This window comes from Cololabis saira, chromosome 15, assembly GCF_033807715.1.
Source record: "Cololabis saira isolate AMF1-May2022 chromosome 15, fColSai1.1, whole genome shotgun sequence".
Lineage (NCBI taxonomy): Eukaryota > Metazoa > Chordata > Actinopteri > Beloniformes > Belonidae > Cololabis > Cololabis saira.
In genome coordinates this window covers 15672605-15744693 of record NC_084601.1, presented here as the reverse complement: position 1 = coordinate 15744693, position 72089 = coordinate 15672605, and the positions used below count along the sequence as shown (strand labels likewise).

General features: G+C 40.7%; 3 protein-coding genes across 4 annotated transcripts in view; 1 reads left to right on the top strand and 2 right to left on the bottom strand.

Moving 5' to 3' along the window:
- The window catches only part of trappc3 (trafficking protein particle complex subunit 3), a 13533-nt gene extending 632 nt beyond the window's left edge, over positions 1-12901 (bottom strand). The window contains exons 1-5 of the mRNA XM_061742779.1: positions 12747-12901; positions 10325-10422; positions 6294-6393; positions 2905-3087; positions 1-2725 (exon numbers count right to left, since the gene is read on the bottom strand). The exon at positions 1-2725 is cut by the window's left edge and continues 632 nt beyond it. Of these exons, the coding sequence (XP_061598763.1) occupies positions 2606-2725; positions 2905-3087; positions 6294-6393; positions 10325-10422; positions 12747-12788 (543 nt within the window). The 5' untranslated portion in view covers positions 12789-12901 and the 3' untranslated portion in view covers positions 1-2605. The remainder of the gene's footprint in view (positions 2726-2904; positions 3088-6293; positions 6394-10324; positions 10423-12746) is intronic.
- Positions 12902-15733: 2832 nt separating this feature from the next.
- Positions 15734-35287, top strand: smap2 (small ArfGAP2). 2 transcript variants are annotated; one of them, XM_061741926.1, is made up of 9 exons: positions 15734-15874; positions 27139-27272; positions 29693-29857; positions 29967-30026; positions 30256-30313; positions 30685-30842; positions 31881-32061; positions 32149-32531; positions 33603-35287. In XM_061741926.1, exons 1-9 carry the CDS (start codon positions 15772-15774, stop codon positions 33726-33728), a joined length of 1368 nt encoding a protein of 455 aa, XP_061597910.1. In that variant the 5' UTR covers positions 15734-15771; the 3' UTR covers positions 33729-35287. The 2 variants fall into 2 exon arrangements, with proteins under 2 accessions (XP_061597910.1, XP_061597909.1); XM_061741925.1 differs by having other exon boundaries at positions 31878-32061.
- Positions 35288-42161: 6874 nt separating this feature from the next.
- On the bottom strand, positions 42162-71817 carry rims3 (regulating synaptic membrane exocytosis 3). The gene is made up of 6 exons (XM_061742778.1): positions 71497-71817; positions 46610-46751; positions 46413-46525; positions 45107-45208; positions 44892-45031; positions 42162-44289 (listed from the first exon to the last, which is right to left on the bottom strand). The coding sequence occupies exons 1-6, from the start codon at positions 71768-71770 to the stop codon at positions 44077-44079; spliced, it is 984 nt and encodes a 327-aa protein (XP_061598762.1). The 5' UTR covers positions 71771-71817; the 3' UTR covers positions 42162-44076.
- Positions 71818-72089: the final 272 nt, after the last annotated feature.

Genomic DNA, 72089 nt, shown 5'->3' with positions numbered 1-72089 from the left:
AACAGTTGGTGAAAATGGATGAAGTGGAAGGAGAAGAAAGGGATGCGGTATTCAATAAGTGCAGGTCAGCACCAGTGTGTGTGTGTGTGTGTGTGTGTGTGTGTGTGCGCCAGGCCTCGCTGTCACAGCGTGCCTTTCACCATTTGGTTCCCATAAAGGCCAGATGGAAACATTTATCTGGCTTAAAGCAGATCAGCGCATGCTGTCTCGGGCCTGTAACATTTGCTACTTGTTTTCCAGGTCTGCACTAATAAAGTTTTCTAAAAAATATAGGCAGCTGCAAAGAACAGCATTAGTGAAATGAAATATTTTTGCGGAAAGCAGTGAAGGGAAACACGGAACATACGGTGCCTGGTATGAGCGATGGGGAATGTCCCAGATAGAGCAGTTTAAACAAATACGAAAGGAGACAGACGGGGGGAGAGGAAAAACAATGGATAATAAAAAGCAGCATCTTCAAGTAGTTCTGCGTGGCTCAGTAAGACTGAAGCATCTCTATAACAAACTATTTTTCCCCCTCAAAGTGTTTCATTCAACTTAGGCTTGGGTAAAAACTGCAAAAACCATTAACACAAAACTCTCTCCAGAAATATTGGTGTTAGTTTTAAGAGCCGAGAAGAAAAATTAGCTGATTTGAATGTTTGGACAAAGTCCTCGGCGTGTCTTACAACCTATTTGTGAAGTAGGGCGGTGGTAATAAATTCATTCTCGCTCTGGCCTCCGTGCGCAGCATGTTGCAGCTATGCGCCTATGTATTTGTCAGGACTAGACTCCTGTGAGCATATTGAGGGTTGGCGCAGGCTTTCGCCAGTGCAGCTGTCTGTCCACCCCCGAGGTGGACGACTCCATGCCTGCCAAGTCATTGCACCTCTGTGCACAAAGAGGACTGTCATGTCCTGCTCGTCATAGGCCAACAGGGTGTACAGGTATGCGCGTGTGATGTGTTGAGAGTCTGCTCGGTGGCATGCAGAGGTTAATGTGCCCCGCTGGCCCTCTCAGGGCTTCCACTTTACCCTCCTGACCCCCTAAGACAATCACAGGCCGAGAAAGAAGCGGGCAGAGGCAATAAATAATAATCAGAAGTCCACATATAATACATTTTACGGAGTACAAAGGCAGCATGATGTCACCGTCTCTTTAATCTTGAGCCAAATCAAAGCTAGAGCCTCATACTGGCATGGGCCGGTCTCCTCAAATGCCTCGGATCATCTTTCCATATTCCTAATCTGAAAAAGCCTATTATTTATGTTTTCTGGCAGCTCCGGCCTCTCCTCCCACAAATAAGGGAATGTATTTCTACCGCAATATTCTCGGCCAAAAAGAGCTATACGTACATTGCTTCATCCTGGAGGGAAACGATCTGGAGGGAACCGTAATGCAGACAGCGACCTCTGGCGGGCGTCTGGAGGATTCCAGACGACGCTCCCGCTGAAGCCGTAAAAGCAGACATGGGTTGATGTAATAGCGGCTATAAAATAGGATGTGCAGGGCCTCTAGGTTTCCAGCAGCTAATAGCTGACAGTTTACTCCAAAAGGAAATCCCTCTCTGACAATCTCATCCTCCGGCTCCCTTCAGTAGCCTCGTGGGTTTGGTACCAGTGTTGTTCTGTTGCACACGAACACGCACGCACAAAAAAAAAGAGAAAAAAAAGAGAAAAAAGCATGGCTAATGTTCGCATGGTATCCAGACCAGATTCTTTTCCTTTTTTCTTCTAAAGTGGGCGCGGGAATGATTTGTGCATGTGCACATATGAATAGCTGTCTCTGTGTTCAGATATTGACGAGGTGTGCTCTGCGTCCAACTGGGACGTTCTGCTCGTTATTTCTGGGGTGATGTAAAGCCATTCACAGGTGTGACAAACACAAGCAAGCCCTTGGGAGCTTTTCTGCACGCACACACACAAATAACTTCCACATGCACCGAAAAAACACGGCAAAACTGGCATTAGGGTCTCTTATTGTTTGTCTCTGCGGAGCAGCTGCCGTGCGCTTTAGGAATACCTGAAATCAGAAACAGCAAGGTGGTAAAGAGGAGGCTGTATTTGTGCATTCTTGCATGAGTTTAACCCGTTCCTGGTCAGGCGTCACGTCAAAAACATGAGGAAAGCATCAGATGAAATAGATAGATCTTACTTTAGATACCCATCAATATAAATTAACATGCCAGGCAGTTGGCGGTAATACAGAATTACATTTCATTTTTTAAGGGTATGAAATAAAACAGATCCAAAAAAAGGGCAAACATCAAGGGAAATAAGTGTTTTTAAACTGGGGTTGGTGCCAGAAATGCAAAGAAAAAAAAATACAATACGTGGTCGCCCCAGGAGTGACGTCATTTAGGTACGTTCTTAAAAAAAAAAAAAGAAAGAAAAAAAAGAGTCTCTAAGTGGATCAGATGTCAGTGCCAATCTTATTGATTATTTCTTCACATACATACCTCCTTACTAACACCTCAAGTTGGACTAAAGTAAAGGTCCATCAAGCTGTTAGGATTTACTTTTCCGGTTCTTTCATGTGATGGGTGGAATCACGTCCTTCATCCTTTCTTTATAGTGTGAAAATGTTCATGTATGAATAAGTCCTCATTCAGTAAGTTTTGTTTCTCTCACTCATCTCCTGCAGGGAGGTTTTCTTCAATCCTCTTAATGAATTTCATGCGAATTTCTGTGACGTTGTCGCCTCTCAGAGTGTCGAGAACAAATTTCACATCCACAGCCATCTGGACCTAAATTTGAAAAATAAAATCAGGTACATTTCTAAGCAGAAACAACACATACTTGCAGAAAAGAAAACTATTTGTTTTACTTTTGAAGCTGCTACACACAGTAATTTGCTCCCTCTTTGGGATGATTGTGAACAACAACCTTCTCCATTAAATGAGGCCGTGTCTAGTGCTGCGTTTACCATCTCCAGGGCTCCTCTGAGGACTCCGCACAGCATGTTGGAGTAGATGAGCACGCTGTGGTTATCTGGCAGCTCCACAAAGTCAACCAGCGGGTTATTCTCTAGGATGAGGGAAAATTCATCTCCGGCTGGGCTCCAGTTCGTGACACTCGGGGTGACCCCCAGGTACATCTTGAATGCGACCTGCCAGACCGAAACATGGTGAAGAGACATATGGAAGAGAACACGGAGCAGACATTACTCACTGGAAAAGAATGATGTTTCAGTTGCACATTAATTCAGAAATGTTCCCCAAACTCTCCAGTTACCAGAATACTGTGTGTGTGTGTGTGTGTGTGTGTATATATATGTATACACACACACACACACATACATACATATACATGCATGCATATATACATGCATACACACACAGACACATATATAAAGTTACTATTATTCAGGCTGAGATCCAACAGGTGGAACAGTAATAATGAAAATATCTACAGTCATGGGTGAAAAATACGTACATCCAGGGAATCTGTTAACTTTCCATCTTATCTCCATGCACGCACGCACGCACGCACGCACGCACGCACGCACGCACGCACGCACGCACGCACGCACGCACGCACGCACGCACGCACGCACGCACGCACGCACGCACGCACGCACGCACGCACGCACGCACGCACGCACGCACGCACGCACCTCTTTGAGACAGTTCCCACTGCATTAAAGAATTTCATTAGGAAAGTATCATTTTATAGTATTTTTATGGTAGTTAATAAAACAGAATGGTCACAAGGAAAAGAAATAGGACTTTGTGTTATCCGTGTGACTGAAGCGTATACAGATCGTGCCAAGATCAAAAGAGACCTCTGCAGATAACTATTACGGCTGCTGAAAAGGTGTAGACACGCAGAATCAGCAAGATAATGTAAACGTCTGCATATTAGATCAAAGGATGGCCGATCAACATGGAAAAGGCCGTAGCTTTGGCCTGGATGTGCTCTGAACACAGCGATCAAAGACGGCGGCTTTTTCTTCAGTCTTCCTAGAAATGTTTGGATCCACACAAAGACGGCTTTTCAACAAAAATAAAAGATCAACGTCAAGCACAGAGGTGGTAACGTTACGCAATGTGTCAACACGTCTGGGATTTAAAGATTAAACAGGATGTGAGGCCAGAAGTCCAACAACTGAAGTTGAAGCCCAACGTGGACCGTGGGTTTTAACTACAGCAGGAAGAAAATAAACTCCATATTTCGATCAATGGCTGCCAGAATTTAAGCTACATGGGGATTTTATCAAGGAGCTACAAGATTACATAAAACCTGCGTCTTTTCAATATACATTGAGGTCTGCACCTCAGCGTACATTAAACACACTAACTCAGGTGAAGCAGGTTTTTCCTCAATTCGCCTGAAGAAGCAGTCAAAATAGACACTGTGCTTCAGCTATATAAGTACTTCAATGATATTAAGCATTTCTATGAATCGTGGGGATGTTTATTTGTTCCTTATATCTTTTTTGCTGTGAAACAACCATATATTAACATGTTACTGCTTTCATCTCACAGTGGGAGCGCTCTCACCTCATCCATTCTGGAGCGTACTCCAACTCTGCAGCTTCCATGCTGCGTCTTTTCAGCTGAATGATTTCATTTGAGTTTCCTCTTTATACACATTAAAGACTATTGTGTGGTGCAACCTAAAGTTGACAGATTTTGCAAACTACTGTGGACATGCAAACCGACATTGCTGAGACAGAATGGTGTAAATAAAACGCAGAAACACTCGACAAACCACAAATGTTTAGAAATTCAAGCTTAATGTACAAGGTTGCGAGTACTCTCAGAAGTACTACCTAGCTATCAGGTTCACGTTCAGGGGGGAAATATCTCATCTGAAACTCTGTGTAACCCCTGGTTCCTGCGGTGAAATGGCCGAGGAAAGGAGCTTCACAAGGTCTCTGTGGTGGAAATCCACTCACACAGGGAAATTAAATCAGTTGAGTCCAATTCTGCTGCAACAATAAAACCCAGCAAGGTGATGTGAGGGGAGATTGTCGGTTAGAATTAGACCAACGTTAACCACTTCAACAGATACTAGATTTCTACATGACCGTAACTGAATAAACAACTTAAGACATTTTTTAGAGTTTAAAAAAAGGTCAAAAGACTTCATAACGTAACACAATAATTTATTGCACCATCCAAAACACTGCCCCATGGTGCCTCTCGATTTACTGTTTTCACCCTTCATCTCCGTGAGCCAATTCCCTTAACCAGAGTGTTGTTACATCTGTGGAATAACTCACAGCAAGCAACAGAAATGCCTAGAAAGCAGCAACACCGAGCACAAAGTCCCAGAGCTGCCTTCCTGGTCCGTCTATAACCCTATATCAGTTGCAACGTTTGGATTTTATTTTTTATTTTCACATCTACAACTGATTTCCCCATCAGACTTGACTGAATATCAAAATGCAGATTAGTGCGAAGACTTAAGGACTAAAAAAGCAGAGGGAGAGATATGCGAATCCCAATTTCTCTTTGACGAAAAGTGCTTTAAAACATTTCAATGACCTCGTCGCACATGTGTTGAAAAGTGGAGTGAATTGCTTCGGTCTGTTATTTGCTTTGGAAAGTGTTTTTAGACTTAAATTGCAGGACTGGGTGTAAATAAACAAATGAAATAAAGGGAATAAAAAACATTAAAAAAAACATAAAAAACATAAAACATAAAAACATTAAAAAAAAAAACATTAAAAAAAACTAAGTACAAATTTCCTTAATGACATAAAAGTTAAATTAGTTGTCACAAAAAAACATATTTAAAAGGTCAACCTCAATAAACATGCGTCCTACAAAAACAGAATTAGTATAGTTTCTATTTGACAAAAAGTGATTAACATAAGAAGCAAAGAAGAATGTAATCTTATCTTAAAGGGAATAAAAAACATAAAAAAACATAAAAAACATAAAACATAAAAAAAAACATAAAAAAACAATAAGTACAAATTTCCTTAATGACATAAAAGTTAAATTAATGGTCACAAAAAAAACATATTTAAAAGGTCAACCTCAATAAACATGCGTCCTACAAAAACAGAATTAGTATAGTTTCTATTTGACAAAAGGTGATTAACATAAGAATCAAAGAAGAATGTAATCTTATCTTAATGTTTAAACAAATGCAGGGCCCTTCAGTCTACGTACTTTCAGCTTTTCTGATGTGCTCAACCACAAACATCAGTTCTCCCATCCCTCCTCCAGCTCTTTCACCCATCATGCACTGGGATGTTTTGATCATTTTAATCTGCACGGTCTGTTATTCCTCCTTTTCCATCTCCCTGCCTCCTTGTTGGGAAGCATCCACAGTCTGACTGGTCTGGAAACTTCCACTTACCTTAGCAATGACATCAGCTGTTTCTCGGAAATCCTGACACCTGCCGATGGTGGAGCGTGACAAGAAGTCCTCAATCAGACGAACTCCTATGTTGTAGCCCCTAGGTGACAAATATTCATGACAAATTAAGAAATTCCTTCTCCTCGGGGGAGAGCCAGAGGACAGAGAAGGAAAAGTGGGCTAACCTTTCAAAGTATAGCCAAGACAAAAACAAAACCCTTATCCTTAAATGTAAAATGTTGGTTCACACAGATGATGCTTACAAATCGTAAAAACTTTGATTAAAGAGTCAAGGAAGGTTCGGCTGTTGAGTCTGAAGTTAAATGATGCATCACCATCCTAACATGGGCCGTGTCTGACCTCGGATGGCAAATGGCAGAGTAGATGTGTTGCCTTCTAAGGACAGTGAAGACATGCCTGATCCTTACTTAAGATTGCAGTTGCTGCACAACCAGAGAAGCAAAGTTCATCCAGTCCAAAGTCCCGTCAGCTTAACAGAATGTTTTGAATTTTTCCAGCTATAAATCCATGGTTTTGTCTAAACGTTATTAGATGGGATTACTTATCCAGCTTGGCCTTTGACAGATTTTTTTCTGCACTAAAAATATGTATAAATATTTGCTTTCCCTTATTCCATTTCTTTTAGATCCAATGGTGTGAAAAATGAAATTTTATTAGGCTGCATTTCTGCTCAACAGAGAAAAGCAGAATTTACCGGGTTACTAGCAACAGCTCTGGAACCAAAAGTGTGGAAAAAAAACATTTTGTTTCTTACTTAAACAGACAATAACATTTTTAACATGCTGAAGAACAAAAATATGACTTTTGTGCTAAATCACAGTAATATAAATGCAATAAACTCATAATACACCTTCAGGGACATTAGGTCAGGGATGAACACCTGCTTGGCTGTGTTGTCACAAGGTTAAAAAACGGTTAATAGAAATGCTATGAAAATAGATGGTTTTATGCATTTGTGCAAAATAAAGACATATCAAACTAAGCAAACAATAGCAATAGTGCTGAAATGACATGCGGGCGTAATCGATTACACAAATGTGTTGATGAACTTCTCTACTAGAGGTGGGAATTTATGAGATTTTTACGGTTCCAATTCCATTTTCGATTCCCTTATCAATTCTCATTTGGAAAAAAAGGACAACAATGAGGAAAATGGCACTAATATGAATAGAATAGAATAGAATACTTTATTGTCACTATACATGGGTGCAAGGAGATTAAAAGCAGCATCACCTTTCCAGTGCAAGACAGTGTTGAATCAATATACAATATATACAAGAAATATAAAATAATATAAAAGTATTGCACGGTAAAAACAGTAATTCCACATGAAGACATTCACATTCTGTTCAGGGCGGTTTTGGCTTTAGGGAAAAAGCTGTTTTTCAGTCTGTTGGTTTTGGACCTGATGACTCTGTAGCGTCTTCCTGAAGGCAGCAGGTCAAGCAGGTCAGAGCCGGGTGGGAGCTGTCTTTTATGATCTTATGGCCCTTTTGCACTAGTACCACCTCAGCTCGCTTCTACCCGCCACGCCCCCGTCTTGCGCTTTTCCACTACGGGCCAAGGCGGGCCGAGCCGCGCCAAGCAGATACTTTTTCTGTAACCATTCTGTCGAGGTTCTAACCGGGCTGAGCAGGGACTATTTCTGACGTCACCACCCTCCACGCCACCGATTGGTCGGGGGAGGGGCCGTCAGACGTTTGAATCAGGAAGCGGGAGTCAGCACGAGCGCGACTCGGGGCTCGCAGTGATTTTATTATAAAGCGCAAGCGTCTGTTTGTTGATCCAACTCTGAGGTGCAGATGTTCATAAACCTGGTGGCTGAGGAGAGAATTAAAAAAGGGATGTCGAAGGGCTGTTTTACTCTCAGCCGCTCGCGGCTCCAGCTGATTTCTCATCTGCGCCGACATGAACAAAGTGGTTGCGCAATCGAGTACGTCACAGCAGCTTCACCCCAACCTGCCCACTTCTCACCTGGCTGTGGAAAAACAAACGGGGACAAAACGGGTGGAGGCGTGACGAGCCGAGTCGGGCTGAGTAAGTACTAGTGGAAAAGCGCCATTAGTGGCTCTGCTGAGGCAGCGAGAGGTGTAAATGTCCGTCAGGGTAGGGGGGGCAGCCGATGATCTTCTGCTTTCACCTCTGGAGCCTTTCTCTGTCCGCAGCAGTGCAGCTGCCGTACCAGACTGTAATGCAGTACGTCAGCAGGCTCTGGATGGATGAGCGGTAGAGGGTCAGCAGAGTCCAGCTTGTATCTCCTGAGGACTCTCAGGAAGTGCAGTCGCTGCTGAGCCTTTTTGGTGATGGTTGTGACGTTCTCAGACCAGGAGATGCTGTTGGAGATGAGGAGGCCAGGACACCGGAAGGTGTGGACCCTTTCCACTCTCTGGCCGTTGATGTAGAGGGGGGCTGGGTCGGTGTTCTGTTTACTGAAGTTGACGATGATCTCCTTGGTTTTCCCGGTGTTCAGAGTGAGGTTGTTCTCTGAGCTCCAGGCTATCAACTTCAGGACGTCCTCTCTGTAGGCTCCTCGTCCCCCGAGTGCTGCTGCGGTGTCTCAAAGCGAGCAAAGAAACCACTCAGCTCCTCTGCCCGTGGCGCACTCATGTCTGCGGTTGTCACTGCCTCTGAAGTTAGTGATGTGTTGTATTCCCCGCCACACCTCCCGAGAGTTATTACTGGACAGGTGGGACTTTATTCTCATCCTGTGGTCCGCTTTGGCTTTCTTTATATGATAGGCAGTGTTCATTAATTAATTAGTTGCCTGCAGTATTATTAGCCAAGGACATGCTAACGTGGCTAATGCTGCTGGGTTGAGAATTACTGAAGTTAGTCCGGAGCAGATCAAAAACGACACTCATTGATTGTTATTCCATACTGTGTGGCAAATGCTTTTGCAAGTTGGTAGTATTCCCTCCCTTTGACGAAATATTCACTTGGCAAGTATTGGAAGTTGCCCTGTTGTCATATTTTTTACTGCAATGTAACCAGATTTTTGAGCGTTTATATCGCTTGGGCACCAAAAGATTCCAAGGAATTGAAACACTGGGCACCGGTTCCGAACAAGAACCGGTTGTCGACTCCCATCCCTATTCTCTACAGTCTATAAAAACATTGTTGCATCTGATCACAACAAAAGGTGAAAACATGGATTCTAGGGAACAGCAGGAAATATTGTTTATTCATGAAACAGTGCTTTGCAAATTATGGAAGATGCAGTTAACATTCACACTAGTATTAGAGCGATGTACGGAATTTGAAGTTAAAACATTCTGGACCGTTGTGTCAAGCTGGCAACAAACTACTGTAAGTTCTGTTAACTTGCTTGTTCCTTTCTCACACAGGAATGTTAAACTATAAAACTCTGACGTGGAGTTTTGATTTGTTTAGTCTGTTATCAGTCCTGCCTCGTTTTTCATTAATATTATTGGATTTTATTTAAGTTTGAGAAGATTTTTGTTGAAGAGTAATGATCCACAGAGCAATGTTTAACTGTTTAATAGATATAGAAATATTAAGGAATTGAAGGAGAGTGAGACATAAATTATTTGTTTAAATTTTGGATCTTTTATGCCCTGTTTCAAATTTGATGCTAGTTTTATTATTTTTAAGAGAAATTGAAACAAAAACATGTTGGTTGCTCTTTCTCAGTTGACATTTTCTTGCACTTGATTTTTATTTTTTATGTATTGCCCCTGGGTGACTTGAACTTTTATTTTGGTGGATGATACATCTGGTTCCTGAATGCATTACTTTGCAGAACTTTATTAATCTCACTTGATTTCATTTTAAACCACGATTAAACGAAACGAAAACCTAGATAAAACAAAAAATGTATTGACTAATTGAAAAAAATAATAGCTACATTAATCTATATTTTTTTAATAATCATATTGTGACAGCCCTAGATAATAACAGGATCTAGAAGTGCAAACACAAGCACGTTTAAAGGCATTCACACCATTGTTAAACTACAGATGAGCAAAAATGGCAAATAAAAGTGTACTTACATCTTGTCCAACTGTTTATTGACTTCCTCGTCATTTTCATAGTCTTTACAAAGCTGAGTGACCAGCGCTCCGTAAGTCAACGTGAACAGCTCAGAGTTCTGAAAGCAGAAACACAACAAAAATATCATACTAAGTTTTTCATTTACAAGCAAATGAGCAACATTTTTTGATAAGTGTGGCAAATGCACATGATATTCTAAATACAGACCACTTAAATAATTAAATAAATAAAATCCTTAATGTCCCAATAACTAAAATAAACTATCAACGTGGTTGAGGCGTTGAAACTGATGTGAGATTATGGACAGCTCCTGGTGCTGAAAGGAAACAAGGTGACAGTAGAAGTGACAAAGTTTATACAAACAATAGTTCTTCATTTCCCTTCGGCTGTCTCCTTCAAGGGTTGCCACAGCAAATTATCCACCTCCATCTAACCGTATCCTCTACATGCTCTTCTCTCACACCAATTAACTTCATGTCCTCTTTTACTACACCCATAAATCTCCTCTTTGGTCTTCCTCTAGCCCTGCCAGGCCGTTCCAACCTCATCATTCTTCTACTCCTCCTCGGCACGTCCAAACCATCTCAGTCCGACTTCTGTGACTTTCTCTCCAAAAATCTAACATGTGCTTTCCCTGTGATGTACCCATCCCCAATCCCACCCATCATTGCCACTCCCAAAGAGAACATTGACATTTTAACCTCTGCTGCTTTCAACTCTGCTTCCTCAGTGTTCAAAAAAATGAATACTCATTGTTCAAGTAGTCACAAACGCTGTTGACATTACAAACAAACAATTTATTTTTTGTGCGAGAGTCACCATTTTCAGTTAAGACATTTCAGAGTAGATGTCTTGATGACTCCGTAAATGTACCAGCTACAACATCAAAAGAAATCTTAACAACTACACTGCCAGGCCAAAAGAATCACCAGCCTAATTCAAAGTTCAGGTAGGAAATGTTGGAAAACCCAATAGTTTGAAGTAAAATGAAAATGTATTTTATTAATTGTTTGCAATAAGGACAATTCCATGAAATACAGCAAGTGAAAAAAATTAATAAAATCTAAAAATATCTACCGAAAACTTTTACTAAGACAAAATAGGTATGATTTTCTCATTGAGGGTACCAGAGTGATCTAAGGTTCAGTAATTTAACCCTATCCGATGCAGCGAGGAGGTTTCCATTCCTTAAGAATGAAACTGGAGCTTCGAAATACTGTAAGATCATCACTGGATAAAGTGTTCAAACCAAGTGTGATTATCTGGGGTTGCTTCAAGCGGTCAGGTTTAAGTTCTGCAACAATATATGCCCACAGGTAGTAAGCTACCGGAATATGCTGAATCACCAGGTTTTTTTCCATCAACTTGATTGAATAGGAATCATTTGAGATAACGATACCAGGATTGTTCATGCTCAAATAAGGAAGCTGAGAATGACATAAAATATCCTTTTCTCACATAAACTCACCACCTCAGAGTTCAGACATTACACAACCCATTCAGACTATTTTACAGGACTGTCTCAGAAAATTAGAATATTGTGATAAAGTCCTTTATTTTCTGTAATGCAATTATAAAAACAAAAATGTCATACATTCTGGATTCATTACAAATAAACTGAAATATTGCAAGCTTTTTATTATTTTCATATTGCTGATTATGGTTTACAGTTTAAGATTAAGATTCCCAGAATATTCTAATTTTTTGAGATAGGATATTTGAGTTTTCTTAAGCTGTAAACCATGATCAGCAATATTAAAATAATAAAAGGCTTGCAATATTTCAGTTGATTTGTAATGAATCCAGAATGTATGAAATTTTTGCATTACAGAAAATAAAGGACTTTATCACAATATTCTAATTTTCTGAGACAGAACTGTAGATTTCCGTGGTCAGACTCCTATAATCGATTACAAGAGCTTTGTGACAATTAGTGCCTTCTGCATGGAGGGTACAATATATCCATTTACTCTTCCCTTGGTTTAAAGTAATACAAATGTAATTTCCTGACATTTGTGCCATAATGTAATCAGACAAATTTCACAATAATAACATTAAAATGAGTGACAGCGATGAAAGAACTGGAAACCACTTTTCATTCACCTTCATCCTTAACCAGATAACAATTACGTTTGGTATATTACTCTATTTGTCCCTATTGACTAATTACACATACAACTCTATCTTGATAACCTTGCACTTTTCAGAAACATCAGTAACTGTTTTGTGTGTTTTCATCTCGTTTTCCACATTAAAGTAAAACCTCGAAGGCCCCAGTGAATGAGACGCAATCGTAACTGGTTAGAATCTGAATAGAGACGTGAATAGTAAAGTAATGTAGCAGTTTTCCCCAGCAGGATGTTTGTATTCGTTAGCACATCGCTAGTGTGGCCGGCTAGTCCGTCCTGCGGAAGTTCCTACCATCTTCTTGCTGTCTGTAGTTCGGTTGGACTGCCTGGACATTGTGGACAGAGTTACAGGATTACACCCGCAGTGACTCGAGATTAATCCTTTATTTATTTTATTCCGGCTAAGCGTGTATTTCCGTAATCGCCTCTGCAGTCACACGCTCTGACGTCACACGAGTGAGACTGAAAACGCTTTTCCGGTATTCCTTCAAACTAAAACACTCATGTAGTACTTTTTTTTTTTCAATTATATTTTTATTTGTTTTTAGCATTTTAAAGACATACAGGACAAAAACAACAAAGCAAAATCAAAACAAAAAGAATAAAAGAAGAAATGGTTACCTAAAGTAAAAGGAAAACTTGTAAACCAAATACATAAATAATCAAATCAAATAAACCATGGTCACAGTGCATAGTATATGTCTCTTTTGTAGACTTTTGAGTCCAAGCATGGCCAGCCATGCTGGATGAATGTCAGAGGTCCATAGCGGTTGCCATATTCTCAGAAAAACATCACCCTTATTTTGAGTGTACGTGCGTTGTTCCAAATGCAAATTATCATTCAAAGTTTGTTTAAACAGGTTAAATGTAGGGGGTTTGTGCTGGTTCCAGTTGAGTAGGATGCATTCCTTCCCTATGTAGGATATCATAGCAATCCTCTTCGTGTGTGTGGGATCAGTGTCTTGTCCAGTTCTGTACCAAAAAGGTAACGAATTGGTATACAGTCTAATAATAATAATAATAATAATAATGACTTGGATTTATATAGCGCCCTTCAAGGCACCCAGAGTGCTTTACAGAAATCATTATTCATTCATACACATTCTCTCTGGTGGTGGTAAGCTACGTTTGTAGCCACAGCTGCCCTGGGGCAGACTGACAGAAGCATGGCTGCCATATCGCGCCTAACGGCCCCTCCGACCACCACCAACATTCATACACATTCACACGCATTCACACGGGGCAAGGTGGGTAAGGTGTCTTGCCCAAGGACACTACGACAGCAAACTGGGACAGAGCGGGATTCGAACCGCCGACCTTCTGATCATTGGACGACCCGCTCTACCACCTGAGCTACTGCCGTCCCGAAGTCTAGTCTAGTGGGGTCTCTACAACCTTGACAGTTAATGTAATACATTTTTCAAGTAATATGGGGCGTTTTAAGAAAAAATATGCACTTAAAATAAGATTCGTAAACATCCTTTTATTTCTTTTTCTCTGTGTATCTTCTTTGTTTTGTTTTACTCATTGGTCGCTCAGTGTTCTTTGATGAAAATGTTCTTTTGGAATGTATAATGTGCCTTGTTTTTTTGTAAAAACAATGGGAAAATAAAAAATAAAAAAAGATTCGTAAACATATATTGAACGTTTTGATCACAGTTTTATAGACAGGGCCTTTTATGACGAGAATCAATATATACCATCCTTTATTTTTTAAATATTTTTTTTATTTGCATTTTTTAGAAAATAAAAGGACAACAACAGAATAAAACAGAATTTAACAGAATAAAATAAACAACAAAACACTCACACATAAACAAAAGAAATCAAACATTATACATTTATATCACTTTGTCAAAACATATAAGATTTAATTCAGAGGATATCCTATATACACTACATGGACAGAAGTATAGACATATTCGGAGACAAAACATACACAAAAATCAGATCAAATTAGGGCTATTGTTTGTTGTGTACCTCACCCATTTTCCCCATCTTTCTTCAAAAATATAAACTTGATTTCTAAGTCTCATTGTTATTTTTTCCATTCCATATATGTAATTTACAAGATCCTTCCATTTAGAATGAATTAAATTATCATCCTTTAGCCAATTTCTTGTAATTTATTTAATTAATACGGAGCCCCTCTGGTGACATTTGAAAAAAATAAAATAATGCGTGGCCACGAGATAATCAATGCGTGGCCACGAGATAATCAATGCGTGGCAACGAGTTATTAATGCGTGGCCACGAGTTAGTAATGCGTGGCCACGCATTATGTATCTCGTGGCCACGCATTATTTTACTCGTGGATGGCATTATAACCTACTGTCTGGACTTCGTGGATGCAACTTCCTTGGTGGGATGGTTATTCATCATTAATAACGGTAATTATAGTCTATTTATATTAAAGAGCAAGAGTATTGTCATGGCGAGTGTAGTAATAACATGTGACATTTGAAAAAAATTAAATAATAAGTGGCCACGCATTATAACTCGTGGCCACGCATTGATTATCTCGTGGCCACACATTGATTATCTCGTGGCCACACATTGATTATCTAGTGGCCACACATTGATTATCTAGTGGCCACACATTGATTATCTCGTGGCCACACATTGATTATCTCGTGGCCACACATTGATTATCTTGTGGCCACGCATTAATAACTCGTGGCCACGCATTAATTATCTCGTGGCCATGCATTGATTATCTCGAGATATTAACTCGTGGCCACGAGTTATTAATGCGTGGCCACGCATTATTTTATTTTTTTCAAATGTCACCAGAGGGGCTCCGTAAATGAATGCAACTCTTAAAACTAAAAACAAGTGAACACCCTTTATTTTGAAGGAACTCGTCTGGCTTGTTCCGGCTTGTAAAGCCGCTGCCTTGCTTCTCTGGGCACGTCATACCTGGAGCATTTACCTTTGGCGCCCTCTGGCGGTGCGGAGTTTAACGACAACGAGTTTAATAAGTAGTAACTTTGTAATCGGCCACACGATGGCGGTGTTTGTGTGTGTGTGCGGGTGTGTGTGAATGGGGGAGAGTGGGGAGCGAGCGTGACTCCGTGATAGGTTGCAGATGCTTCAAAGTGGACACACTTCACTCTGAATCCTGGAAATCACATGGTGTTTTTCCTGCGCGCCTCGGATCAGCTGGTTGGCTGAACGGCGTCTGGTCCCACCGCGGTCACACAAACTCACCGCCTTTCCCGTCTCGGAGGAGGAAGAGGAGAAGAGGAGAAGAGGAGGAAGAGGAGTAAGAGGAGAAGAGGAGAAGAGGAGCTTCAGGGAGACCGGGGACCGTAGTGATGACGGGCAGATCCGTGAAAGACGTGGACAGATACCAGGCTGTCCTCAACTCCTTACTGGCGCTGGAGGAGAACAAATTCTGCGCTGACTGCGAATCTAAAGGTGGGTTATTACCTGGTACCAGGGCCTTCCTCATCTGTCCACACCTGCCATTGATGCTTTGAATGAGTCGAGCCCCACGATCACTTACTACGCGTGGAAATGCGCCATTGCGCACACGTCTGTGCCATGCTTAAGGCTGATTTATGGTTCCGCGTTACACCGACGTAGCCTACATCCTCGCAAGGCAGAAACATGACATGCAGTTACATCACCGCAGGATATATTACTCTAAAAAAAAACCAGGAGAGGGATGTAACAGTATATGATGAAGCGAGGGAGTGGGAATCAGGCTGCTGAAATGAGACGCCCCTGGTCCCCTGATCCTCGTGGAAACTGTAGCAGACAGACAGACAGACAGACAGACACCTGTGCTGACTTTGAGTCGGCCTGAACAGATTGTTCCTGGATGCTGAGTGCAGACTATCTAATTTCATATGTATTGATTCAGTTGACTGGCTGCAAGGAGATCAGATTGCAAAAGTATTCTTGTTAAATTGTTGTGGATTTTGAGCATCGCATGAATCACTGCAGTCAGACTCAGAGGTGCATGTGCTTTTGTGTCTTCTGACCCTCCAGTCTGTGCGTGGAGGCTTTTTGAACTGTGTCATCAGCTCTGGGCTGAGACTGGTGGGTAAACACTGCTGTTTTGGTTGCAAACCCAAAGTTTCAGGGACCACGTTAACCACCGATCCTCCTAACGTGTTGGATGTTACTCCCAGATTTTGCCTCCTGACATCACATCTTGTCATCAAACTGGCCACCAACAATGCATCACTGCAGGGAGACAACATGGGGCAAGTAGTAGTAGTAAGTAGTAAACCTTTATTTTACCAGGCAAGAATTGCTAAGAATACATTCTTATTTAAGGCAATGGCCTGGTAGGAGGTGAAAGACCTCCTAAGGGGAAGGGAGAAGGGGAGTAACATTAAGATATAGACAATAAAAGCACATACAACAGTGACACAAAAGAAAAAGGAATAAAGACATAATGCAGTGACACACCACAGAATGACAGTTAGTTTGACCTACAGTGACATACAACAAGTTAAGTAAGGACAGAGACACTAAACAGCTGACAGCTCTGGGGAAAAAGCTGTCCCTCAGCCTGTTTGTTGTGGTCCGGATGTATCTGTTTCTGTGGACTTGCACAACCTCATTTGCAACATGCAAATAGCTTAAAACCAAACTCTTCACATGCACATAAACACGTGTTTTCTTGGATTTACTGTGACTTGCATTCATTGCTGACAGTATCAACCCAAGGCTCTGTTTATTTCACTCTAATTAACTTAATATGGACCCATTCATGCTGTTTTGGGCTGTAATACATTGCAAAAATGTGAAAAGTAAAAAAACAAACAAGGAAACAGGACAGAGATAGCTCAGAGGAGGCAGTGTGTATAACATACATATGTTATTTAGAGCAGCTGTTTGTAGACAGATGACTTGATAAAAAAACGGTATATGTAAGATGGGCGGGGGAGCTTTAGTTTGTCCACAAAAATGTAACTAAAAAGGTCATGAGATTCCTTTTTTTTTTGTAAATCCCTGTTTTATGAAAGAAAGATTGTTCTGCGGCATAGCTGTGCAACGCAGCATCTCCGGTCGAGCGAGACAGCTGAGAACATCCAGCACGTTGGATTATTTCTTCTTAACCAGGAAGAATCATCAAAATGTTTTTATCTCCATGTCTGAAGAGTTGATGCCGTGTCGACCGCGACTGATCACAGTGTTTCTGGGTCCACCTTTAGTGTATCAGACCAGGCTGCTTTCTATCCATGCATGTTTATTGTTAAGTGACCACATTGGTAAGGAGATTTCAGTTATACTCACACATGTATCTGAAAACATTACTGTGCAAATAAATAATAAATAAAAGAATAAGGAGAAAAAAACCTGACATTCCACCTCGAGATGTGTTTGCATGGAGAATAAGATGCTCGATTAATTGGTCCCCTCAACGCCTGGACGCCAACTTTTGTTTTTTGTTTTTGTTTTTGAAAGTGTTAATTAAATAAGTGTAAATTAACAAATGGAGGGAAGTTGATGAGACAAAAAAAAACATGAAAGAACCCGGTTTCACACCGTCTACAGTTAATGTTTTATGATTTGGAGTTACAGTTATAGAACAAGGAGCTGACAAAGTCTGCCGTTTGCTGTAAAATGATTAAACTTCAACTTCATAACAAAGGCTTAACTCTTGACGATGGTCTGCATTTCTGTTCTCTTTTAAAAAGACACCATAAATGGTGTTTGATCAATGTAGATATGGATCTATGATTATGTTATTTAGGGAATCCTAATCATGGTTGTTTGTATTTGAAGACTGACTAACTGGACTCCAGCCAAGTTCATGCATTTGCACGAAGTTGCTTAGTTACCTACTAATCTAATATCGTGAAGAGAAGAGGACACAAGGGGTTTTATAATAGGAAGCAACAGGAGTTCATGAACTAAGTATTAATTTATGAATGCATCATCATGAGTTGAGCATTATGTAAGTGGACAATTGGTTCCCTTGTTAGGGCGGATTTCATTTCTTTGCACACGGGCCGTTCTGTGCTCATGCTTGCTTTTAACCTAAAAAAACAAACTTAGTACTTTAACAAAAACTAGACGATGGCAAAGTATGTTTAGTACTTTTTGAAGATGTTGTGATCTCGACTATTAGTTGCATGAAATAGAAAGTACATATGATCAATAATAACACCTCCAGCTAACCTGTTTGCTCAACGCCATCTTTCTTATGGTTTTTTTTTGATCCCATCATCACCAGGCACCTTTTCGACTGGCGTGACTGTTCATATAACTGCAGCAGGCCGCTCCAATTAGATGAGATTAGGGCGTACGGGAAACACACACACTCTGGAGGAATGTTAAACCCCTAACTTTGAACCAGGTAGAATGCGACTGCAAACTGAAGCATGTGCTATCGTTCTGCATTTGTTATTTAAAATGCAATAATAATGACTCCATGCTGATTAAAAGGTCACACATGAATCTAATTTCCCCTGTTCTTTCATGCCAGCGTGCTAATGATTAAGTAGATGGTATTATCTTGGCTGCACGTGGGTGTTTTACCTTTCTCGGCTGAATTCAGCTCGTTCGCCTCTCTCCTGTGAGACCTTTAACCGTCTGGCTTGTGCCGATGTTTGGTCTAATTATGTTTGCGTTCATATCAAATGCTCCGCGTTTATCACCTTCCTCCCTCGTGGGCGATTGAGAGGAAGTTGTTGCTTATATGATGAAGGCTAGCACGCGTTTACACCTGCATATGAACACACCAACACAGCCGTAAAACAGTATTTCTGCTTCTTCTCTGCAGAAGTGTTTCCCCACTTCCTGTCTCGTTTTCATCCTCCGTTTGTTTTTTTTGCGTATTATTTTTAACACTTCCTGCCAGGAAATAACAAATAGATGGGACGGAGGAGGATGAGGCAGGTGCATGCTGCAGTCAACACTTCCACCTTTTAGCTTGGGTCTCGAGGGGATACGTGTTTTTGCTTCGCTCGTTTTATTGTCTCCTTTTCTGGTCTTGTTTACACACGCGGCAGGCGGCGGTTGCTGTGGAGATTTCACCTGACTAGGTCATGCTTTCTCCTCTACCTTCACCTCCATCAAGAGCTCTCAGCCCTCTCCCCCCCCCCCGGCAACTCTTTAATCTTATCCAATCACACCCCAGGAGGGATTTCCATCGAAACGAGGCGATGATTGGCTGTTTGTGTCTCCTGGCTCAGCGCCGAGTTCAGAGTCTGTACCGAGGAGCGGCTGGCACGGCCCGGCGCTGGAGCACACAGTCCATCAGCTCTCTGACGCAGTGGCACGGCCAGACGGACAAAGGGTGCAACGCCTGTACATTAGTATTTCCTTTATGCAGTTTAATCTTATTAGTATACATAGCTTTTTGTGTGGTAACGTGATGGATTTCACATTTCCCCCGTCAGAGAGTTGATCTGTAACCTGTAGCCGTCTGCAGGTTGAAGGAAAAAGTCAAAGTTATTTACTGTCAATGTTTTATTATGAACACGGAGAGACATTCTAACTTGAACTAAAAGTTTAAAAATATGTATTTATTTTACTTTGAATCATGGCTCTGTAATAAAGGTCAGGCTTTGACAAAGGTCAGGTTTCAAAATTGTCAAAGACAATTAAATCTGTGGATCTCTACCAAAAACACAAATAATTAAAGGGGACCTATTATGGCATCTAATACCTATTTTAAACAGGCCTTGAATGTCTTAAAAACAAGCTTTTGATTGTTTTTGCTAAATAAATTAGAAATTCAGCCTCTGAGCCATGTCTTTATTTTCCCATTCTCTAACCTCATTATCTATGCAGGATTCTGAGTGGGCGGGGCTATGATGATGAGGCTCTGTGCTGATTGGCTGCCTGAATGACGCGATACACCACTACGAAAAAATGGCGGAAGCTCCGGCCGGCAGAGTTAGTTGTGGGCGTGGTTTCACGCATCGGAGGCCAACCTATGTAAATCGCTCCCGTTGTTACGTAACGACAGGAGCAGAATCTGAACGGCTCGTAGAAGCCACATCACATCCGGGCGGCTGTACAGACATGGCAGAATTTGATTGCTTTCCTCCTTCTCTGAGTTGGCAGGCTGAGGGGAGACCACTTTATATATGTTAAAGCAAGAGAAAACATGTTTTTCATAATAGGTCCCCTTTAAGCTTTGGAGTAGCGGTAGTAGAGACACTTTTCCAACTTTAGGCAAAGTTTTCACACGTTCTTAAAGTGGTTTGCACCTTCTCTGAAGGATAATGATGCACATTAGGGGTTCATGTCAGCACTAATTACATCAGCAGTTATCTGGTTTTATAGTGACATTACGGAAGTGCAAAAAGCTGAATTACATTTTACCTCCCATGTGGACCCGACGACCAGATTAATTTGGCTTCTTATTTGTAGTTTTGTTTCCCATTTATCGCCACTATACTATTTATTGTGATGCAGCTTGCAGCCAACCAGCATCTGCTGATGAAGCTGGTTTTTGTTTTCTCCAAACCAAGAACTGGAATAAAACCCGATGCAGATTTCCCACCGAGCAACATTTATTCAGATTCAATTTTTTACATAGAAGATGTGCTTATTTCAGCAAAACATAGCCGAACCAGGTTCTAAAGGTACGTGCGTTACGACGGTAGTAAAAAAGTCCGGGTGTTCAGCTGGGCCTCGTGATGAAACTACAGAAATGACAAAGGAGGTAAACTCTTGAGCAACCGAAGTGTCTTGCAGGACAAACATTTTGTGCTCGGGTATTCTTGAAAGAATTGATGATGCAACGCGTTTGTAATCATGTCCCAGTTTAACACTTTTGAAAGAGGCGGTTGGCATCAAAGCACAAAATGATTTGAAGAAAGTCACACATTTAATATTCCAATTTGCAGACGCGGATTTGCAGTTAAATTTATCATTTAGGAGATTTGCAGAGATTCCTGTTTGGTTTAGTTTCTATTTCACACGCTGTCCCAGCTTCCTCTGATATAAGGTTGTGATATTTATATTTAAATTCATCAAAAATGTCTTTTTGCATGTAACCCCGGCCCGCCGCACCTACACAGTCACGACTCTTGCGCGCTAACGCAGATGGTGGGCGTGCATTAGTAAATTATCAATGGGGGTCCATCTGCCTCGCTCAGACTGGAACCGGCCCACAGCGCGGCTCTAGGGCTTCTGGCTTGTTCTCTGGGCTAATGGGCAACAAAGATGGGCCATGCATGCATGTATGTGTGTGTCTGATTGTGTAGGACCTGCTGAGGAGTGAAGCTCTGTGGGATTAACTTGGAGCTTGCAGAGAGCACCACTTATCCTTGTGGGATGTAGGCTAATGAGCCATTTGCACCTGCTCATGCCCAAGTGTGTGGAAGTCGGTGGGCGTTACTGTCATTTCTTAATAATGCTCTCACATGTGTGTCAAAAAACACCCACAGCAATATTGACTCCAGTTATTCTTGCACTGAGGTTTGATTCAGTTGTCACTTTTTAAGAAATATAGAAGTGTTTTGGGTCAGAGAATGACTAATGCTCGTAGCAAATGGGTGTTTTGTGAGAGCAGTTCATTATAAATCTCTGCTTGTGCTCACGTCTCATTGTACGCACCATATCCCAGCGGGCAGTGGAACAGCTAAAGTCCACCAGCCGATAACTGTAAATATCCCCTCCTGTGTTTCAGCCTGCACATTAGACAAACAGCCACGCTCGCCTTCGTTTTTTTATTTTCTCTCAGGCTGACTCATCGATGGATCAATCATCATCAAACCACCTGCTTTGTGTTAATTTTATATTAGTCACGGTGTTTAGTTAAACCAAAACAAAGCATTGATATTCAAAAGGTAGTTTCTTCACCTCTCCCAGGGCACTTAAATGTCGTTCTCTTTGTGTGAAGTCTTTGTTCAGTCTTTTAGACATTTGTTCCTCCCACTCTCTCCCAACTATTTCTGTGGACAGTTCTTGGAGGTGTGGGCTATTACTGGGCCCACGTGAGTTCTGATTCCAGCACTGCATTGATTGGAACCGAAGGAAGCGTCAACGATCCGGCGTGCAGCTATGATTCAGTTTAAACTTCCACTTTTGGCTCATCTGACATCCCAGAACAGGACTTCTTGTGTTACAGCAGCGCAAAATGATCCTTTTGTTTTTCTTTTTTATGTTAAATGCGCAATTTCTGTTGAAGCAAAATGCAACTGCCTTTAGGAGTGTTTATCAGTGCTAATGTTGATATGTTGATTGTATTTTCATTAACTTTAAGTGCTAAATCATCAAATAGGACAAGTAAACATTTTAATCTGAACAGATGATATAAAGTTACAAGGAGATGTTTTCCAATTCATTATGTTTCCCTCCAAACACTAATGGCCTTTAATAACTCAGATGCTTGTCAGCAGAGCATGGCTCACCCATCCCTGGGCCTCCATTCGACTTCACCGTTGTTCCAAATGTTTAATTAGGCAGCAAAATCTGGCCTTTTCAGTGGCCGGCAGGGTCATAATTGCTTCATTTCTGCCCATTATTGCTGTGGCCTTCTGTTTTTCTTGCTGCACTTTCCTCCGTCCCCCCACCGACCCGCCCCCGTTGACCTGATCTCTGTTCAGTTGCTTAATGAGGTTGCTTTTGTTACATTTTGAAACCCCAGCTTTGCATATTAGCCAACTCAATCCAACAACTCCAGCCGCCGACTCGTAACAGGAAGTTGAAAGGCAGTGTTGCGTGACTTTGATGTGGTGTCATTCGGTGCGTGGACATCAACACTCACAGATCCTGAGATCGTTATTTTTAACAGAATCTGAATTAGAATAAGTCTATTTAATCCCTCCCAAGAGGAGTATAAATGGGCCAGATGTTGATGGCTTATTACACGGAAGAGTGTTTGAAGACGCGTAGCGACTGTTCGGAAAGGGCCAAGCGCTTTAAGAATACCTAACAGGAGACCTAATGAAGCATTTGTTCGCCGTCGATCATGAACAAACACAAAGCATCAGATCCAGACAGGAGTACCTGCAGAGCTAGTCAACAAATCCAGTTTACCATGTTAGGTTGGCGTCATACCCAACATGGCTGCCAATCACCCCAAAACTTTCCTTCCTGGCCACAGATGGACGCCTCGCAGCCCAGCAGATCATTTTGGTAACAAAGTGCCTCCTTGTGCATATTGGTTGGTGGTGTAGGGGCAGACCCTCCCACTGGACTATCCACCATGTTTACAGAGGTGTCAAGTAACGAAGTACAAATACTTTGTTACCTTACTTAAGTAGAAATTTTGGTTATCTATACTTCACTGGAGTAATTATTTTTCAGACGACTTTTTACTTTTACTCCTTACATTTTCACACTTATCTGTACTTTTTACTCCTTACATTTTAAAAAACAGCCCCGTTACTCTATTTCATTTCGGCCTTTAAAAAAAAACTATCCAGTTAAATTGCTCCATCCGGATAGAGTGAATTTGGTTGTGGTTGTTTCAGATGTTCTTGTCCAGTTTTGTTCTTACATCCGTTCCCTCAGATTCCTGCAACTAAACTTGGATGTACATTCCAATAAAGGTTAGGATAAATGATAACATGCCTCTGAAGTTTGACTTTTTGCACCATTACAATACTTATAGGCAACTAGTCATCATATCTCCTGCTCTCTGAAACACATGTTAATGCTCAATAGTACACATATATGGTTCTTTAATATATTTGCATTATACTAAGATGCGTTCATTTTCAATGGCTTTTGTCCTTAATGGCTTTTTTCCCCCTTACATTACTTTTACTTTTATACTTTAAGTAGTTTTGAAACCAGTACTTTTATACTTTTACTCGAGTAAAAAACTTGAGATGATACTTCAACTTCTACAGGAGTATTTTTAAACTCTAGTATCTATACTGAGTAATGAATGTGAATACTTTTGACACCTCTGCATGTTTAAAATAAACCAAAAAAAAAAAGCATCTCTTAGTGACTTTAAAGATGTATCATTAAGAGGTAAAATTGATGTTGAAAAAGTCTTGGTTCAAAATGCCACTGGAGCCATTTTCCCAGCTAATCAGCACTGTAACACCTTCCACGTGGACCTGTCCTGCCGGTAATCCAGCTCCCCGAGTTCTCAGCTACAGAGAAAAATCGAACCATCACATTAACCGTGTCTTTCAAGATCAATCTCATTGACTGCTGGGAAGGGAAAGCTTGGCATCGCTGTTGAATCAAACATTAAAAACAGACTTCCTTCTGGAAGCAGCGAAGCAAATCAAGAGGTTTTGAGCAGATGTCAACACGTGGAAATCCATGGCATCATCAAGCATTCTGTAATTTTTATCACCAGCCTGTATTGATGCTGAAAATGTTCACAGGCGTGACGGGGTATTGGATGCACAGTATCAATCCGTCAGCTTCCAGGAGCAGAAAACTAGGGATCACTCGTCAAGCAGAACAGCCCAAAGTTTTTAACTGGGACAGCAGTGTTTTAGAGATCTGGGCCTGTTTTTGCTCCTCATAAATGCCCCAGGGCCAATGTTGAAAGGGTTTCTTTTTCTCAAATGAACTGTGAGAAATCCAAATAGCAGGTCTTCACAGCCCAGACACTGCTGGAAAGGCTTGATTTTAAAGCAGGAAACGCTGCAGCTCTTTAATGTTGGAATGTACAGAGCGGGTGCAGAGGAGGAGAGCGGTGACCTCCTTTCATATAGTCAATGTTTTTAATATGCTTTAATCTGGTTTCATAGAGAAGGTTATTTTTAGGTGACAAAGACAAGCTTAGCATTCTCTTATGCTATTATTAGCTTCCATTGGTTCCCATATAAATGTGTTTCTGTGTTTTTTGGTTTATTTTGAAGCTGATCGGTACCCAGATCAGTAGATCTGCTACTGCAGGGGTATCGGCTCCATCCGTCAGCCTCTTGCTTGCATTTCCACGCTTATTTATTTATTTTTTCTGTACCACACCTGCAAAGTCTTGCACAACTTTTAGGCTTAAAGCGGTCCTCACTGATAGCTAATCCTAAACTGTTTGCACACATGAACTCCAGACTCTGGTTGTATTTGCTGAATTAACAGCAGAATTAATTTTTTTTAAACAAACACTTTGTTAAGGAAGTTCACTACGATTGGCCGTCTCTCTTTGTCTCTCTCCCTCTGTGACTTTCTCTCGGAGTGCCAGTGTTCACAGCGGTTAAGCAGGCTTTGAAGAGTAATTCTCCTATTATTAGCCGGCATCACGGCTAATGCTGCAGAGAGACGGTCAGGATGTCCAGTTGACTGTCTGTCTAATCACCTCGCAATTTACTTTTACTGGTTTTCCCACTTTATTTATATTTTTTCTTCTTTTTTTTACATAGATTTTTTTCATTTTTGTTTGTTTTTGTCCCTTCTCCATTTTTGATCCCTATTAGAACTCCTAGAAACACGTCTAAAATCCCCCTCATCCCATCGATTGCCTGCATGCATAGCATATGCAACAAAAACAAGAGGCTATTCTCTGACTCCACGTTCAGCCACTGCATTTCCGCAACCTCCACAAAGAGGAAGCATTTGCATGTTTTCCTTCTGTAAATCAGCTTCCTCCTTTCATTTACATAGACTGGCCTTCTCTTAAATGCTGCACAGTGACATCAACTGAAACAAAGGGCCAAATCAAAACCTGCTCTTCCACCTAGTGGTGGAAAAGCCACAGTGCATCGACTTGTAGTTGCAAACAAAAGCATATAAAAGATGAGCATAAATGTGAAGACAAAGGGATGGGAGGAGGGGGTTGGGTAAGCAAGAACAGACACAGGCAAGAAAAGAGGAGGAGTGACATGAAAGAAATGCAAGGAGAGAAGTAAAAGTATTCTCTTTGAAGCTGATTGTACTCCCAGAAGAGGACAGTTGCATAATTTAAGCTGGAAAAAAGCCTGTCAGTGGAGTTTTTACTTCCCTCTCCTAAAACTGTCCGATCAGGCGGTGAGCCTGATCGCTCTGCATAGGGAGGGAAGAATCTCAGGCACAAAAACTTCTATATTGGGCTTAAAAAGACTGTAGATAGCACTGAGAGGGTGACACAAACACGAATTTAGATGCATATGGCAGTAAGATGGACAGAAATGTCAGTTTAGGTAACACTGCTCCCACACACAGAGGCTCATGACCAAAATGAGTAATCATCCCCCAGGTATCCAGGCTGCGAGAGTGTATGATTGCTTGTGTGTGTGTAGGGGGGTGTTTTATGCTTCTTTTTCCTCTCAGTCGGTTATGTTGATGAATTATTGCACTGGATCCTGTTATTGACTGGACTGCTGATTTCAGCCTCATAATTGAGGTTTCAAGCGTATCATAGTGCTCAAATAAATTTTATTTTATTTATTTTTATTAGTTCCCAGAATCAGAACCAGACATGGAGAAGCTCCCAGAAGTCCCAGAAGGCCTCACATCAACTGAAACACTCAGTTGATTTAAATCCAGCTGTTCTCAGCTGCTTTTGAATAAAGTTGCGAAAGTTACTTGTAAGCTCAGTTTCAAAACTTGATGGTTTTTACTTGATTGATTGTTGCTGTTTTTATCTATGGTTGTTATTTCTTTCTTTCTTTCTTTCTTTCTTTCTTTCTTTCTTTCTTTCTTTCTTTCTTTCTTTCTTTCTTTCTTTCTTTCTGTTTTCATTTTATTTTTTATTTTCTACTATGTTATGTTGTAATATCTCTGTAAAGAACTTTGAATCATCTTGTTGTTGCTATACAAATAAACTTGCCTTGCTTTGCCGTGTAAATGTCAAATGCTTGCTCTGTGCCTCCCAGGTCCAAGATGGGCATCCTGGAATTTGGGCATCTTCATTTGCATTCGCTGCGCTGGTATTCATCGAAATCTGGGGGTCCACATCTCCAAGGTCAAGTCCGTCAACCTGGATCAGTGGACACAGGAACAAGTTCAGGTCAGAGGTCTCCACTGTCAAAATAAATAATACTAAAAAGTCAAACCTTCCACGAATAAATGCTTCAACAGGTTTAAGTGTTATCATTCAACACTAACTAAAAGCCAAGCTGCTCTTATTTCTGGCGATTGTTTAAACTTGTAGGAATTAATAAAAGTCTTACATGGTGGAGTTTTCTGTATTTGTTACAGTCAAGTGGCAACAAATGTCCTTTTAAAAGGAACATTAAATCAAAGAGATTTAAAAAAAAAAAAAAAACAGAGTTCAATGAGTTTGCCGGAAAGTATTTCCTATTATAAAACTAGAGCCTGAACATATTGATTTTTAAGGAATAAAGTCAGACATCGCTTACCAGTAAGCATGTCTGACAAAATGAGTTTGCAAGTTATTTTTAATAACGTGATTGTGGTTTTTCAGCAGTGATCGGAACGGCTCTAATTGACAACATTCCTATCGTCCCTAAATAATCCTTATCTGCTTTATGCTCTATTTAAAAAAAAGAAGATGGATATCAGCACACATCAGATATATTTCAGTTTTATTTGTCAGGTGAAAGACGACAAAATAATATAACTGTCAGGTTTTTAAAGTTGCAGCCTCAGTACGTTTACATGCACTAACAGAAAATCAATATGTTGCCTTAATCCGACCGATATTGAAGCTTTAACAGCCATTTATACACCTTAGCCGGGCTGTAGTTGAACTGAACTGAAGCTTTTGATATCGAGCTTTAAGTGCCAGATAATGCGTCCAAATCCGAGTTATTCCCGTGTCGTGCCAAAAAGCGATTGCCTGCCAGAATCTGATTTCTTCTGATTTGTGGCCGCGGGAGCGCGCACAGCAGCCCGTTGAGCGATAGCAATAAAATGTCAGGTTTTCAGATTATGAAGCTCAAGAATGAGATCAAGTTATATTTAGGCAAAAACAACTTTTCATTAACTGTATTTGGCCTTCAATCAATTTTTGGCAGGTGAAAATGCCTATGTTGTGTTGTAATGGTCCTTTTAAAAGAGTTAAAAGCAATCCTTTGAGCTCTAGTGTTTATATTATGAAGCTCAAGAATGAGATCAAATCATATTTAGGTAGAAACAACCTTTCATTAACTGTATTTGGCCTTCAATCAATTTTTGGCAGGTAAAAAGACCCATTTTCAGTAGAGAAATCAGATTCTGGCAGGCAATCACTTTTTGGCACGACACCAGGATTTGTGGTGGTGACGCTGGCCGTGGTAGCGTGGGAGGAGCGGGCATGGCAATAACATTTGCGCCCTGATTAAAGTCACGTTAGCAAGGCCTTATTTTTTTTCACCCCTTTTGTTGTTGTGTCTGACATGAGTGTATTTTAAAGACTAATGAAGGAATACTAAATCTGAATGATATTACTGTCATGCTATTCTTGTCAGATACTTGTGCAGGAAAACACACACGCACTTTGGTTTTTTTCTTATTTTTTTGGATTTAGACTTGGTGGAGTCTTGCTGCTTTCATACACCTCCTTGAGGCACATAGGTGTGTGTTTGTAAGCGGATGACTTTTATATCAGCAGCAAGAGTAAAGACACAACATGTTCCTACAATTGGTGACAGAGTGCTCCAGACATTTTGCATTTTTGAAAGTGTTACAGTTTACATCATTTCTTCGCAGTGGAGATTGACACTTTTTTTTTTACCCTAGTGGTCATTTAAGAAACTACATGGCTCAGCACTTGTTGGTTTCAGTCAGTGAAGCTAGCCAGATGGAGCCCCCACTGATCTCCACCCAATATTTCGCTTTTGGTTGCATTACTTGCAAGTGGGTATCACAAAGCTCTTGCACTGATTTCAAAAGATGCACACTGCTCAGAAGAAAAGGAATAGAGTCGAGTCAAACAAGGGAGTCCATCCCTACAATCAGCTTCTATGGGGATTTGTAGCTCTGTGTTATTTAGAGGTCAGATAACTGTGTCAGTATTTGAAGAAAAAAAAAAGGGAGAACAATATGTTTCCATTTAATATTTAACAAAGTAGAAGCTCTCTGATGAGCCATCCTGTCATGAGCATGCAGCTCTTCGTGGGTTAACAAAAGTCAGCCTCGGTGCGATGAAATGTCCATGGCCAGCCTCTTCCATCCTCCCATTTTTCTTTCTGCAATAAGAATTCAACCTGGATGAATATTCAGGAGCTCCTGCTTGTTCTTTAATTTTCTATGGATACACTCATGGATAGGGCAAGCATAGTTGGTTTGGTAATTGTAAATTTCCTAGAGGGGCAAATGCGATCGTGCATGGGTGTCTGTGATAGAACGGCAGACTCTCCCGGTTCCACCTGGACTTTCACCCAATAACAGCCGGTTTAGGCTCCAGCTCCTCCCCCCTGAACAGAAGACAGGATGGACACTCTTTAATAGAAATAACTTGTTTTGTTCTGTGTCTGTGACCCACAGAGTGTCCAAGAGATGGGAAATGCAAAGGCCAAACGTCTCTACGAGGCTTTTCTACCCGAGTGCTTCCAGCGCCCCGAGACGGACCAGTCCGCAGAAAACTTCATCAGGGACAAATATGATAAGAAGAAGTACATGGATAAGGTCATTGATATCCAGATGCTCAGGGTGAGTCTCCGCTTAAAAGAAAAAGGGCTTAAAACGACTCCTTTTTTACTCTCCGATACTCTTTAACAGCTATTCAACTTTAGCACGATCACCTGTTTTCTCTGTTCAGAAAGAAAAGAGCGCTGACAACATCCCCAAGGAGCCAGTTGTGTTTGAGAAGATGAAATTGGTAGGTCCTTCATTGTTGTTTCACGGTGATTATATGAGTAGCTCAACGGTTTTCAACCTTAAGCTGCATCCAGGGGAGCAGGGATACAAGAGGAGACGTCTCAGTATAAAAACAGCCTTCTTTACCATATCATTTTTAGGTCAGCTAAAAAGAGAAAGTCAGGAGTAAAAATGTCGATGCTTTCTGGCCCTTTTGCAGAAACGTTGCATTCATTGCTTTGCGTTCTCAGAAAAAAGAAGTCAGCCCAAAGACGGCTCCCCAGTCCGTTACAGACCTGCTTGGACTAGGTATCGTATCTCTGAACCTCCCACACACCATCCTGCACTAATCATTTTACTTTACTGTGTAATGGCACTACTGACTACGTCAGCATGTTCACTGACCTCAACTGCACCACAGCTGCACAGCGTGGATTGATTGATTGATTGATTGATTGATTGATTGATTCTACGATCACAGTGAGAAAAGCTAACCAATAACAGCAATTATCTTCTATAGATCCTCTTTGTGTTGCTTGTCTTCACCCTAAAATATAAACACCAAGCCTGATCTGAAAGTTGCAGGATGTGGGGTTTCATTAGATACATGGATGTGAAAGTGGTTGATTGATACCTGTAACAGTTAAAGCCATTAGCATCTTCCATCTACCCTCCATTAGATGCTCCCACTCCAGGCCCTGCAGTGTCTAATGGTGGAGGATGTGCTCCAGACAGTAATGAGAGCCCAGCGGCGTCTAATTCAGGTCCGGCTCATCCTGCGCTGGATCTCTTCAGCTCCTTCCCAACCCCCTTCTCTGCTGCCTCGTCAAAAGCCCTGGTACTGCATGACACTCCCTGCACGCCGACCGCTGCTGTATAAAGATGCTATTGTTTAATCCACAGTGGAGCTTGCAAGTTTGCCGAGCCTTAGAAGTGATCTCTCGAGTGCACAAAAAAACACATTCTGGGTTTTACATGAGTGCTAAAAGTAGATCAATTGAGCTCACTTATATAAATGGATAAAAGTGGGAAAACTGTGTGAAGCTGTGCCTCTTGTTTTCCTGTGTGACCACTTTGTGCAGCAGTGACTGCAACCAGTCGCTTTGGATAACTGTATTCAAGTCCTGCACATCAGTTTTGATGAGTTTTAGTAAATTCTTTAATTCAGAACCACTTCAGTCCAATAAAATTGAGACACATTTTGAGCATCAGCAGCTAGCTCTGAAAGACTGTTTCAGTTCTGTTTTTGTTTGTTTGTTTTTGCAGTTCAAAGCAGAATTAGGAAGTGTCGCTCCTTTTCAAAATGATCAGGTTTTGCAAGCTTTTAATGATATGAGGGAATGAGATATAAATGAGATAATTGAGATGGGAAGGCAGAAATAAAGGTTTGGGAGGACTAGGTCCTAAAAAGCTCCAGTTCCCACAAACTGTTCCTGTGCTGAACTGGTTGGCACACACTAATGTCTTTATAACGGATGTTGAACCTTTTAGTGGGTTTGAAGCGTTTATTTGTTTAAAAGTGTCAGCAGGGAAGTGTAGTCCATACTTCCTCGGGAACAATTCTTTCAACAATTTCTGACCCAGAAAATCTCCTCCCACACCCGGTTATTATTCCCTAACTTACTGTAATACATTCACAGATATTTAATATTTGCTCTTTATTTCAATAGATAAATGACCAAAAAGGAAATTCATACTCGTTTAACTGAGTTCTTTTGATGCTTTTGAGTCTTGTAATGATGTTTTACATTATAGTTGGTCAGTAATGTTCACAAACTGCTCTATAGATGTATTTTAACAATAGTAGAGAAACAAGATATTAAAATGATATCTCTTTGCCTTGTGTCTCTCCGTCCCCTCTCATGCCGTCCAGCAGCCCGTTCCCGGCTCCATGCACCAGAGCAGAGTCACCGCCTCAGTGCCTGAGAACCTCAGCTTGTTTCTGGATCCAAAACGCAAAAGCGAAGAACGCGCCGTCAAAAAACTGTCCAAGGATTCGATTTTGTCCCTGTACGGGTCCACGCCCTCGGTCCATGCCAGCAGTATGGCTGCACATGGTGGGATTTCTCTGTCCTTGTCTCAAGACGTGCAGGTTCTTTTATTTGAATGGGTTATTCATTCTCAACGTGACTTTTCCCCCGCAGGCTTGTACATGAACCAGATGGGCTACCCCACACACCCGTATGGCTCCTTCCACTCTTTATCCCAGCTGGGTGGGATGGGCGGCACCATGATGGCGTCGCAAATGGCCATGATGGGACACCAGCAGAGCGGCATGATGGGGGTTCAGCAGAACAGCATGGCGGGACTGCAGCAGAGCGGCATGACGGCACAGCAGAACGGCTTGATGGGCGCCCAGGGGGCCGCGGCGCAGCCGAGCGGCGGCGTGCCATCGCCGTACATGACGGGCCTGGCCCAGGGCATGCTGGGACAGCAGCAGCAGCAGGTGGGAGGCCTGGCCTCGTTACCTCACCAGCAGGTTTACGCAGCGCAGCAAAGCCAGCAGCTGCAGTGGAACGCCGGCCAGGTGCGTGTTCGCCTCAGCCCGAGGTTTCAGAAGTATTCACATTCATTACTCAGGTAGAAGTATAGATACTACAGTTTAAAAATACTCCTGTAGAAGTTGAAGTATCAACTCAAGTTTTTTACTCAAGTAAAAGTATAAAAGTACTGGTTTCAAAACTACTTAAAGTATAAAAGTAAAAGTAATGTAATGGGGAAAAAAGCCATTAAGGACAAAAGCCATTGAAAATGAATGCATCTTAGTATAATGCAAATATATTAAAGAACCATATATGTGTACTATTGAGCATTAACATGTGTTTCAGAGAGCAGAAGATATGATGACTAGTTGCCTATTTAGTTGCAGGAATCTGAGGGAACGGATGTAAGAACAAAACTGGACAAGAACATCTGAAACAACCACAACCAAATTCACTCTATCCGGATGGAGCAATTTAACTGGATAGTTTTTTTTTAAAGGCCGAAATGAAATAGAATAACGAGGCTGTTTTTAAAATATGTAAGGAGTAAAAAGTACAGATAATTGCGTGAAAATGTAAGGAGTAAAAGTAAAAAGTCGTCTGAAAAACAATTACTCCAGTGAAGTATAGATAACCAAAATTTCTACTTAAAGGTATTGTGACATAATTTTTAACATGCTTTTAACACTATTAAAAGTCTTGGCCAATATCCCTCAAATGTGTCTAAAAGGGTATAACAAGAAAAACTTCACTCCAGTACTCCATGCCTGGCTTTTTTTATGACGGTGTTTTTTGCACAGTGAAAAACGCGTCCTTTTCCCCCTTTCCTGTCAATCATTGCCCCGCTCCTCCTCCCGTTTTTGCATAATTATGCGGAAATTCCCAGAAAGCACACAATACACTGAATGTTAAAAGTTCGTTTTTTTTGGGTGTAATTGATGTCAAGACACCCAACTAAACACAAAAAATCAAGAAAAATGTGTTTTTCATGTCACAATCCCTTTAAGTAAGGTAACAAAGTATTTGTACTTTGTTACTTGACACCTCTGGCCTCGGCCCGCGGGAGCTCTGGGAGCGCGTCCCATCGGTAATGGTGCGTCTTTGTGTCTTTCCAGATGAGTCAGCACATGGGTGGCACCAGTCCCTACAACACCAGTGGCATGATGGGGTACGGCAGCCAGCACGCGGGCGTTTCAACACCACAGAGTTCAGCGCACATGACGGCTCACGTCTGGAAATGATGTCCCACCGAGTGTGCGACAGGACGCCTACATTTCACAAAGGAGGGGGGGGGGGACCTCATCGGATCAGACTCTCCATGAAACATTTCTAATGCGACGGAGGAGGAGACAGGTGTGAAGACGATTTGAGGAACAACCGCTACCTCTGTTTCTCTCTCCTCTGCCCACGCTTCCTCCTGCCGCCTCATCGATAGCCATGCTCTGCAGATTTCCATGTTTGCCTTCAGGACATTTTTGTACTCTGATCAAGACAGCGGGGTTCAGAGGTCACTCGTTAGGACTCCACATCTATTCCTCGTATCCATCCATCACGTGAGAGCGCGTGCACACACGTCTGCCACCAGTAGGTGTCGAGTAGCTGCTTACCCTCGCTTAAATCATTTATGCGACTACCTTTTTATTTGAAATGAGACCAAATAAAAATGAGCGACAGAAACTTTATCGAAGTCTAATTAGTAACAATGACACTTCAAACATATTTACTCTGAAGACGTTCCTGCATTTTACTGGACATCATTTTAGAAGGAGACTCCACAGCTTCATCAGTGTCCAAGCGTGGGTGGTTAAGAGGTTGTTATTTGAAGCACTTTGAGTCTGGTATTTTATTCAAAGTTGTTTTAGCACGCGTGGGAGGAGCTATGTTAATTTCCCATTTTGGCCTTACGACTGCATGCAGAGATTTGCTCAAAGTTTCCTTTTCTGTGTATTAACAGATTTTCAGATTTACACTTAAAAGATGGCACATTCATAATTAAGATGGGTTACCTTTTAAAATATTTTTCACATTTCTTTGAGGTAAATACATTCTGAACCTCTTGTTCAGCTTTTCTTTTTTTCTGTTCCCTTTTGACTCCTTTTAGCTAAAAGAGCTTGATTAGTTATCATCAACTGTTGTGTCTTAAGGATAATTTTCTGTTTTCGAGCCCCGCCTCATGCGTGATGGAGCCACTCCTCCTTTTCACAAATCCTTCTCCCTTTTTTATCCAAACGTTCCTTTGCTCTTCGTGGCCCAAGTTTTATCTTGTCAGTCGCACATGACACCAGATATATTAGGCTTTTCTTGTGCACTGTTTGAAAGAGTTTTCCTCTTTCATCCTCAAGGGATCAATTCATCTATCTATAAGTAACTATGATTTGATTACTTTGTCTACGGCATGAATAATAATAATAATAATTTTGTGCAAAACATGTACAAACATTTAGATCCAAGACATCCCTTTAAGTGTTGATGACTTTCCAAATCTTCACCAGATCGCTCGCTAGAACCGTAACCAAGTCTACCTAAACGACTCCCGTGTCTGGCGTCTGCGTCTTCAGTGACAGAGGGCTTCTTTTCAAACTAATAATCTCAGCTCTGAAGTGTTGAAAAGTCCCAAAGAAGACTTTGGGAGACCAAAGATCAACACTAGCTTTATCAAGTCTGTACAGTATTCCAGTGACCTTTCTAATGTCGCCATCGAAACTAGTGATTAGTGGACGAATATTCAACACGGCAGCCTGACTGTACTGTACGTTCGGGTTGTACCTGCTCTTACGCTTCACTGTGCTACTTCCTCGTCGGAGGGGGGGGGGGGTGTGGGTGGGAGGGGGGCACTCAGAGAAATGCATGCACTGACATCACGTAAGCGCTCACAAACCTCAAGTTAAACATCTACCTTGTACAATAGTGGCCTCAGATGATGTTGAATGTGTGTGAGAGGGAGGGACCAGTTCCAGATGCTTCCACCGACCTGCATGACGGGAAGATCGTCGATCCCACTCTGATTGTATGTTCTGTACGTTTAAAGTCTTTGACCAAGATCAAAAACAACAAAACAAAAAAAAAAAAAGCAATGAACGTCTGTCCTGAATGTGTTCATGATTGTACTGGACGCGTTTGAGGTTCATGCACTTGAGTGTTGTTGTGGTATGTTTGTTTTCTGCTCTCTTTTCTTTCTTTTTTTTTTTTTTATATTACTATTCATATGTATCTGCCACGCTCAAGCAGTGTGCACTCGTGAATGTTTTGTGATCAAAAAGAAAAAACAGATTTTGGTGAATTTTTTTTCGAATCTATCCAGGTTTCGCTGTGACCGTCGAGTTGGGAGCGAACTGCGACCGCGCCGACGCATTTTCAGGTCATTCAGGATCGCCCACGACCGGGCCGGTCCACGGCTGCACCTCAGCTGCAGCCTGTCGCCGCTCAGCGTTGCAGTTCACCTTTTCTCTGTCCGCGTTGCTCACTTAACCGCTTCTACATTTGGTCTTTTTATAAAAGCATGACACCATTAGTGTGAATAAAACGTCCTTCTGCTTTTTCTTCAAATCTGTTCTGCTTTGACTTTGCTGCTTCTCATTTTAGGGAATAACTGCTGCTGGCAAACCAGCAAACCCTTCAGGTCTTTTTGGGCTGTTTTTCTTTCTTTTCTTTTTTTTTTTGTTGTTTTTTTTTCTAACCGTTTCTTTCAAATGTTGCTAATCTGTGATGGCAATTGTCACCTTCTCTGCACAGAGCAATATTATTCTAGGAAAGAGTGTCATTTCTGCACAAGAACGGCTGATCTGCTGGGAGGATGGTGACGTTCGTGTCTGTACAACAATAACTCGTGTGTTTTCTGTGTCATTTGTCTTATTTGTTTCCTCTGTGGCGGTTTGATGGGCCGGTAACCCGTCCGAGTTCAGGCCCGCGTCTCCATCCCTGTCTCGGCCTGATGGAGCGGGTGGAGGAGATGGATGGGTGTCTGTGAAATGAAAGCAAATAAAGGAATGTATCTTTATATGTACTTATCAATTAGGAACATGTGTATTATATTTATCAGAATATTACTCTGTTACGTTTATAAACCGGTTTATTGAACTTGTACATCAGCTCTGCAGTTTTTCTTACGCTTTGCTTGTTTTTCTTTTACATCTTCACCCCTTCAATAAAACTCAACAATATATATGTTATTTATATATATATATATACTTGTCTCTGTGAAAAAATAAAAATGGTTTAATTAAATGTTTCATCTTGTATTGATTTGAAACTACTATCTGCTTATCTCTACAGATAACTCGTGCTCACGTTTATTGAATTACTTATTGCTTCCATATCACAATATTTACCTCTCATCCTTGGCAGCAGTAACATAAACGGAGTCTGTAAAAGGTTTGACAGATAGGTTCAGACCGTTTTTATGGTTTTTGTCAATGGATTTAAAGAATAAAACACTTTCGATGCACCCCTTTCAAATGCTATGGTTAGAATTTGGGGTTTACGTTAAGGTTAGGTTTAGGGTGAGGGTGAGGGTTAGGTTTTAGTGACAAAACATCTACTGAGCCTAAGTTTTGTTTTCAATAGCAGTAGCTGGGTTAAAATACATAGAGAAAGCCATTATCAACCCAAAGAATAATGACAAAAATCTACCGGGTAGACAGTATCCCATCTACTCACACCATTCAAGGCTCTGATTACACATGATAAATTCCTATTCAGTGGACTGATAGCATTTGAAGCCGCTGTACGATGTCATGAAGGTATCCACCTCACGCAGTTATTTAAGAGGCGCTTGACCAACAGGTCTGCAGGCCCACGCCATGACACTGCCTCCACCATGCCTGAGGCAGGACGCTGCCTGCGTCGGATCGTGAGCTGATAACTTTTATATATATATATGTGTGTGTGTGTGTGTGTGTGTGTGTGTGTGTGTGTGTGTGTGTGTGTGTGTGTCTTTTAGTCCCTTTCCTGCTCTTGTTTGTGTTGTTTCCAGAGGTTTGCTCCCTGTTGTAAACTGTCTGTATTTATTATGACGATGGCGTCTTTTGATGCCGTCACAAATGTAAATTTGTGACTAAATATCCACTCAAAAGGACATCTCGATGGCTTTGTGAAAGGAGGCCTGTTATTTTTATGATGATACACTTACTTTCTCCAGAGAGTCTCTCCTGGAGTTCTCTTTCTCTTCTCCATTCTTTTTTCTCTTGGAGTATTCTCCAACCATCCATTCCAGTAGTGATGCTGCTGAGCCAACCATCACTTTGTTTCTCGTGAGAATGTCCCAAACTATTTATCTTGCCACAGCAGTTTTGGTGTCTCTCTCTTTGCGGATTTGTGTCTTTTTGTTGTTGCTGTTGTTTTTTTAGCCCAATGATGGCCACCTTCACCTGCATTGAGACCCAGTCAGAGAGCTGCCACATATCAGAACAATGATGAGATGAATTATCTGCTTCGTTTGCTTTGTAATTGCAAGAGAAAGGACCAGACCTACAGTGTAAGCTGAAGGTCTACGTTTCTCCTTTTTATTTATTCAAATCTGTTGTGGTGCTCTATAAATGAAAAACCATGAAAAAAAAGGTCATTGTCCTAGTACTTCTGGACCCATATTAATATGCAAGCTCATAATTTACATTAGAGATGAACAGATATACTGTAGATGTTTTTACTAAAGAGACATCTCCTTTCTCATACAGTGCATTACTAAAGCCACCTCTCTCCCCATTCTGTCTAAAATGTTTCTTCTTAGTATCTACCTTTTTCTTTCCTCCAAAATCGCCCAAAGCAGCGACTCATTCTTTGCATGAAGTGTACTATACTCTCTACTAGGCAGGCATTATGTAAATGTACTTGGTGAGGTGTATAGATAACAATCCATTAATCTCAGGCTGTTCGGTCAATTTTGGAAAAACTAAACTATTTTACATTCATTAGATTTGCATCAACACATAATGCAAAAGACTTAAAAGCTATTATTTTGTCCTCTTTAAAGGGAAATTCTAAATCCCGCCTGTGACGTTTGTCTCCACTGCCCCCTAGTGGCCAAAAACACACACAAAAATCACTGAAACGTGCGCAAGGGAAATGTTTGTGATTCAAAGAAACTTTATTGACTTCGCGTCCAGATGTCAAAGGGCATGCAAATACAGGCTTCTGAATCTGAAATAGTTCTTTTTTTGTCTTCAGTTTTGATTCTATTTTATTACAAAACTACGTGCACCTTAAGTAATCAATTTTGTAGCGTACAAACCACAAAAATACCAGTTTTACATTATCAAATACTGCACATAGAAAACATTTACAAAGCACAGGTATAAAATTACATCTCCCGTTTTTTTCTTTTTTGCCATAAATCTTTAATCAGACAGACTGTTGCACTTTTGCCAATTCACTCTGCGAACACTCCTCGGTGGAAAGTTTAAGGCCAGATCTGAAAAGACAACCGCTCATTTACCAACTCAAGCGGTCCAATTTACTTGGGCCGAGCGATTTGTTTGTTTTACAACAGGTTTTTAGGAATAGTTTCATTTGGTCTGCTTCATGCGAGTGGGAATACCATCGCAGTCCCTTAAACGTTAGTTTAACTAAGTTTTCCTCATTTAGAGGCATCAGATTAGACCATTAGTTCAGGTTGTGCTTTTCTGGACTTTGGTAAGATGAAGGTTGTCTTGACGGAGGTGAGTGAAGCTACGACGGCCTTAAAAAAAAAAGTCTGGCAGACAGCTGAACAGGACAAAGTGGCTACTGAAGAAACTGGTGCCGTGATTAGCGACGTTTAACTGATGCGGATGAAGACCAGCTGGATGTCAGCAGATGAGAACATTTGCTTGGCGATGACGTCTGCTCTGTTCCTGCTGACAGCTGTAACTCTGGCAGACAGAAATATGAAGGACATGCTTCTTTTAGAAAACAAAAATCTGCTGCTCGTGAGGGGCTTTACAAGCAGATACCGACAATGCACTGCATGCTGCTATGTCTAAAATCCTCATCTATGGTGCTTGCAAATGTGATTTCGACCTGAACTCTTATGTGTCACCAGGGCGGCTGCAGCTGATGCTGTCACCCTCGGCAACAACCGGGGCTGCGGGCTACGCTGATGGTCAGAGTAAGTATTTGAGAAGTCCATGCTACGAGAAGATACAACATTTTCAACAGTTCTTTAGCATTTTTTCTCCAAACTGCCTGTGACTTTTGCACGGGGGCCAACGTGGCTTCATTTCATCACCACATTCATGTCATCTTAAAGATTAAATACAAGAAAATCATCAGAGAAACCATGCTTCAGACATTTCCTAGTCCATAGTGCAAATATCGGCTTGCTAAAGACCTTAACTTGGGAAGATAACTAGATTGGGGGGGGTTTTAAGTGTGTTTGCGAATCCTTTCTGCTCAAAAGCCTTCCTGGCAATTTAAATAAAGAAAAATGCTTTTCGCCAGCTGGATTCATGCTCACAAGCTCTTCTTTCAGACGAACAGTATTTAGTGCAGTAAAAGTGGGGGGGGCCCCATCTGAGACGCGCCCCAGAAAGTCCCAAAAGACTAGACGACGTTGTGGTGTACGGATTTAGAAATACATTCATAAAACTATACACATATAGAACTTCGGTACAATATTCCGAGCAAAATACATTTGTCAAAACTTTCAGTCATGTGCTACTATAGCGAAGCGACGCCTCCTACGTAAAATAAGGCCATTGTAAACTGAACAAGCCCTCGTTTTTTTTTATGCCAAAAAGATCTAAAGGCAGGTTTAGGCCACGCTGCCTCTTGGACTTTTGTGCCTTCCTCCTCCCCTCAATATCTCTGTCTTTACAAAAATAAAATACACTTTCAACACAGTACTGGAGACAGGACGCGGCTCAATTTGAAGCCGCGCCATTACCGTTCGGACATGTGGCGTTTACACGTTTATGGGGTTTATGGGGTTTACGGGGTTTACATTCGCTAGCCTTCAAATCCAGCTCCAATTCAAGCATCTCAGACACAATCTACCAGACTTTAAACCTTTCAAACTAACATCTCCTTTAACTTTACAACCAACACAAAGATGAATCCAGGCCTTTTAAAAAAATAAAATAATAGTAATAATGGAGATTAACCAGCGCCGGAGAACATCATGCAGAGTAACATCGGCCCCCGGTTTAAGCAATAAATTCTGTATACTTGTTTACTTGAGTTAGACAGCTTTGATAATGTTTTTCACACTGTTACATGTTATCTTATGGAGAGAAAACAAAAGAAAGGAAACTGCCATCGGCGTACCCGATTTAAAAAAGAAAAGAAAAGAAAAAAAAAACGACATATCAGTCAACCTCCACCACCACAAACACACCGACAACCTGCTGCTTCATGATCCATTTTTAAAGTCAAGTTAAATGTTTTTCCTCATCTAAAGCTGTGACAAAAGGAAACATGTTGAAGTGCTTAAAAAAAAAAACCTGATCCTTAAATTTTCTCCACACTGCCACTCACACGTCTCGGCCCTTCCACCCACTTCACAACACGCGCTACAAGAAATGCACCTCGTCAAAAACACGCACGCATATGCTACACTTTAAGGAAAGGCGATATTTATAATCCTTCTTTTGGTTGCAGGAATCAAAGGTCTTGGGTAGGAACAAATTGGCAAATACTCTTCTATACATCACTAACTGACCTTTTCTTTGACTTATTTGAAGAATAAATGTGCTGGATTCATCGATACACAGCGAAGGGACACAAACGGACTCATACAAGCTCCAAAATATTTGGATTCACATGGAAAAATACCAAGAATTTCTTTATAGGTTACTTAGGACATTTAGGAGGGAGGTTATATATCTAGAAATTTCAATTTCTATTTTTATGTTTTTTTTGTTTGTTCGTTATTTTGCATTTCACTACTTTACTCATCATCCGAGCTTTTTTTTTTGTTTTTTGTTGTCGTCTCCACAAAGATGCGCACACTTAAAGAGACTGTGTGCAGGTACCAAGAGTCCTTATTTTACACCGTGTCAGTCATCCACAAGAAAGTACATACAAATAAATACAAGGTACATAAAATTACTTCATATATGTGACCATACAAGTAAAGATCTGGCAAGTAATAGCTCCAAAAAAATGAAAGAAACTGGAACCCTGATCTTGACGGTGCTTTTAAAAACGGTTGTATACATGAAGGGGGGGGGGGGGTCAACAACAAAAATCATTCCCCACCCGTGAAATTCAAGAATGATAGAAATCCCTTTTTATCCAAAGTTCAAAAGGAGAAGTTGTGTTGGTCTGGAGTGCTGAAGAGGCAGAACTCCTCAGTTTTTCCCTTTTTTTTTATGTCGAAAGACAAAGAAAAAAATGAGCTTTGGATATTTCAGATGACAGAACGCAGGGTGGAGATAAACCCAAACGTGAGCTCATAATCACACGGAACAGCATGTCGAGATTAACCGGGTCAACCGGGTCAACAGCATCTTCATCCATTCACAAGGTCTGGTGTTGGTCTGAACACCGGCCAGAAGACGCTACCCACGTCACGGGGAATATCCTCATCCTTCATTCCGCCGTCAGTGAAGACGGAAACCGTCGCACATTCAACTGGAACAGCGGACGGGCCTCTCTGAACCTGCTCGTCTTCTTTTCAGATGAACACCAAATGCTTGTACAATCACTGAGTACAAAGGGAAGTTAAATAAGCAAATAAGAAGACACAAAAAGACTCAAGTTTTTCAAAAAATGTTTCAGGCTGTCCTAAGAACACATGTTGAAGTCCAAACTGGAAAAAAAAAAAAAAAGGAACTTTTTGCAATTAACCTCGGCTGCTCATATTGAAAGGACGGGTAAGCGAATTTTGGATGACATCATTTGTGTTGATATTTGAAACCAAACGTCGGCTAAACTGCCCCCTCCATCTCATGAACTCCCTTACTTCATGAGTGTGCGTACAGGCATGAACCTATCCCATGCATAATCACTGAACGCAGCCTAATAAAACCTGCGTAGAATCGCTTACCCTACCTTTAACTGTAAACCCAGCAGCAGAAAGGACCAGCTGCTCCAGTGTGGCTCCACACTGATATGGGTTAAAAAAAAAAACATAACATACAACATGTTTTAACACTGGAATTCAAATATCCAGAGATAATGAATGCAGCGTACGTTTAGAGCTCAAAGAAAAGATACATAACTTACAGTAAAGTGCTGTTCAAAACACAAACATACTGCTGACAGGAGTTAGAAAGTAAGAATGCTGAAGGATGCATTATCGACATATTGCACCTGGAACAAGTAAAGCTACCGTAATATGGCAGGTTACCGTTTGCACTTGCCACAAAGTAATACTGGCATAAAAGTCAAATATCAAAAGAGAAATGGATCCACGCATTTAAAGGAGGGGTTGCTGCGGCGAACAAGTGCGACCACAGAGGAAGGGGCTGCAGCTGGGATCAGATATCCTTCGTCAAATGGGAAGGGGGGGAAAAAAATGATGATCGAAAAACAGGAAGTTCAAGTGGGAGTCCAAACAGATGAGACGTGGACCTGGAGCCGGTAAGATGAAGGCGGGGTCGTGTTCAGCAGCGAGTATGTCGCTCGCTGACCGAAGTCTCTTCTTCTGCAGACAGTGATGGCAGTCACCGAAGCCTTATCCTTCCCTCTAACTCAGTGAAGTGCTCTTTTTTTTTCAGGACCAATTGCAAAGTAAAGCAGCACTACACGCCTTCACACATCAGAGGAGGCAAGCGAAATAAAGATCAAATAAAGTCGAAGCACTTTGAAATGTCTTGCAAGCAAACATGCAGAATGCAGCCAATACATATATAAAGACAAATAAGTATTTAACTATCTATTAAGATATATATATTTATATTTATATATATCTATATAAACTCTGCCCTGTGAAAATTATAGAATAGCAGTGTTGCTACTTCACATAACAGCCATTATGTGAGGGTCTGAGCCTGGTAGCCAGGTGTGTTTATGTGTTTGTCCTATCGCTCTAAGCTTGTGTGTAGAATGTAATCTTCTTTTTTGTTTTTTGCATTACATCTAAGTCATTGACTCTGCTACATATCCATACTTTATATTGTATACTTGTTAACCTACTACGTATAGTAATAATAACAACAATAACAATTGCTTTGGTTTTAAAAAATAAAGTTTTCTTCTTTGTTTGGCATAGAGAAGTTTAGAAACTGGCATCGGGATGGCCCTGGGATGGGTGGCGCCACGGAGATCTGGTGAGCTGGAATGCGGGACGCAGCACCGGGTGAACCCTGGTATGAGACGCTGAAAGTTTTCGGTGAAAAATGCTACATGTTCGGTTAAACTGCGCCTAGTTTGAGTTGGGTTTTGCTGATGGTTTGTCAAATAACACTGATCGCTGGGTGGAAATATGAGCACACAGTAGAGAATACTGTAAAGGTAAAGGATATGGCAGCATGTCGGTGTGTGTGTGTTTGTGTGTGTGTGTGTGTGTGTGTGTGTTTGTCACCTGTGTCTTCCTGCACAGATGCAAACCTGTGTTCGTGTGTGTCTTTGCATGTGTTTCTACCTGTGTTGCAGTTGTTGTGTATTTACAGTACATGTGTCTGCGTGACTCTGCCTGCGCGTGACGGTGTATCCTGCGTGTATCCTGTGTGTCTAGGTGCAGGACGGGCTGGTGGCGCTCTCCAGGGACGACTGGGAGAGGCGTCTGGTGAGCTGGCCGATGCTGGGGTCTGCCAGAGAGGAGGTAGGGAACAGCTTGTACCAGCCGCTGACTGTGGCAGACAGGTCCAAGTCCTCCAGAAGGATCTGGGCCATTCCCATGAAGCACTTGTGGTCCATACGCCCGTAATCCCCCCACACGATTACCTGCAGGAGAGATGATGGTAAAATCAACTTTTATCACAGTTTTTAAAGCTCTAAGATTTTGTGGCGGTTATCCGGAGGAGCCGTACGTAAGACATCCTTCTGACCACAATGACTCAAGATTTCTTGACTTGTCATAACTTCTCAAAAACCTGCACTTACTGCATCAGTTAGGGTTAAAATAGATGTTTTCCAGTTGAACGATATTAATCTCTGCAGTGATTTTCCAATGAAAGGCCCATAACTATCTTGTATCTTGTATTTTTAGTTAGTTTCAATTTATTTAAACAAAAGAAAACTACAAAAATATTTAATCTTGGTGGGAAGTTTCTCCCCCTATGGGTGCATCTGTATTTCCAATTCATAATACAGAAAAACAGACAAATTAATTGATAAATTAAAGGACAATGCAGAAATCCGGTGAAAATAACGTGATATTGATCTCTGTGGTTATGTGAGATCATTTCACACCTGGGAAAACTTTTGCAGTCTGGTGAAATAATGAATGGATGAAAAACAGTTGTTTTAAAAAATAAATAAATAAAAAAGATGATCAGAAAATTGTAAAAGGTGGAAGAAGGAAGATAATAAAGGATGTCCCAGACCTGTAGGACTTTGCCCTGAGGACTCTCATCAAACAACAGAGCCTGCTGGTAGGTGGGATCCAGCGTCTTTTTCACTACTTTGGTTTTCTTCTTGGCCAAGCACATTCCGTTCTCCAAGACATATACCTTGACATAGGTTGCTGAGAAAAAGAAAGGAACAGCTACATAACTGTGACCTCCCCGAGTGTTGTAGTTTTAGTAGGTGAGGTGAGTACCTGGGATGTTTCTGGAACCAGGTTTGGAGTTCAGTCCTCTGGCCTGGTTGACTTCCACTTCCAGCTGGCCTCCTCTGTCCAACATACCGACATGGACATCCCCTGAAAAAAAAAAAAACAAACCTCCAATTATTTACTAAAGAACCAGAGTTCAAACCAGGAATGATATGTGCAGTGCTCAGTTTAACCATCAAGGGAAAACCGGACGTGTTGACGTCTACCAGCAGAGGGCGACAAAGAGCTGCGCGACTGGCTTCAACAGGCAGGTATGGAGCTCACTGCTGTTTCCTTGTTTTTCCATAACCAGTGACCTTTGCATGAAAGATTTATATCTCATGCAAGAATAACTTCACTCGTGCTGAGTGAATACACAAATACTTTGTGCTGTATTTATAGATGCGGCTGCACGTCTAAAAGTCCGTTAAAACTGAATATTTGAATGTGACTGCCTACAAATCCATCTGCAAAGACGACAGCTTTAATCACCTGTAACTGTCCGACTAATGAATAATAATTAACAGTAATGAAAGGGTCATTTGTCAGTATTTTTGACATATTTTGACGTAGAAATCCTGTAATTAGAAGCTACCAAACATAGATATGACAAAAGAAAAATGCTTAAATATGAGTTTTGTGTCATTCTAGTCCAGGGGTCGGCAACCTAAAATGTTGAAAGAGCCATATTGGACCAAAAACACAAAAAACAAATATGTCTGGAGCCGCAAAAAATGAAAAGTCTTGTATAAGCCTTAGAATGAAGACAACACATGCTGCATGTATCTTTATTAGTTATAACTGGGGTTAGATTTTTTTTTTCATTATGCACTTCGAGAAAAAAGTTGAAATGTCGAGAAAACAGTCGAAATGTCGAGAAAAAAGTCGAAATCTCGAGAAAAAAGTCGAAATGTCGAGATTAATGTTGAAGTACAATCTCGAGAAAAAGTCAAAATGTTGAGATAAAAGTCGAAATGTGGAGAAAAAAAAGTCGAAATGTAGAGAAAAAAGTCGAAATATCGAGAAAAAAGTTGAAATGTTGAGAAAAAAGTCGAAATGTTGAGAAAAAAGTCGAAATGTCGAGAAAAAGTCAAAATTTCGAGAAAAAAGTCAAAATGTCGAGATTAAAAAGTAAAGGAAAAAGGAAGAAAGAAAAAGAGAAAAAAGAAAAAAAGGAAAAAAAGAAGAAAAAAAGAAAAAAAAAAGGTCAAACTTTTTTGAAAAAGCTCCAGGGCGGCGCTAAAGAGCCGCATGCGGCTCTAGAGCCGCGGGTTGCTGACCCCCGTTCTAGTCATTTTCACTTTTGGCTTACCCATAGGGGGGGTAGCTAGCGTTTGCCGGCCTACGATCTGAGCGGGGCCAAGTCCATCCAGGAAGTCACTGAACTGGCTCTCAGGCCCCAGGCGAGTGGTAGGGAAGACAAACCTGAGGAGGAAACATGGTCCGATAAGGACGAACAGATGCTACACATGGATGCATGGAGGGAGGAGAACCTGGCGGGTTACGCACGTTCCATCAGAGCTATTGGAGTTGGTGCTGCCGTCGGTAGAGTCCTTGCTGCCCTGCCGTGTCACCCGATTCCTCATCTCCACCGCGATGCCGGTCTCCGTGCTCCTCCGGATGGTGCTGCGGAGCTTCTTTGTTCCCCCATCTGAAAAACACAGAAGTCGCCTCTTTAAGCGTCTTTATTTCAGCGAGGTGATCAAAGTCTAATAAGAAATAATGTCATCCTCAATTTTCCAGATGCTCTCGTGCTGTCTTAAGTGTTTTAGTTTATTAATAAACACTCAGGGAAATACTTCTGTTGATTTATGTTTGTTTTTTTCTCCACCTTTTGCAAAGGTTAACCTTTTCAAAACCACCTTCTAAAAATGAGGAGGATTTTAAAATGGCATTGAATGAAGTTTATTCAGTCATTGCAACACAAAACAACACCAAAAAAACATTGTACACAGCATTAACTTTTCATACAAAACCAAAAAAATGTGTTGAACAATAACTGAAAAGGCATAGGCAGAAGCAAACTGCTTATAAAAGCCTATCCTATATTACCAACTTTCTATTTTTGGCTACCAACCTCCAGAAAACCAAAAAGAGAATAGAAAAGCAAAGAAACAACAAAAGGCAAAGAAACAATAGAAAAGCAAAGAAACATTTACAGATGGTCACTTGCACTTATAACCTTCAAAAATAGCTTTACAAACCATTTTCTTAAATACAACAAAAGAATGACATGTTTTTAAATTTATGTTGGCATTATTCCAGAATTTAACTCCAGTAATGGAGACACATCTCCTTTTCATACCTTTTTTAGCTATTTGTACTGTGAAATTGCAGACACCTCTAAGATTGTAAAGAGTCTCCTGAATTGAAAAGAACCTCTGTATTGGGTCAGGGAGCATTTTTGATTTTGCTTTTTTAAATGGCATTGAGATTGCCCATGTCTTCTACTATTTATTTTGAAGCAAGGTCACTCAAGCAAGATGGCAATCTCACCTAATATCCACTGGGATGTCCCCACACCACTGAAAATCTAGCCACCCTTCCCTTTTAAACGCACACAAAGCCCATTTGGCAGCAGCTGTGGTGAGCGAGGAGCGACAGGCTTTTTAGGGGGACCCTGGAGCCTGAAGCTGTGAGACAGAAACACAAACTGGCAGCAAGAGTGGTGTTGTGGGTGTCACGGTAGAAAGAAAGTCAAGAAGCTGAGTGCAGAAGGAGCGAGGAGGTATTTAAGCTCCACCACTCTGCTGACGCTGGGGGAACGGCAGCGAGCCGTAGAGCTGCTAACCCCAGAAGAAGCTTACAGGGCGTCATCCGCTGTAATGACACAGTGTATCACACGGTGACTTGACGTGCTGACAAAGTAGCAGGCCACAGTAATTTGAATTAATTAGAGCTCTGGATGTGACATGCAACGCTCTGCACTCATTCAAAACCCCTTAAACAGTCTAGCCCTCCAGTCTTTGTCTCATCTTTCATGCAGCATCGATCAAAGTTCTCAGGGTCCCAAGACACATGAGAACGGAGGGTAAAATCTATCCTGAGGCCTCTGCACTTGCACATGACCCACAATCGAGCTCTTATTCTGGAGATGAAATTGAAATGATTAGATGCTGGGGAAGAAATTAAAGATCTACCATCATTCTGTTCCTCTTTTAAAACAAAACAAAACAAAACAAAAATATATGTATATATATTATGTATATATATTATATATATATATATTATATATATATATATATATATATATATATATATATATATATATATATATATATATATATATAATAGAGCCATTTAGTTTCATTTGACCTGATTTAACCTGTTTTTACATAAATAACAATTAGGACTGAAGAACTGTTCAAATAGGCAAGACTTATCTTTTGAAAATAAACTGCCTTTTGTACTGGAGGCTCTTACTATATCATATATTTTATGAAATCATATGTTTATGTAGGTGTTTTAGTAGGAAAAAGGGATCCGAAAACTAGGTTGTTAACACGTTCGTGACCAGAAGTCGTGTTTTCCGTTGACCAGCAATCAGTCTTGAACTAAATCCCTTTGAAACGCTTTCCGAGAGGGATGGTACAAGTATATGATGGCATATAGTGCATAATTGTTAACTTCCTCTCAGCAATCAGTACTGTTGTAGTATTGAATTCCACTGGACTGAACGTTGCTGGAACGACATCTGCAATCATTAAAGGTCCAACTGAAGCCAACTGGCCGTCCTACAGCTCACAGTGCTTTGTGGAGAAAGCACGGATGAGGCCGGGGAGAGAGAGTGAACCCTGCAGGAGCTTGTGAAGGGATGCAGGGGACAAGGCTGGTGGGATTGCTGAGTACCTTTTGGAGATGAGTTGCAGAGAATCACTCTGCAAAGTGCTTAGGGAGGCCATCCGTGCTGCAACTGAAGCTACAGAAAAAGCCACCAGATAGCTATGAGCAAAGGTGTCAAGTAACGAAGTACAAATACTTTGTTACCTGACTTCAGTAGAAATTTTGGTTATCTATACTTCACTGGGGTAATTTTTTTTTCACTTTTTACTTTTACTCCTTACATTTTCATGCAATTATCTGTACTTTTTAATCCTTATATTTTAAAAACAGCCTCGTTACTCTATTTCATTTCGGCCTTTAAAAAAAAACTATCCAGTTAAATTGCTCCATCCGGATAGAGTGAATTTGGTTGTGGTTGTTTCAGATGTTCTTGTCCAGTTTTGTTCTTACATCCGTTCCCTCAGATTCCTGCAACTAAACTTGGATGTACATTCCAATAAAGGTTAGGATAAATGATAACATGCCTCTGAAGTTTGACTTTTTGCACCATTACAATACTTATAGGCAACTAGTCATCATATCTCCTGCTCTCTGAAACACATGTTAATGCTCAATAGTACACACATATGGTTCTTTAATATATTTGCATTATACTAAGATGCATTCATTTTCAATGGCTTTTGTCCATAATGGCTTTTTTCCCCATTACATTACTTTTACTTTTATACTTTAAGTAGTTTTGAAACCAGTACTTTTATACGTTTACTTGAGTAAAAAACTTGAGTTGATACTTCAACTTCTACAGGAGTATTTTTAAACTCTAGTATCTATACTTCTACCTGAGTAATGAATGTGAATACTTTTGACACCTCTGGCTATGAGTCAAAAATGATGCTGGGATGCCGGGACCACGTGGGTCTGGGCGAGGGGGTCTGATTTGTTGAAAGCCCCAAAAAACCCAGCTACCTTTGAAAACACAGCCAAGAACACCCTGATGTGTTTTCATTAATAAAGTGTGTTTTTTTTATAACATTTAATAGCATTTTGCAAAGAACCAGATCAACAGATAATCAAACAGGTTGATGGTGGCTGACAAAGACAAACCTCCTGCAATAATCATGACTGTTAATGAATCTTAATTAATCAGGGGGATGAGAAAGCAGCTCTGGGCTGTCATGTCAGCAAAGCTTATTTTATTAAGATCTCAGCAAGGTCCGTTTCTGGCACCGCCTTTACCACGAGCTTCAGAGATAATCACATTTCTCTTTTCTTCTGCGTTGAGCTTGCTAATTCTGAGATAAATCGCTGGTTATCGAAGCAATAACAATACCAGGAAAACCACCCGTTCTTGGTTTTAGCACCGCATCTGTGCAGCTCATTGTAACCGCAGCTGTGATTGCGACAGAAACTTGTAAAACAAAGGAGTCCAGATTGTTCAGCAACACAATTTCAGTGCTTGAGGAGACCTTTTAAAAGCCGTTGCTCAAGGTAAGAACACGCCCAGGTACAGCCGTCCCACTAAATAATTCCCATCATCATTAAGCATCCCTGCCATGCCCCTCTCACTGCCATGACAACCCCAGATATCCTGCATCATCACCATCACTATGGAGATAAACAAATGCGAAGACAGCCACTTGATGAGACTTAAGGGGGATCGAGGTGATGAGGAGACAGGGCTTTGAATAAGGAATGAACAGCGACACAGAGGAGTAAGGATAAGTGTCGGGGAGAGACAGGAAAAGAAGAAGATGAGAATGATGGGGTCCCATGGGCACTTGGGATGAGGAGAGGGGTGTAGCCTTGTGATGCTTTCTATTTATAATCCTGCAGTGAAGAATATTTCCAGACACGTGTGTGTGCGTGTGTGTCTTTGTAGCAAGACATCGAGACAAACTCCATACGCTGCTCCTGCCGCCACGATCCACACCCTCAGATCTGGACCCAGACAGCCACCTGAGACAGCTGGCGCCATGGCGACAGGCGCATCCACTGTCTCTCTTTTTTTTTCTAAATGAATTAATCAAAGAAACATTTCAAATAAACTTGTGCACCGGATCTGGACCTGCAACCTCGTCTGCAACAAACTCTGTTAGTAACTGGGGCACCAGGCAGGCAAAGAATTTAAAATAGTTCTTCGGAGGTAAACTTCACGTGTATGACTTGTAATTGCAGTAAAATGTGCTTATGGGGTCAAATTTGTCAGAAATATCCTTAAAAAATTGAACATCTCCTCAAGAAAACTACCCAGAAAATATTGGATAAACTTAACAACCACACTTGTTACTCTCCCCTCTCATCCAAACAACATCCCCTCCCCCCTTCCCCCCTCCTCCTCCTCCTCCATGGTGCGAAGCAGTGATCTCTTGCTTCCTATTTAATCCCCTCCTCCTTGTCTGCGCTTTCCTTCCATTCGTTTCCATGGTAATGCCTTCTGCATTGCACCAAGAGCCCTGGCCAGCATGTTCACTCATAAGCCTTTCCCCTCACTGTGTCATTCTTTGCTTATATCATCCCCCTTCACAAGTCTTTATTTTCAAGCAGTCATCTACTTTTCTTTTCTTTTCTTTTTTTTTCATGGCCGCTTTGGCCCCTTTTCCTGTAACTGCACAAAGATTGGCTTTCACTTGCTTCTCTTAGCTGTTTCTTCCCCCTTTCGCCGTATTTTTCAGTTCCTTGGCTTTTATCCATCTCTATCACTTGACTCTTATCTATTCACCAATCACTCATCACTTACAATAAATCATTGTGTGTGTGTGTGTGTGTGTGTGTCTCCCTCCGAGTCCTGCTGACTACTTTGTTCAGCTTTGGCATCGAATACGCACACATCGTGGAAAACGTGATTAGAGGCTGATGCCATTTGAAAAGCTAAAAATTGCATTACTCACTGTTCTAGCGGAGGGCTTTTCTGGGTCTTTGTGTGCCACAGAGCTGTTAAAGTGTCTCCCGTTAGTTTCACTACAATGAGTAATACGTCGCCCTTGGAAACGCACTCATGAATCGCACAGAAATGTGGAGCCCGAGGAGCGCTCGCATGCACAAAACTTTCTTTTTGTGGGGGAACGAAAAACAACAAAAAAAAAGAAAAAATTCTGCAGTTAATTATATAAGTCACGTGTTAGAAATCATGATAAGGCAAGAAAAAGCCACAGGGTAGAGGAGGGGGATACAAGAGGAAAGTAGTGGAAATGGAAAGAATTCATAGCTTGAGTGGGGAGAATTAACAGCAGAGGGAATAAAGATAGGTGGGATTACTGAAAACGCCAACAATGCAGAAATGAGCCACACACTCGGACTGCATGAACACACACACACACGTATATTCAGTGTTTGTGTGTTCGGCAGATCATTAAGGCTGCTCTGACATTTGGAGAGAACACTGATGAAGCGTCTCTCATTATATGCTGTAATATAGAATGCTGTTTTTAGACTCCCCGGCTGCGCCGACATGCCTATTGGATGCACCGGTGACGGCAACGATCCGCCATGCATAGCAACAGTAACCAAGGATGGGTGTTGGAGATGAAAGATCTGTTGTGGTATCTTTACCGCTGGACCCCTGCTAAATTTGGACTACAGGGAGATTCAAGGTAAAAGCTTGAGTAAGACAAGAGACTGCACAGTATACGTGAAGCTGTGAGTCACACAGTCACATTCGTGCATCATGAAGCACTTTGAAGGATTCATGCACTTTCAACAGTACTTTCTCTCTCATGCAATGTCAGTTTTATTCAACATTGACCATACCACCAATATACAGGACTGTCTCAGAAAATTTGAATATTGTGATTTTCTGTAATGCAATGCTAAAACAAAAATGTCATACATTCTGGATTCATTACAAATCAACTGAAATATTGCAGCCTTTTATTATTTTAATATTGCTGATCATGGTTTACAGCTTAAGGAAACTCAAATATCCTATCTCAAAAAATTAGAATATTCTAAGAATCTTAATCTTAAACTGTAAGCCATAATCAGCTATATTAAAATAATAAAAGGCTTGCAATATTTCAGTTGATTTGTAATGAATCCAGAATGTATGCCATTTTTGTTTTTTTAATTGCATTACAGAAAATAAAGAACTTCATCACAATATTCTAATTTTCTGAGACAGTCCTGTATATATATACAGATATATTTAACAGGAAAGTCAGTGAAAACATCCACACCAGTCCTCAGTTTACACAATACATACAAGTCAACACTGCACGGTGGTTATGCAGGAGGTGATTAGATAAACCTAAAATTGACATCTCCTCTGTTGTGTTCAAAAGTGGAGTTAATGACCCCATTCCTGGGAAATGCAGAGGACTCAGCCCCTGTCAACTTCCTCTACTATAAAACATTTCACTTTAACATATATAAATATGCATTCATGTTATGTTTGGTCCCTGCGCTCCACCTCCCGTTGTCCCTGCACCCCAAGCTCAGCTCTTGTAGTCTCTGTGGGAAACTGCTGAATTACAGATAGTAGTGACCTCGCAACATGTTCTCCACTTCTGCCGCTAACGAGGGGACTGAAAAACAAGGTTCATCTACAATAAAATTAATTATTTTAGCAAACGTCTGACCTGAGATTACGGTACAGTCTCAATTACAACAGAGGCCTGAGGGGTAAATAAGAGCGAGGTAAAGGGCGGTGGAGAGGTTTAAAAGGGGTGGGGAAAAACAGAAGAAGGGGGGAAAAAAGTATTAATTAACAGGATGATACAGGTCGCGGCTGAAAACAGTGGGAACATTCATTAAGAGGAACAAAGGGAAACAGGGAAGAAGAGCAGAGCTGGAGAGAAAGTAAACACTTGAGCTTCTTTCAAACATCCACTGTTTCCCATTAATCTGACGGCAAATGAATGTGTTGGTGTCATGTAGGAGCGCCTGCCAAAATTCCTGTGAACTAAAATGTTCCTCTGTACTTGTAGCCACCTTTCAATGTCAAGCCGAGGCATTTCACGACACAGATGAATAAAAGCAACACCGGCAACCAAGCAGAGCTGAGGCTTGTCATGTCATGAAACAAGCAGCTTCCAGATTCATCGAGTGATTACGACCACGTATGAACTTTTTTTTTTTTTAAATCCATGGTGTGTCTGCTTTAGTGCACTGCAGGAGCAAGCTGTTTCCCTCTGCATCCGAGGCAAAATCAACAGAGAAAAACTGTTTTAAAGCATTTTTGCTCCGATTACGTGCCATTATTTTCAGCTGCTTCTGCCCACAGCTGTACTGTTTATCACCGTGAACTGGGCTTGTTAGACCGATGTGGATTTTTATAGCAAAACAACTTCTTTTTAACAACTTTAACAACCATTCTGTCACTGTAGTCGAGCTGAACAATCACAAGAAAAAGATGCACATCCAGATTCTGATTGTAAAACTATCCAGCAAGTCTAAGCATGCACTTTCTGCCTTCATGCACTGCTGCCTTTTAGGTTGGGTGATGATGAATTAATACAAACAGAAAGATATATGTGTGAAATAAACTGCTGTTTGTGATCCAGTTTGACTTGGCTGGACACAAAGAGACAAATGTCCCCCACAAGTGTAAAATAAATCTAAAATAGTGGCATGGATTCATGCAAATAGCCAGTGTCGAGTCATACAGTTGATGCTGTGGAACTGAATCAGCAATATTTTAGGTTTTTTTGAGGTCATGGAAAGCCTTAACTGTCACTGCCACACGAAGGCAGCATCAAAACTGGGAGGATGTAACGTTCAAAGGTGGCAGGTTAGTAGTTTCCCCGTCTTGGTGGTAAGCAACTTACCTTATGAGCTGCATAAATACACATAAGAGGGTCATATACGTCTTCTCATCTCACTCACGGAAAAGAATTGAATAAAAATATTTTCAAAATAGGGTAAATGTTGCTTTTACGGGCATTTTCAACAGTCTGTGAACCATTCACACAAGGCTTTGCCAGCACATCAGGGAGCAGCATAAAACCTACTTTCACAGTAAGTAGGTTAATGAACATGACTTTTGAATTTTTCGTGTGCAGCTGTGAGCCTGTTTTTTTTTTTTTTTTTTTTTGTCCTGGATGCTTTCCTGTTAATCTGCATTTGTGTTCTTCCTAAAAACCAAACACAATTCCACTCTAATTTCAACTGATTTCTGCTAACGTCCTACTTTTCTTCAAAAGGTTATTTAAGTGCCAAAGCATGCACAGACAAACAAATTGTTAGAGAACCGCTGTGTCTTTAATGATGAGGAATCAAACGAATCCAATCTCTTGCGCTGTCCTTGCGTGTGAGACACTTTGCGTGGGAGTTACATTAACCGCTCAGAGAGGGAGTGGTCAGTGAGAGGGGATTAGCTCATCTCAGCCCTGCGCCGTATATAAAATTATTCCTTGAGATTCAGACTCGACACACACGGCAGGATGTCACTCACAGAGTCAATATGGCACACTGGCTCTTGTCTAATAGCAATGAATTACAATAAGGAAAAGAGTAATCTCATTTTGATTTGATTTCCTCTTGATTACTCGACATGTGTGGCTGATGATCAAGCGATGCAAGATGACATTACAGTTTATGAAGAAACTAATAAAATCACATGGCTAGAAATTGTGAAAACTTTTTCACAAAGCGCTTTGTGGCATGATGAGCCACTCAAATAGGTTATCATTACCATACCAAAGCAGAGACTGAGCATCTGTCTTTTGCATTGCAAAAATGAAACACGACTGGCTTGTGGTAAATGAGGTTTAAAATTCTGCCAGCGGGATGAGTTATTAAGATTTCCTTCTGATCTAATGCATTTTGAGTTGGAGCTTTCAATAAACACCGGATCGAGAGAGCAGCTCCTTTGTATGAAGGAAACTGTATTTAGGTCAGGAAAACTCCAAACAACCCGATCTAAAGGGAGGATATGCTTCTTACACACATTATGTACTGAGGCCTCAAAAAAGATAACATAACTGCAAAGTAGTGGGTCGTGCTACAGCAGCCGCCTCCCTGAATCATGAAACGGATTCAGAAATGAATCTGTGTGCGGCGTTCACATGAGCTATGCAGGAACTGAAAAAGAAGAAAACCTGTGTTTGTTTCTATGCATGAAAAGGTGTTGTCTCTGCATATCTTTTCTTTCACAGCACCATATGACAGGCGTCAGCACTGTATAAGTATAATTTGTTCATATAAATTAACCATTACAGTAAGAACGGCCATTTTTAGCTTTAAAAACTGCTCAAAGCAGCATTGGCTGACTTGTTGTCGATGGTGCCACTGACAGCTTTTATACTATTGTCACTGGAGTCGAAGCTACGATGGAGCTTGGTGTTGATACTCAGGATGGATGCCACTCGGTCGCCAGTCATCATGCTTTCATGGTGTGAGCAAAGACGTTCTACCGGCGACAGGAAGACTGATTGAAACTCAAAGTTAGTATTTAGAGAGTTAACCCTTTGTCCTTTCCTGGCTTTCAAGGCTAACGGCAGCAGCATGCCATCCCTGGTGGGTAACACCCCAGATGTAGTCAATGAAATTCACACAACCATAAATAAAGGTTGCGAGTTGCGAGTTTTTTTTTTTTTTTTTAAATCATACCAGGAACAGCACATTATTATATTGTATGTGCTACTGTATATATAAGCATATTTTCAGCGCACTCTGCATAGAGAGCTAAGAGCACACCGATTATAGGCATTTTACCCACCAAATTACACACACACACACACACACATCCACACACACATATGCACACCCTGCAAACTGACTCATCTTGCACAAAAAAGAGAGGAGTTGCACAGACCGCCTGTCTAAGCCTTGCAGGGGTGCTACTAAGCACCATTGTTCCTTTTTGACCCAGGTTGCTGCGTCTGGGCTTTTATGAGCTTTTTTTTCATACCCTGTTGTGCTGCGTCAGGGATTGTAATAACATGATATACATCATGCACCTTATGCACATGAATGTTGTTTTCACGCTGTAAAGCCGGACATATGATATTTTACGCAAAAAAATTCTAGTTTTTCTGAATAACTTCTGTTTGAAGTGAAACACCCCTATTTCTCTTTAAAAATTATTATATAATAATTTTTGTATCATTATGGATACATTGGGTTTTTACTCTTAATATCTTTATTGATATTTTATTTTTTAATCATATAAAACAAAATGATTTGCCTTTTTTAATGATGGTGGTGCAGAGGTCTCAGAAATTCATTTAACAAATACAACACATCTGGCATTATAGGTTAGAAATTCTTAACATCAGTAACAAGTACAACATCTGGCACATAAGCAGCTTAAATTTCATTAATCACTCAGAAATGATCCAAAAAAAACATCCACACACTTCAGGGTTCGTATCTGCAGTTCAATGAAACCAGAGTAATGGCTTTGATATCCTGCGTTGTCCTTAAAAAAGCTCTCCAGCCTCCAAAGCTCTCGGAGAGCCTGTTCTGCACTAACGGCCCTCGACTACACTAAATGATTGTGACAACAGATACTTAAATCAAAATAATATAGTCATATATAATATACAGTGAATAGTTTTCAGTAATGATTTGAGATTCCAGTAATTGTAAAATCAAAATAATGTAGTTATATATAATATACTGTAGGCTCTTGCAGTGAAAATGACTGTCTCATGTTATTCAAGATGCAAGATGACGATTAGAGTTTTCGTGGAAATAGCTAATGGAATTACTTAATGGTCATTTAGCGATAGTGGGCCCTACTGTGTTTCAAAACTGGTGCATTCCATTAAGTCACTTTCAGGGATGTGCAACAGAGATATCAGTTGCTTCAGCCTTTTGTGATACCCCACATGGAACCTGTTCAGGCCCCCTGCAGTTCTTTGTGCACCCGTAAACCACTAGTTGCAGTCCTTATAAAACAAACTGCAGTCACTTGATGTTCCTCAGTACTCCGCTTCATTCATTTATTTTGTTTTGAGGTCAATGAATGCATGATGTAGAGTAGGGTCACTCGTACCAAGCAATCGGGATCTAAATTTTGACCAAATGAGTAATTTCGTATTTAATGACTTTTCCATGTCATCCTCCAAACAGTAAATGACAGCAGATTACAGACAAAGCACTCTAAATTCAAAATGCATACATGGTTTGGATGTTGTGATTCACAGTGAGGATCACAAAGACACACAAAAAGCAAACTATTAACAAAGAAAGCTGAGTTCTGGCCAGGAACAGAGCAGCAGGCATAGATGAGCAGGTGGGAGAGACTGAGAAATGGTGACAGATATCGGTGTGACGGTGAGAGTTTAGGAGATGGAGATTAATGTGGAGCAATAAAAGAAAGGGAAAATGAAGATGCCAGCGATCCGGGGGAAACACAAAGAGGGCAAAGAGGGAGAGCAATGAGTAGAGAGATCAGGAACAGGATAAGGAGAGAACGTGATCACCAGTCAGTCTAATTTGGGTTTTGAAAAAAAAACCAGAGACTTCTGACTTTAAGGTCAGTCACACCAACGAAGTTGTACAATTACATGCCCAGGCATGACTGACCCACCATCCCAAATCCTCTCTTACATTGTGATATTTCTGGATTGTGCCATTTTGTAGTAAAATGATTATCACGAGAAACATGTCATGCATACGTTGCTGCCCTCCTCCACCGTATGATGCCAGACTTCAGAGTCAGTTGTGCTGGGGGACAGTATGGACTGCTTAATGTGAGATATAAGCAAAGCTTCAATGTGCATACATCAAGAAAGCCAATAAGTCAAAAAGCTTTTAAAATAAAAAGGCTTACAATAAAACAGGAACTTCATCCTCAGTAACATATTCAAAGAAACAACAAAAGACCTTTCCATTAAGTCACCTGGTGAAATTGTCATGATCATCATGAGAGGGCGCTTTGAGTGTCACCGTGACGACAATTCACAGTTTTTGACCCACTGATGCTCGGCCTTGAAACACAAGAATTTCTTTTCAGAGGTGAGTTTTCCTTCAAAAGGATCAAATCCCTGTAAGCTTTCCAAAACGTGTCTGCCAAGATTCCTGAAAGTGTGTTTCATAACTGCGCCTCAGAAAAAGAGCTAGAAGTAGGGCATGAATGAGTCACCCTGAAAACACCCAGAGTACTGAATATGCCAGGTCTGCTCTTTAGTCTTTTGTAGAAAAACAGAACGTAGTTGACTGTTTAAACTGTTGCACAGTCAGCCACTGGCCTTGAATTGTTTTATTGCTGCCTTGAGCCTTTAATTACTTGTATGTACTTGCACGTATGAGATTATGCTTTAATCCCGATCAATATGGCGGCTAAGACACAGTGAATCTCTTGTGCTTACAAAGGAAAATAGCAGCGAAACTGAAACAAAGGTGGAAATGACAGGAAAAGACTTCCCAGTCAGCCGGACGGACGTGTAACTATATTTGGCTATCTACCCTCTGCATCACATCAAACTGTCTAGCAGCTTTATCTCAATGTGGGGGAGCACTACAAATACCTTTTTTACATCCTCCTTAGTTTGAAAAAAAAAGAAGATCAAAGTAGAGTTTTAGTTAAACATTATTCCAGAGTGGCATCCAGAAAGCTTAAAGGACACTAAAACAAACATAAAAAAACACCAGAAACAACCTTTCGTATTAACCTCTCAACACAATCCAGGGCCTCCTTTTAAAATAAAACCATGCATTTTCATGGGGTCAAGAACTTTTGCAAAAACAACGTGAGCAATCTCCAAATGTTCTTACTCACAAGAACATTTGGACATTTCCACAGGTGCGCTGTATCGGCTTCTGTAGCTGTAGTAAACTTTCCCAAAACCCAGAGACAAAGCTGACACTTTTTTCCATCTTAGCTTTTGCTCACGTCCACAGCGAGAGCAGCAGAGCAACAAAACGCAAAAAACAGAAGGACCTGTGTTCATTTTAATCAAAGTTAAAAGCCAAACTTGGTGAGAAGTGGTTAACGTTCCTGGAAATTGTGTAGCCCCTTTCGCATACCTTCCATCCCGGCAAGGAGCTCTAGTTACAGTCAGCCAGCTCAAAAGTATTTGTCTGACAAAAGTAGAGTGAAAAATGTAGTTGCTATTGGTCACGGCGCAAAAGTTGGAATTGGTTCGCTAAGCAAACTAACAAGAACACCCTTCCTGTGTCAGATTCTGTTTCTTCTCCGTGTCTCTGGTGTTTTTCCAGAAGCAGCTACGGCGCAGCAGAAATAAACACACAGGCAGACAATTTAAATTAAGAATATATTTAGAGGGGGAAGAAAATCGTGGGTGAAGTTAAGAAAAAGAAGAAGATAAGTGTTGATTGGGTTAGAGGAGCTAAATGGAGCATCATGTGAACCAAATAAATTGTGTCGAAACCAAGGGAATACAAGTGCAAAAATGGGTTTCTTTATTCTCACTGCTCCAGTGCCTTTGATCAGCGGCTCTTATTTGTGTAACGTCCATGGTCCGTCCACGGAGACGGCTGGTGAACCGGTAGCCAGTTCTGCTGGCTCTGTTTTCACAGCTGAGGATAAACCTGCTCAAGAGATAAGAGTGTGTCTGACAGAGGAGTGACTCACCCATTAAACCTGGGAAACCATTTGTGTGCATGTGTGAGTGCTCCTCCTCACTGAAACTAATAATAGCAGGTAATAAATAGAGCACAGACCAAACCAAAATACCATCGCCAACACTTCCCCTTTACAAAAGCTTGAATAACGAGACACTGCTTTGGTGGGAAGCAGAGCTATGCTTGGAATGACACGGAGAACTGAAATGCATATATGGAAGAAAAACATACAGTCTTTAGGAATGAATGAGAATAGCCCGTATCAAGGACAGGGAGCTAAATATATACGACCACTGCTTATACAACCACCACTGCAAAGCTCTGCTGTTCTTTCAAAATGCACGAAACTTGTGCAGACTTATATTTCTATGCTTTTTGATTTTATCGGGTTGTTAAATGCTGTAATCAACCAGGACGGTTGATTACATCAGAAGGTTAACGAGAAACAATTGTTGAGACGTATTATTTAGAAGTACATTTGAGGCGGTATGGGTCTCTAAAATATTCACTGTAGACAAACTTAAACTGCAAATAATCTACGTGGCTTTAGCTTTAGACTGACAAGTCTTTGAAAATGTCCTTGTGCTCCTTCAGAAGTCTAAAACTGCCACATGAAATGAGACATGAGATTTTGGCCAACTTTGCTCAACTCTGTTTTATTAATTTGAGGTGAGCTACTATCATCATGTTTCTAGTGTTTTAATGAGTCTTAAAAGCTTGAGTTCTGTGCTCCCAGCAGATTTATCCAAGACACACCAGTGGCAGGTGATAAAGAAGAAACAAACCCACAAACGCTCGTCCCTTACAGGGGCAGCATATGGATCCTTCAGTGATTGTTTTTGCTTTGAAATTTACCAAGACCGGCCAGCCATATGATGGACTGGGAACCCGTCCAGGGGGATGATAAAACCAGTCAAATAACGTACGGAGTACACATTCATTTGCTTCCCCAGTGTATTCAGAAGCTGTTTGAAATCAGAAAGAGTCAGCAGGAACTCAGGGTAAAATTAAAAAACACAAAGAACAGGGAGTGAATTTGTGGAAAAATGGTTAGAATGAATTAAAAAAGTGTAGTTCATTTCTCTTGGAGTCAGGTTTTTGTTATATTTTATTCATTTAATGTTTAATTTTCTGAAATTCTTGGCGGCCGTTTGTTTGGTGGGTAAAATGACTGCTTCAACCTACACCTTATTGGTCAGTAATTTTTGTTTTTTTATGCTTTTGTTAAACATGTATGCTTGTACAGAGCTGTATGGCCAAAATAAACTACATAACTTTATGTATCTATTGTAGATTATTCATTTTCACATTCATATATGATGGCTCGCTGCACAGAAGAGTGCGGTGCGGTTCAGCCTGCAATTACAGCAGCAAGGGCTGAATTAGTACAGTTAAAAATCAATTCTTGAAAACTTTGAGTTGATTAACAATCGCTAAAGATAAGAATCCATGTGTGAATCCATCCATGCGCCGCTAAATTCCTGTTTTTGCACTTTGGATTGGATGGCAAGGCTTAATTTCCTTGTTTGAGTACTTGTACTTTACAATGACAGTAAAGTTGAATCTCATCTAATTCTTATCTCTTTTTTTGAAACATGTAACATCGTCTGCCATCATTTTTACTTGCTTATTGATTTGACAATTATTAAATATTACAAACTTAACGTTGTTAAATTGAGTGGTAACATATGTGTAACCATTTCTTCAACGTTTGTTTCCTGTGATCAGAAGATTATCCAAATACATTCAAGGACAACGTAATAAAAATGAAATGAAAATGAAATAGTTCCTATACTTAAAAAATGTCACTGATATGTAATATGAAAATAATTCAGGACTGAGGATCAAGCCTTGAGGCACTCCACAAGTGATCTTCATCAACTCTGATTCAGTTTGATTAATTTTAGCATATCTGTACCGATCTTCACGCTAACTACTTAACCATTACAATACTGCTCCCCTCATGCCATATGAACGAAATGGCACAATCTACGTAAACAGATTTACTGTATTAATAAAACACATTGATCCTACAGCTTCAATAAGCTACGATCAATAGTCTCAAGTGCATGTTTAAAATCAATAAGTAACCAAATCCTTATCTCCTTGTACTCCTTATCGTCTTTAGCGGCTGAAATGTCTGCAACTAGTTTCATGACTCCCACTGTGGTGGATCTGTTATTTCTGAAACCAAACTGTTTATCACTTGAAATATTATGTTAATCAATGAATCGATCGAGCCTATTTGCAAAAGGGTTTACTATCATTTCTGATAAATTGGTCTGCAGTTGGTAAATAGGTGCCTATCACTAGTTTTAAACATCTTATTCTATAACAGCACAAAATCAGTTGTCAAAACGACATAATCTTTGTACACAATATAATTATGAAAACCTGGATGCACTGATACCTCAGCATGTAGCAAGGTCCTACAGCTTCAAACTGAAGCCAACCAAGCTACCTGTTGGCCTATGACCAATAAGAACGTGAAGATGGTGAAGCAAAGTATTTTCTGAACAAAAGGTTTTATTAATACAGTAAATACTGAGAAAGGACAGCACACCTAATTTCAAGCACTAGTAATTAGCCACCACGGATAAACAGTTCTGCCTGACTTGCTTAACTCTGTAGATATGATATCCAGTCACTTTGCCATGTTGGTGAAATGACCAGCTTCTGTGTTTCTAGTGTGAAGCTGCGGACAGGATTGGAGTTTAGGCCTGGCCTCAGTTTGTCCTGAAATGCTTCCATGAGGCGATGCAAGACTTAAAATGGCCCTTTGCAGAATTGCCACAGAAGAAAAGCCTTATGACTTTAAAGGGGACCTATTATGAAAAACCCATTTTCTCTTGCTTTTACATATATATACACATTTATAAAGTGGTCTCCCGTCAGCCTGCCAACTCGGAGAAGGATGAAAGCAACCAAATTCTGCAGTGTCTGTACAGCCGCCCGGATGAGCCATCCAGTGTGAAGTGGCTTCTATGAGCCGTTCAGATTCTGCTCCCGTCGTTACGTAAAGACGGGCGCGAAAATGAAAATGTGATTTACATCGGTTGGCCTCCGATGCGTGAAACCACGCCCACAACTAACTCCGCCGGTCAGAGCTTCCGCCATTTTTTCCTAGTGGTGTATCGCGTCATTCAGGCAGCCAATCAGCACAGTGCCTCATTATCATAGCCCCGCCCACTCAGAATCCCACATAGATAATGAGGTTAGAGAATGGGAAGATAAAGACATGGCTCAGAGGCTGAATTTCTAATTTATTTAGCAAAAACAATCAAAAGCTTGTTTTTAAGACATTCAAGGCCTGTTTAAAATAGGTATTAGATGCCATAATAGGTCCCATAATAGGCACGTTTAACTTCATATCTGACAAAATTCGTTTTTTTATTATTATTACAGCCCAACTGACAACCGTTACAAGGCGGTCAAAGCACAACTGAGCTGGTTAAAACCCTTTCAGAACCTGAGATAATAAAAAGAGAATAGAGCTGCAAATGACTATTTAGTTCATGTATCCATTTTGGTGGCAAATCTAGTTCTTCCTATTGTATCAGACGGAGCAAAAATGAACTCTCTGACATTCTCTCTTCTTGATGATACCAATCAACCTGTGGTTTATTGGTTATTAGCGAGTCAGTGGAGCGGAGCGGTGGGGAGGGCAGGCTGCAGGGTCGAACCACCCCGTCAGCCAATCAACGCCCGTGCCACTAGTAGCAACGAGCACCGGCAGCTGAACAGAGCTGGCCACCAGTGACTGGCAGGAGGGAACACAATGGAGCCTAATCAAACCCAACAGAAGAAGGAGGGAATGTTTGCCTGTCAATCAATCTTTGCAGGTCACATCTCTAGCTATACAGTATGGCCAACGTTACCTTCTAGCTAGGGTTGCCACCCGTCCCGTAAAATACGGAATTGTCCTTTATTTGAGAAAAAAATGTTGCGTCCCGTATTGAACTAATACCAATAAGGTTCAACATATCATGCTTTGCATGTAATAAGACTAGGTAATATATTAGTTTCACCTTTTAAGTTGAATTATTGAAATAAATTAACTTTTACACTAAATTCTAGTTGAATTATTGAAATAAATTAACTTTTACACCAAATTCTAGTTGAATTATTGAAATAAATTAACTTTTACACCAAATTCTAGTTGAAATATTGAAATAGATTAACTTTTACACCAAACTCTAGTTGAATTATTGAAATAAATTAACTTTTACACCAAATTCTAGTTGAATTATTGAAATAAATTAACTTTTACACCAAATTATAGTTGAAATATTGAAATAGATTAACTTTTAAACCAAATTCTAGTTGAATTATTGAAATAAATTAACTTTTACACCAAATTCTAGTTGAATTATTGAAATAAATTAACTTTTACACCAAATTATAGTTGAAATATTGAAATAGATTAACTTTTACACCAAATTCTAGTTGAATTATTGAAATAAATTAACTTTTACACCAAATTCTAGTTGAATTATTGAAATAAATTAACTTTTACACCAAATTCTAGTTGAATTATTGAAATAGATTAACTTTTACACCATATTCTAGTTGAATTATTGAAATAAGTTAACTTTTACACCATATTCTTCACCTGAAGCAATATTCTACACCTTGGCTGATGTGGACATACATAGCATAGGAGGCTATTTCAGCTGCTTTATGGTTGGCTGTCTGTACAGTCATGCAAGTTCAATGCTATTAAAGAACACGTTTTTTCATATAAAATAAACACATTTTTATGCAGTTTAGAAGTTTTGGGGCTTTTTTTTTTTTGGCTCGTGCGCTGCTGAAATTGGGGCGTCCTTTATTTCTATTTCTGAAAGGTGGCAACCCTACTTCTAGCCAATATATATATTTTGAGGTCGGAAGAGATTGAGTTTTCTCCAAATCCAGGTTCCAAGTCTCAGTGTAATAAAGTTTTAAAATGTAGGCCAATTCCTAGTACGGCAGTGACATCATCTTCCTTGATAAATGTTATGTTGAAGTCTTTAACTCAGTTTGTATCTAAATCGAATGGAAACGTTCACCATCTGAGCCTAAATTTGATTATTTTGATTGAAAGACACACTGATTTGATTGTTTCCAGCAGGACGGAGGCGATCCCATATCAAGCGTTTCTCTTTTCCCCCCAAAATTCAAATCTGTTTTTAAAGATCACGTCACTGTCACCAGCCATTGACCACGACAGACGTCGTGACTGTTTAACTAATTTTATATCACAAAAAAAGTTTGTATTTACTTGAATGAATCATCTCTCCCTCCTCAAATGTGTTCAATGTGCTAATGAAAATTCACCTATTTATATCTCATACCAAAGCTCTACTCATCAGAGGTTAAATATGGAAATGAATCTAAAACCTGTTGCCAGCACAGGGAGGAAAATTATCATAACTCCAAAACGGTGAGCGCTGTGTACGTTAGAGGAGACGGAAGGGCGCTGTGATTTCGTTCCAGGCGCAATGTGTTCTTCTGGCAGCAGAGAACATCTAAATTTAAACCCAACTCTCATCTTCCCGTCTTCCTCGCTACATCCTCAGCCCCTCCTCGCCCTCCTCATCTGCACTTTTTTTTTTCCTCCCTCCATTGTGCTCTCCTCCCTTGTTGCCACAAAAGAGACACAAAAGCCCCCGTGGTGAAAATATCAACAGCTCGGTCTGCGTCAGACACGTGTCAGCTGTGCCTGAGTGCAACAAGGCGTTCATGTGTTTGAGACTTATATACACGCTTTGAAAACCAAGCATCGATACGGCCCGCAGCTCTTCCAGTATTCTTTGCACAAATGCAATGAAGAAGTGTTACAAAGAGAATGGAAGTTTGATGGATGTTTATTTAAAGAGATGGGTTTTAGTCCGAGAATAAACATGTTGAACGTCCCAGAACTGGGCCTTAGACTTTATTATTGTTCCTGACATCCTTGTGAGGATTATATAACCCTGGAGTTTAACATATTTCACTGGTTTAAAAATGATATTTACATTGTTTTAACACATGGTTCATCACTGGACTTCTGTCCTTATGTCAATGACAGTAAGGTCTTTTCAGCTGATTTATATGGACAAGTTTTAGAGCATAAATTAATACACTCAGGGCCCGATTTACTAAGATCCTAAATAAAGAGTACTAAATTGTGTGTGCACTGAAAAAGTTTGCGCGTGCTGTTGTTGTGTGTTTTGCGGGTGATCAACTAAAATTGCGTGCGCAATTGATAACAGGTGCAAACAGCAGTATTTAAATGAGGTGTTGCGCGTCTTACGGTTTGCGGCGCAAACTTTGCGCCATGGAGAGTCTGGATGGAAAGCAGGATATAGTCGCAAGCGCAAAATGAAATTTGACGAGTTGGAGTTAGAGATATTAGTGGACGAGGCAAATTGTTGTGCCGTATTCAGCACCCCTGCCGTGAAAAGCACCCCCTCGTATATTCAATGATAAGTAGACCAAGAAAAAAAACAACACACTGACACTTCAATATATTTATATATACACACTCACACAAACACATACTTAGGAGTTTATATTATATATATTTACAAATATTATGGAAGACAACACAGTAAGCAGGCTATTAATTAATGACATCAATAACCATTCACCCGATTTTTTTTTTTTTACCTGAATCCATGAGCGCATTTAAACATGAATCATTAACACAAAACTGGACGCTAAACAGAACATGGACAACAGAACACGGAATGAGAATATAATTTTTGTCAGACGAGGGGGTGCTTTTCACGGCAGGGGTGCTGAATACGGCACAACACAGGGGTATGACTGCAGAACAAGTATAGGCGCACAATAAGAAACACTTTTTTCTCCATGAAAACACGTGATTTATTTATTATCACAAATAAAAAAATGAATGTGCCTCCTGTGGCAACCTTTTGCTGAATAATACTTCAAATAAAATATTTCTCCTTTTGCATGTGGAGATTAGCACCTTCCTTTCGAACGTATTAAATACAGACGCAATCACAATCCCCGCAAAAACTTTCAGGCTTGGTAAATCTCATTGCGTGTGGTAAATGGACCAATTTGCATCTTTCCCTCCCAGTATTTAGCGATTTCTGGTGGGTACGCCCCATATTGATTATTCATCAGGGCAAAAGTACTAAATGGATTGCGTGTGCTATTTTGCGCATTTGAGAGACGCAGTCCTCTTTGCACGCTGTTAGTAGATCAGCTTGCACATTGGTTTGCGGGTGCTGTCAAGTTTGCACAGGTTTTTACACACGCAAACCTTTAGTAAATCGGGCCCTCAGAGAACTAAAGCTACTGTACATGCAGGTTACGATCATAAACCACACCGGCCCATACTTTTTACCCTCAACACCATCGTAGCTACAAAGTGGGAGGTGAAGCACCAGCAAATTTTCAGCCATTAGACAGATACAATATCAGCAATGATGGCAACGCTAACATACATACAGATGTGATTTTTAGTGTTCAAGCAGGTGAAATGTGTTGAATGTCTGAGGCAACATTACAGCTCTGAAAAGTAAGCACATTAGCAGGACAGAACCAAGCAAGACATAGTAAACTGTACATCACTTCCACAGATGTGGGAATACGTGCAGCTTCCTTAATGATCGCTAAGAGGAGGTTTCAAAAGTGAGTCGACATTTCCAATTTTATAGCAGTTAAAGGTCTTAGGCCCCTTAGCTTGAGCTCACATGCATGACAACAGTATGGGCAGTGAATTCTAATGTATCTCAACAGGTGAAATAAGCTACATTCACTACTTACCACTCTGCATTTTTAGTGAACTTGACAGGTGAGCTTTAAATTAAGAGCTAAAAGACCACAATCCCTCTTATTGTCAGGATAATGTGGCATGTCGAGGAGTCTGTTGCACTAACACTCCCCCTGACTGACTCTGGGTAGCCATAAACCACCTAGCCAGACGGTAACTAGCCCCGGCCATCGTGCCAATGGACGCAACAGCTCCTCCTTTTGGATCTGGGTGCACTGCTTCTTTCAGATTCAATAGCGCCATCTGCAACGAGGTTGAATGTGCAGATTCAGTCAGAACGAATGTCAGGTAACATTAGTCAGCATCACAAGTTAGCATCAGCTAAACCCAGTTAAAACAGCCAGCTTGGGGTAACTGACTTTAACCAGGGTTGGGTGCAGTCAGCTCCTGCCAAGATTGCATTGACGCCTGAAGACTCGTCCTCCCTCAGAAGGACTTTAGCTTTCTCGATGATATAAAGCCAGCCCGGGACATCATTTTCTCCAACGAAAACATGAATAAATGATTAAAACTTTCTAAAATGAACTGAATTAACACTAAAGTTGGTCCTCTGTCCAACAATGATTATGACGCTGCACGAAAAGAAAACCACGGTCTTCTACTGGTCTCCTCATTGAATGTTTACGACTTAGTCAATGTCATCAAGGGCAGTTTTTAATTGGCTTTGGAGGGTTTGACAACTTAAAAGATATCTTTATGTCTCAAGGGCCTGGAAACAGCTACTGCCTTGATTTTCTTTTGCTTGGATGACTGTAACTCAAAGTACCGAACGATGCACCAACACAGTCCAACCTTTCCAAACGGAAATGAAGCTGCCAAGCATCTTCATGTACATGTATTTTCTAATAATGGAATGAATAATAATTTCTAATAATGTTTACATTCTTCATTTGTTTCATGAAACATCAAGCCGAAGACCCAACAAATTAAACCCCTTCGCAGAATTAGACACAATAGGCTAGAGGGCGAGCAAAAAGGGGGAAGACATGGACACTGTTCTATCAAAGCTGAGTATATACGAAGCAGAAACAAAGGGAGCAAGGAGGATGTGGAGGGGGGGATAAACAACTTGCTTTTCATTTGACAGAAAAGGAATTAAAAATCATTTAATTGAACTCAAATGAGTTGCATACCCTGCCCCTGCTGGCGCTGCCTCGCAGCCTTTACAGTCTCAGTGTGTGACATGTTTTCCACATTATCCAGCAGGAGTGAGTGGGGTTGTGTTCACCATGGAGGTGCAAAATGAGAAATATGTTTGTTGCAGCTGCTCGGGATTTGTAATTATACACAATGGGGGACGTGTATTAGAATATAACATTAGAATATAACGCACATCTGTCGATACTGGTGCTATAGCAGAGTTCATAAAGGTCCTTTAAAGTCACTGAGAACGGGCTGAACATTACATTATATGTACTTTAATTAAGGTTCATTATTAAAATATCCTTTGGAGTGGATTATAATAGTATTGTCAGACATATAATAAAACTGATGAGAGAGAAGAATGAAGGAGAAAATGGCAAAAAAGGAGCATAGAGCTGCTCTCACTAAATAAAATGGGGAAAAAAAGGAAATAAAATGATGTTTTTGGATAGACTAAAGAGATGATGTTCCAACGAGCTTGTGTTTAAAGGATGTTCCCAGGTCTCGTCTGAAGCTCCAGCTGGAAAACCCCTCGAGGATGCAATTTTAACTCGATAACTAGCTGTTTTTTCAATCTGCGTACGCGTCTGAACTCGTGTTCTTGTGAAACTTCATCAGTCACAGTCGAAGTTCTGTTCAGCGAGAAAAGTCTGCTTGTAGTTTAGTGTAGCCGAAACATGTTCTCAAGTTTGCAGAGGATGCGTCCAATCAAGACTTGACTTCAGACGGCTAACGTATCTCAAAATGCAATTTGCTTCAACAAGCGTAACTAATTACGGGGGAGAAATGGTTAAAAAAGGAAAGTTACCACTTTGCTTTTTGCAAAGGAATGTAGTTATAACCTCAAACTTGTGCTTATGTTATCCAGTTATCACCTCCAGCAAGCTTTATTTATACGACTGCTGAAATAAAAAAAAAATAACTAAATAAAAACAAATCATATAAAATACGGATTATAAACACTTTTGCCAAAGAAGGTCATGGTCCATTCTGAGCGGTTTAATATTCAAAGTGTTTCCTTATGCTCAATTAAATTATAGAGGTTTCTGAATACGTGTTACCCTTCAAACTGGTAGCTTAGCTATGATGTCATCAAACACACGAGAACACTGCCGCTCCAAATGAAGAAAGTCCGAACTGTGTCCTGCCGTCCGCTGCAATATGTCGTGTTTGTCAGTATTAACAACGAGTATGCAAGTCCAGACTTGGCGTACTTAGAATTTTACCTTTGATCTTAAATCTAATCTCTGGAAAACAACAATCCCCATCAGCATGAAGCCGTGCTGTTTTTCAACAAAAACACGCTAAAACTCTATTTTAAAGAGCACCCTCATATTTTCTGTTCTCAATACCAATGAAAAATAAATACTGAAAATATACAGAAAAATGCTTCATATTTTTAAAGTTAAATAATACTACAAATAACACTAGTTTTTGTTTGACAATATTAATTATTTATTTAGATTATACCTGTGTCCTAATTATTTTTATCACTGCAATAATCCTTTGCCATAATAAGACAGTAATCTTCAGCTTAAAGGTATTTTTATGTATTTTTTTTACTATTGTTGTCGGCGGATATTAACGATGAATAAATTGCTCATTCGGTTTGCTCAAAAGATTAATTCAGAATTGTTGACTGAGAATGTCTTTAAAAAAACTCAACCCTGCCTGGACTTAAACTCAGACGGAAACAGTCACGTGCACCAACCCTTAAACTGTATAGGGTATGGAGATAACTCACACTAAAGACCTGATGCAGAATGTGCGTTCGGCAGAAAAGCAGCTCTCGCTTGACTCCTAAGAAATTGACCAAACCAAGTGAACAGACGCCAGATTTCAAATGACAAGTTACTTAAAGCTAACATCGCGTCCGAAAGAAAAACAGATGAAGTTTAATCAAATTCTTATAAAAAGTGGTGTGGACAAAATGAACCAGGAGAAAAGCTGTGGCGGACACGTCCCGAGTGTCCAGGGCTGAAGTGACACATATGATAAAAGGTGAAATATGAATAAATTCCTTCAGTGGTGATATGTATAACTCATGAAGCTATCACTGACTTCCCTTCTTTCTAATCCTAAATTACAAGAGTTGATTGTGTTTTGCACACGTTATTCAAATCTGAATCAAGGTCTGAGAGTGTTCCAGTGTTTATTACAAATTTAGCAATGTGATGACTTCTGACTCGTGAGTTCAGAGGTTAATGTAACGTAGAGTAAACTGTGGACTGACCTTGCTGGTTGAGCTGCTGCGTGCTTTTGCTCCACTGTGATAACCCCACAATGGCCACCATTTTGGCCCCCAGACTGGAACGCCGCTTCTTGTTGCCAGCCAGGGATGCTGAATCTGGACCCCCGCTGCCGGGACTTTTCTCCAGGCTGTACATGGCCCCCGAGATGCTGGAGGAGCGCACCACGTTCCGGGCGGCCACGCTCAGCCCGCTGAGGCCGCTGAGGCCGCTGATCCCGCCCGGGCTGGACACCTCCACGGAGCTGCTGAGCATCATGGTCCCGCTGGACTGGAGGGCGGATGGGCTGGGCAGAGATAGTGGGAATGGGGCTGAAGGCAGAGGAAGAGAGAGGATTTGAGTGTAGCCTCCTTGAGAAAAAATACAGTGTAATAGCTCATCTCAGATCTGCACAAGCTGCTTGTGACTAGGGATGGGCGGTACGGACTAAAAAATGTATCACGATAATTTCTGGCATTTATCCCGATAACGATAAAAATGACGATAAAAAAATACCAATTCAACTCCACCAAAACACTGCTCTAAAAGAATACTAAATGCTACTAAAATACACAGATTAAGTTGAATTGATAAAAAC

Bases quoted from the DNA above. Each gene is read 5' to 3' on its own strand.
- smap2 (XM_061741925.1), top strand. From the start codon at position 15,772: ATGACGGGCAGATCCGTGAAAGACGTGGACAGATACCAGGCTGTCCTC. The intron at 15,875-27,138 runs GTGGGTTATTAC...TGTGCCTCCCAG, and splicing joins CGCTGACTGCGAATCTAAAG to GTCCAAGATGGGCATCCTGG. The intron at 30,027-30,255 runs GTAGGTCCTTCA...TTGCGTTCTCAG, and splicing joins TGTTTGAGAAGATGAAATTG to AAAAAAGAAGTCAGCCCAAA.
- rims3 (XM_061742778.1), bottom strand. From the start codon at position 71,770: ATGATGCTCAGCAGCTCCGTGGAGGTGTCCAGCCCGGGCGGGATCAGC. The intron at 46,752-71,496 runs GTCAGTCCACAG...TGTGTTTTTCAG, and splicing joins GCAGCAGCTCAACCAGCAAG to ATGGGGGAACAAAGAAGCTC. The intron at 44,290-44,891 runs GTCTGGGACATC...TCTCTCCTGCAG, and splicing joins CTCAGGGCAAAGTCCTACAG to GTAATCGTGTGGGGGGATTA.